Genomic DNA, 63,189 nt, shown 5'->3' on the forward strand with positions numbered 1-63,189 from the left:
AAAAAAAAAAAAAAAAAAAAAAAAGATTCAGTGGTCTTACTGTTTACTCTCCATATATTGTTACTTTTTTCTCATGTATCACTGTCTTTACCCACTCATACATAAGTACCTTTAATAAGTACACTCTGAGACAAGCACAGAGTGGGGTATCTCCAGATCTTGCAAGCAGAATCACCCTATTAGGCTTAATGTTCTCATGGTGACAATGCATATTTGAATGTGGCTTTATAAAAAGCTCTGGCTTTCACTCAAGAGTAAAATTAATGTAACTTTCCTTTGTGAAATCATTATAAATACAGCACATTTTCCTCTAAGGATAGAAAAGACAAGTGGCATTTTAAAAGATCTTAAATTATATTAATCCCACAGGGACAAATTATCAGCCCTAAAATCCAAAGCTTTAATATGTAATGGAACCCAATGAATCATCACCACCAGTTTTTGAGGTTGTTAGTACCACACATGGGACATTTTAGAGGGTCAGAGTTAAGAGAGGATGAGAAAGAACTCCATTATTTATTTGGTTGTTGTTTTTTGTACCAATGATTGAATCCACTGGCGCTTAATCACTGAGCCACATTCCAGCCCCTTTTATTTTTTGAGACAGGGTCGCACTAAATTGCTTAAGTCCTAAATTGTTGCGACTGGTCTCAAACTTGTGATCCTCCTGCCTCAGCCTCCTGAGCCACTAAGATTACAGGTGTGCACCACCAAGCCAGGCATCCCATCAATTTTCTAACTTTGAGACTGTTACCTGTTCAGAAAACCATACCATTTTACTCCCATTTTCCTAATGCTGGGCTTATATTTGTTGTATTTTTTTCCCACATTGTATCATCCTTCTCTGCCCCTAACACAGTCACTTATGATCTTTTTTTTCCATGTTCTTGAGAGTGATGCAACAATTTATAGGTTAAACTTATTGAATAGGGGACACTGCTAGTTGGTGATTTTCCTCTTATTCTATGTACTTCCACATAACAACTTTTGATAAAATTTATACATGACTTGAGTAATTAACAAAGAACCTCCAGTACTTAACCTCCCATGCTCTTACTTGGCTCTTTTTTAAAGGAACGTACTCTGCTGGCAGAAATTATCTGTGGGAGTGTTTTGCTACCATTTCTCCAAGATTAGTTTCCTTAAGATGATTATAAAAATCTCTACTGCCTGGTGAAATCTTACTCATTCTCTGATGCAATTCAGAGAACTTCTCTGGTCTCCATCTGTTCCACTAGTGTTACACAAATTTTGGTAACATTCAATATTGCAAACAGACCAATATGAAATGTCACCTCTGAAGCTGGGCATGGGAGCATATGTTTGTAATCCCAGTGATTTGGGAGACTGAGGCAGGAGGATTGGGGTTTGAGGCTAACCCCAGCAACTGGGCAAGACACTGCTTCAAAATTTAAAAGGGCTAGGGATATACTACAATGGTAAAGCACCCTGGGTTCAATTCCATTACCAAAAAACAAAACAAAACCATACCTATATACATGTGTCTATATGTGTGTATACATACTGTGTACACACACACACACACACTTTGAGTGAAATGTCACCTCTTAATTCCGAAGGAGAATTGGAACTCAGACTAAAAAAATCCTCCTCTTTAATTTTTTTATTGGTTCTCCTCTTTAATTTTTAATTAATTGCTCATTAATGAGTAAAATCAGTCTCTATTACTGTTTGTGTAGAATTTGCATTTTTGCTGGGGAAAAAAAAATTAGCCAGATGTGGTGGTACATAGCTGTAGTGCCAGTTACTTAGAAGGGTGAGGCAGGAAGATTGCTTGAATCCAGGAATTGGACAGCTTGAGTAACATAATGCAACTGTCTCAAAAAATATATATATAAAAATAAAAGAGCTGGGCACAGTGGTGCATGCCTACAATCCCAGACTTGAGAGTCCAAAGCAGGAAATATAGCAAGCTCAAGACTAGCCTTAGCCACTAGTGAGATCCTGTCTCAAAATAAAATAAAAATGGGCACGGTGGTGCATGCTTGTAATACCAGCAGCTCAGGAAGCTAAGGAAGGAGAATCGCGAGTTCAAAGGCACCTCAGCAAAAGAAGGTGCTAAGCAACTCAGTGAGACCCTGGTCAATGATACTAAAATTGTCTAGAATATTTCAATTTTTCTGGTAGCACACCCACAAAAGGCTAATTTGTTTTACTATCTCAATCTAGACCAAACATTACACTTTTAATGGAGTCACATGTTGGCAGAGTGCAAGTAAGTTTTTGATATTTACTTAGCATCTGTTAATGAGCAGTTTCTAAAAATACCCATGTCCTCCCTTTCTTTCTTTTAATTCTAAATATCTAACAGCACTTTATCATCCATTGGCATACAGAACCAATGGCTGGCTGCCTAAAACCCACAGCAATTGTTTCCAACAGTTATTCAAACTCTTTTCCTTCTTTGAATCAGCAATATTGCAGACTTAAGATGGTAATGTTGAGAAAAAGGCTACTTAAAAAAAAAAAAAACTAAGATACTCTGTTTAGAAGTTACAGACTATAAAAAAAAATCTGACTCTAAGAGATGGTGGTGTAGTTCAGTGGTACACCACTTGTCTATCATGTATGTAGCCCTGGGTTTGATCCCCAAGCACCAAAAAAGTAAAGAAAGAAAGGAGGGAAAAAAAAGATATTGTACTCTAGAACTTAAAACTAAGGGGAAAAAAAATCCTCGCTGTGTACATACTTGTTTGAACAAAAATAACTTCATCAAAATTTGGTTTCATGTAGTGGCATGCAAATCCTGTTTTCAATCCTGATCATGAGACAGATAATATTACCTTGAATCTGTCCAATACTAACTTGGTCAGTAGTTTTAATCTGATTTAAAAGAAACAAATTTTGCCAGGCATAGTAATCCTAGAGACTTGGGAAGCTGAGGCAGGAGGATAGTAAGTTCAAAACCAGCCTCAGAAATTTACTGAGGCCCTAACTAACTTAGCAAGACCCTTTCCTTAAAATAAGGGCTAGGGATGTGGCTCAGTGGTAAAGTGCCCCTAGCCTCAATCCCAGGTACATCCCCCCCAAAAGAAATAAATTTTAATTTTTATAAAAGACTGTTAATAGCAAAAAGGCTGATATTTGGGCTGGGGAGTGGCACAGTGATAGAGAATTTGCCTAGCATATGCAAAACCCTGGGTTCAATGCCCAGCACTACAAAAACCAAAACCTGACCTTTTACTTTTCTATTTACTCAACACATAAATAAGGTACTAGTGACTAGGTAAAGGTTGGGCTGATTTAAATTGCTCTGGCTGCCAATCATGGAAGCATGCCTATAATATCTGCTACTCTGACTGAGGAACATTTTGAGTTCCAGAACAGGCTGGACAACTTAGTAAAACCCTGTCTCCAAATAAGAAGGGCTGGGATGCAGCTCACTGGTAGAGTTCAATCCTAGAAAAAATATATATATAAAAAAATTGTTTTGGTTTAATGGTGTCACTAGGAGGTACTTAAAATATTTGGGGTTTGAACCTAAAGGCACGTCACCACTGAGTTACTCTCCCAGTTTTTTTTTTTGCTAGCATCTCTCCAAATTGTTGATGCTGGCATCAAACTTGTGACCCTCCTGTCTCAGCCTCGAGTTACTGGGATTAAAAGCAATTGGCCTTAATTGTAGTCTTGGTTGGGGAACCTGAGCACTTGCATACATCTTTCTGGGTTTCACTTTCAACAGATCTGCAAGACTCAGTGAACTTGTATTTGATTCTAAATTCTATTAATGAGCCATGAAATGACTGAACAGGTCAGTGAGTAAATTAATAGAAAGCCTGACTTGTCCCTTTAATGGATTCTAGGTCTTTTGAGGATGTCAAGTGCTTAGTTTAGTGGGTGGATGAAGGACAGACTTAGAACAGCCAACCTTTGCTGTCTGAAGGCCAAAGAACCAAGTCAACAGCATAACCTTGCAGAATATATACAATTCTTTCACAGTATACATGGCAATGTCACACCTCCACAACCTCCTCCTGAAGCCATTCCCTCATTCAGTGGCCTACATCCTTCTGAATCCAATTATTCCAACTGTTCACATTCCTCTCTACTTACCTCAGTCCCCAAACACAGCAGCTTTTTGCATGTAGGAGACTGTTTCTGTCTCATGAATATATCGAATAATTAATGATTATACAGTAAAGTTACAATAAAGCAAATTTATATTCTCTAAGTAGACATACATCAAATGCTACAAACAACTAAGTCACTTCAAACCTGGTACTTAAACCCCTTTAAGACTGCTTTTTATTTTCTGGGTGTGGGTAGAGGGCAGGGACTGATTACCCTTGATGATTTCAAATGCCTGGATCATAGAGATTAAAAAATGCTCAATATTTAATTATTTATGTAGTTTGGCCATTTGCTTATTACAGATAGGCTCTGCCCCAATAATTTAACTGTGTGGTATGTGTATGAACAGTCAGTCATATTTTTCTAATCCTCAAACTTTTAGACCTGAATTAAGCAGGCCCCATGGACAACCTAAGTGATCTGTGTTGGAGATTGAACCTAGGGCCCTGCACATGCTAAGCACACACTCTACTAATGGCTCTCACTTTAGATAATGAAGACTACGTAACACATCTATGATGAAAATAACTACATTGAGTGAAATATTGTTTTCCAGCCTTTTAAAAAATAAAAACTCAATTCCATTTATTTTGATTCAAATTGGGCTGCCATTCTATTTGACACATACTTATATTTGGTGTACGATATAAACTATTTAAAGTCAGATGCAGTGGCACACACCTGTAATCCCAGTGATTTGGGAGGCTGGTACAGGAGGAAATGTCTCAAGACCAAAAAAAAAAAAAAAAAAGAAAAAAAATCAGAAGAGATGGAGATATAACTTAGTGACACCTTGGATATCCCACACTTTTTGCAAACATTGCTCATGGAAATAAGAAGCTTAAGAGATGTTGCATATGAGAACTCTAAAAACTTCAGTTGGCAAATTGATTTTTCTAATGCATTTTGCAACTTTATTAGCTGACATTATTGTTCAAGAAGTTTTCTCTCCGGAGGCTGAGACAGGAGAATCATAAGTTCAAGACAACCTGAGGCAACTTAGTGAGACCTTGCCTCAAAACACACAAAAGGGCTAGGACATAGCACAGTGGTTAAGCACCTCTGGGTTCAATCACTGGTACAGAAAGATTAAAATGAGTTAAAATTAGACTTGGCTACTGTGAACCCTTCAAGTGGTTCCTGTATCCTTAAAACACATTATCTACCAAATTTCGGGATATCTTTTCTGGCAGTTCCAGGTTCATCTTTTTATCTCTGCCCATGCCCCCAAATCAGATACTTTTCCTTAATACTTCAGCCTGGGACAGCTAGTTACTCTAATAGCTTGGCCATTGCTGGACATTTTCATTCCCGATAAGGGGGATTTAATCCAAGTGCACTTAACCACTGAGCTACATTCCCTAGCCCTTTTTGAGATAGGGTCTTAACTAAGTTGTTCAGGGCATCACTGAATTGCTGAGGCTGTTGTCAGACCTGTAATCCTCCTGCCTCAGCCTCCCAAATTGCTGGGATTACAGGTATCCACCACTGCGCCTGACGCTCCATTTTTAAATGTCCTGAAAACTGGTCTACTAAATCATTTCAGAAAACAAATCACCATACTTCAACAATACAACATGATTACAACAAGAATTTGTAGTCTGTTTAGATCAACTCAAATTTGGTTTATAACCATTTTTGGATATGTAAAAAGTATATTAAAACTATTTTAGAAGAAGCCAGGAATAGTGATACATACCTGTAATGTCAGTGATTAGGAATGACTAAAGTAGGACACAAGTCCAAGGTTGGACAACTCAGTAAAATCATATCTCAAATATGTATTTTTGGTACTGGGGATTGAACCCAGGGGCACTCTACCACGAGGCACATCCCCAGCCCTTTATGAGGCGAGGTTTCACTAAGTTGCTTAGTGCTTCACTGAATTGTTGAGGCTGGCCTCAAACTTGGAATCCTCCTGCCTCAGTCTCTGAAGTTGCTGGGTTTAGAGGCATGAACCAAGGTGTCCAGTTTGTTTGTATTTCTTTATCATATTTTGCCTCAAATCATGGTCATAGGGTTATCACTGTTTGAAAATGGGCAAAAAAAATAAAAAAAAAAAATAAAAATAAATCGCCAAATACCACTTTGGCTTGGAAATAATTGAATTGGCCTGGTGTAATGGCACACCCCTGTAATACCAGTGACTAGGGAGGCTGGTCAGCCTGGACTACTTTAAGGAGAATCTCTCAAAAAAAATAAAAAGGACTGGGAGGGAGTGAAGTGATTGAGCGCCTCCAGGTTCAATCCCTAGTACTGCAAACAATCCATATGCCACTAAACAAAATTGTCCCTGACTAGCATAAGTGATGTCACAGACTGAGTTACACCTAAGTGCTGAATTTTCAGCTGAGCTAATGTTGTTTAGGTCAGCCCTTTTTAAGGAATACCTATGATTTGCTCCAGTTAAGAGTTACAAGAAACTTAATTTTTTCACCTGAAGTATTGTGGATTGAAACTAGGGGTGCTGCAACACTGAGTTACACGCTCAGGCTGCCTCTTTTTTGGAGATGGGGACTTCTAAAATTTCCCAGGTTGGCCTGCAACTTGTGTTCTTCCTGTCTCAGGCTCAGGAGTAGCAGGGAATATAGGCATTACGACCAAGGCCAATTAAACTTGATGGTCAAGGTATCAATATTCTAGATATCTCAGCAGACTAGGGAAACTAGCTCATTGGCTTGGATTCTAAAATCTGTTTTATAATTTTATTATAATGGAATTGTTATAATTTATTACAGTATGCTCTGCTCAAAACATTTAACATTTAATTCTACTAGTATTGTAAGGACTAGTAGAAATAGGAAAATCTCGTAAAAATTTCTTGATGGGAAATTTACTAAAAGCAAACCTGAATATATAGGCCATAAGAGCATAAGCACAACCATATGGGAGGATATAACCAGTCTCTCCCTTCATATATACTTTTTTATTTTCTTGTTATACCTTCCCCAAACAGACATTCAACAGTAGTTAGAATGGCCATCTCCCAACATTAAAAAAAAAGAAAACAAAAAAACAAAAACAAACAAAAAAAACTGCACCCCCCAATGGGTGAACAAAATAAAGAGGAATAACCTAGAGTTCAGCTGAGTAAGCCACTGTGCAGCCTTAAGTGGTGAGGTCTTCCAATTTCAGAGTGATGTGTCTTCAACTTGTATCATCATTTTAGTGGAAAACCATAATTTAATTTTGGTGAAATGAGATTCATCTCCCGACAGGATTAGTAACAGCATTCACTGAATTTCACATTCTTCTTTTGTGAACTGTGAAGAAAATGAATGGTAGCTAGAAGATCAATGGGATTCCAGCTCCAGCTGCAGATGGAATGAAAATATACTAGACAAAACACCTATATTTTGATTTACAAAGCTAACAGCAGTTTTAAATCTGCAACTTAATTACAGACCAACTACACCACAACCTTTTCAAATGGCAAAAATACAAAAAAGTGTTACAAAAATATTTCAGAAAAAGTGCATAGTCTAAGTGCATAGTAAATAAAAGCACTGAAAATATCTTGCTAGAGGGAGTTCAGCTTGGAAAATTTATTACCAAAGCTAAATAGTTTTATTTTACACAAACTATACTCAAAAATAGCTTTATGAGACTGATTTCTGGCTAAAAGTATCAAAGGGTTTATTAGTCAAGAAACAAATACCTTAACTGACAGGGTGTTTAGAAAAGAAACAAAGAAGCTACCTACCCCAAAACTTCAGACTTACTAAGATTTCTTCAATACTATGGAACTAACATAACCCTTAATGGCAGAATGTGGCAAACATGGAATTAATTATTGCTAAAGTATTTTCAAATAAAAACAAAAAAGGAAAAAAAAAAATCCCAAAGAAATTAAACTTGACACAATCTGACCACACACGTCGATTTACAATTTCAAGGTTATTTCACAAAACACCTACATGTACACAATAGGCTCCCGGCAGCATTTTTTTTTCAGACAAATGTACTTTTAATTTATCCTGACATGCTATAAAGGAATAAATTACACTAAAGAATTATCATCGGTAAGTTTCCTTTCTCTTGGGTCAGAGAAAAAGAGAAAAGCGCGCAAATAAGACTGAAAGAAAGCGCACGCACACAGGTAACCTATAGAAGCAGAGGGGAGTGGCTAGATAGAGGGGTCAACAAGCACTTCACATAGTCCAACTCTGTTCCAAGGTTTAGAATCAACTGCTTATAATCATTTCACAAGTATTTTAAATAAAAACACCTTGTAGTCAAACCCTTTAACGCTTTCATTCTTACTCAGAATCAGTCAAGCTGTTAGTTAGTGGCAGCAGGAGTTACAATGCCAAGTTCTGGCAGCTGCAGTACTAGGTATTGTGCCTGCAAGTCATTAAAAAAAAGAAAAAGTGAAAGAATGCCTTTCCCTTCAGACCAAAAGAAAAAAAAAAAGGAAAAAAAAAATGAGAATTTGTAACACTATATCTTAATAGACTTGCAAAGGAATATCATGTAACAAATGGCTTAAAGTAGTCTATCAAAAAATTGGGGAGACTTTTATTTCAGTGAGTCAGCAAGGCATTTTGTTGTTTAAAAAAAAAAAAACCTCATTTCCTTACAGAAACAATTTTTAGTTTTTAATGAACTTGTAAACAAAAAAGCTCCCATTTCAAAATAAAAACAAAATCCCAGATCGTATAGATGTTTACAGTGATTACATTTATCTAAGCAACATACATACATGTTCAGTTGTAAGATGTTAACTAAATTTCTGTGACAAATATGCTTTTTTTTTTAATACCGAGAACATTATAGAGTTAATGCAGAGTCCTAAGGATAATCTAGTAGTCACTAAGTTTTTCTTAAGTCTTCACTTTAGATGCTGTTATTTCTAGCACAGTAAGCAGGCAGAGTCTTTCATATGCTCAAACACTGGAATCTTTGGTTGCTACCATATCAGGTGGCTTGCAAACAAGAAGCCAACCATTTAAAGAATGTTTTAAGTGAACAACTTGCAAACCCCAGGGGTGGAAAAACCCTAAGAATGCACAATTGTGAGCATTTACAACCATCACAACTGTGGCTGAAGACTGTTCATGCCGTTCTTCTGAAATGAGATCTCAAAGCAGTATAGTTCAAAATGAAAGGTTTTAACAAAAAATTGGCATATGCACAATTTCTCCACCAATTTGAGTGTCAACCATTTAGTTAACTTTTCCACTTGAAAAAAATTAATAGAAAACCGGACACCATGTTTCACTATCTCAGTTAATATTCACAATTACAGCGGCTACAACTCATGATACAGCATCAACAATGCTGCCCAGAGCCAGTTTATACTGAAATTAAGTTCTTTACACCAAGTAAATGGTTGTCCACAACCACTGGCTAGTGTACATATGAACTAAAATTTCTAGATTTGGGGAGAAACAAATGCTGCTCCAATCATCTGCTCTGCTTCTTCTGTTCTTCAATTCATGCTTAGAAACCTATTTAAAAAAATCAAAACAGAAAAAAGAATGTTAAAATTTCAAGCTATAATAAATTTGAAACTATACCGAAAATAGAGGAATTGCAGGGAACTGGGACGGTAAGCACTTTATAGTGGTTCATGCTATTTTTATCTATTTGAAAATCACTAGGCTCAGTTTTTAAAATAAAAAACCCATGACTCTACAAGTACAATTTTCTGATTTGGATAACTAGGAAGGTATGGTGTATTAGAGAAATACTTGTTATTTAAATAAGCATGTTCAGTTCACTCTTTGGTACCTAACATATTTTTGTTTTCAAAAATTTGTTGAATAAAAAATAGGTTCCTTTGCCTCAACAACTAGACAGAATAGTTTAATCATATTACGAGCATGAATTTTTGTATACATTATTTCTGATATGAATAAGGAATGAACCAGGTACAACAATGATTTTTGGGGGTGGGGTTCTGGGGGTTTAACCCTGAGGCGCTCTGCTACTAAGATACATTCTCAGTCCTTTTCATATATATTTTTTGAGATGGGCACAGGGTTTCTCTAATAATATGTATACAGGTGTAATTATTTGAGTTGTTCCACTGAGCAGACCTAAGATTTCTATACAGAAACCTTACATAGATCTTTAAAACTTTATTTTCACATTGTATTAAAAAATGATTTCATGGCCGGGGGCGTACAGCTCTGTGGTAGAACATTTGCCTAGCATTCCTGAAATTCTGGATATGATTCCTTAGGGCAAGAAAAACAAACAAAAAAGATGATTTCATCACTGATATGAAAAATGTAAACAAGCCAATTTGGGGAGGGGCCACTTCATTTACTTCTCAATTTCTCTCTTCTGAACCCATTTCCATCTTCCCCTCAAAGGAGATACCAACCCTTGGGGTTTCTTCATAATAGCAAGTTTTAATACAAGAAGCCAGCAGGTCATAATAGGCTTTATCTATGGTTTAAGGCAAAGAAGATATATGCTTTGTCTTAAACATGAAACTCCCACATAAGCACTTTCTCCTCTCACTTATAGCCACGCTTTGTCCTTTGCCTACCCCCTTCTAAGCCTTTAAAATGACCTGACAGGTGACCATGTTTCTGTCCATCACAAACTGCTCATCTTCTCTTATATTTGTCAAGTCTACCTCGAATGGGTTATAGGAGATAAATAAAATTACTATCATTTACTTTTTATGGCAAGTATGCCTTTGTTTCTTTGAACTACCATTTAAACATTTATACATTGTTTCTTAGTAGACATTCTTTTGTTATCAAGGAGTTTTTTTCATTTGAGGGCGGAAACTTCTTCATTCATTTGATAAATATATCTGGTAAGCCAGGAGGAAAAAGATGCTGTCCTTGTCTTTCTTTCTTTTACTTCTTTGTCTCTCCATAGTTCCTACAAAGAGTAGTTACCAATAGTTGTTGTTGCTTGAGTACCAAGATCACAGGAAGCAACCAAAACTGAAGGATAATGAAACTGAGAAATATTATGTTTGATGCATGCTATTAAATAGGATTAGCAAGGTAAACAAACATACTTAAAAGGCTATGAATCAAACCTTAATTAGATCTAAACATCTAACCATATTCTGTGACTTAATTCTAATTTTGAAGATAAGAAGCTACAAAAGTTAAGAAACTATGGATTAGCTCAACAGAAATGACCTCTATCCCATTCAGGATTTGTTTTTAGGTCCTGCAGTTATTCTTAAACATGATTCAAAAACAAAAACCAAAACATTTAGATAACTACTAAAATTTGTGGGTTTTCTAATTTCATTGTTACACTGACTATTCCCCCAAATGTTTTACAAAAGGAAAACTGTAGTCACTAATGAACTAAAAAGGAAATGTAAGTTGCAATGTTGTCAAAATAAGAAAACACTCTGTCTTTAATAGGAAAACTCTAGATAAGAATTTTATCTGTTCAGAATTGCCAGGTCAACAAATGATTACAACTGCTTAGGGTTTGGTTAAAGGCTGATGTAATAATCTTCCTGGTAGAATATAGCAACAGCCAGATCGAGCTTTAACTCTTCATATGGGTCAATGGTAGGAACAACCCACAGAGTAATGTTTCTCCAGTGAATTGTCCTAAAATGTTACTAAAGTAGGAAAACCTCAATAGAACATTCAGGAGGTATCCAACATCCAAACTTCACAAACTAATAAACATTCTTTTCTTGAGCATGTTTTAGTCCTTGGTTTTTATCTTGCAGATGGGGTAGCATCTCTTGGCTTCCAAAAGTTCAAGAACACATGTTCACTGTAATATCAGTTAAAATGAGGAATGGGTCCCTTTGTCCTAAAAAAGGGGGGGGGGGGGAAGTTCACAAAGAATTGGAGGATCAGTGTGACCATTCAGGAGTTAATAACTGCATTTAAATCTTCAAATGGAAGAGTTTTTGCTTATATAGAACTATATTTTTGTGTGTATGTGCACTGAATCCAAGAGTGCTTTACCACTTAATCACAACCCCAGACTTTCATTTTTTTACTTTGAGACAGGGTCTTGCTAAGTTGTTGGGACTAGCCTTGAAATTGTGATTCTCCTGCCTTAGCCTTCGAATTCACTAAAATTACCAGAGACTGATATTGTGCCTGCCTGATGAGAATATTCTACCCCTCAACCTGAAATCTAAAATTCAGGTTGAAGTCACTGAAAATGTCTCCGTTTTTGAGCTAGCCAGGAAACTAGCTCAAGGAGAAATTTCCTAAGAGTAAGGGTTATAAATTTGTGATGGAGCTTTTGAAATTTAGCAATTTAGCTTTAGAAATTTAGCACAAAACTTCCCCCCATACTGGGGATGAACCCCATGGAACTCTACCACTTAATTATATCCCCAGCCCTTTTATTTATTTTAATTTTTTTTGTGTGTGGGCGGGTACTGAGGATTGAACTCAGGGGCACTCAACCACTGACCCACATCCCCAGCCCTATTTTGTATTTTATTTAGAGACAGGGTCTCACTGAGTTGCATAGTGCCTCGCTTTTGCTAAGGCTGGCTTTTGATCTGAATTCTTCCCTATGATAGAAATTATTTTTGCAACAGATTTCTGAAGTTGTCGAACTTTAAAATACCTGTTATAAGTGAATCCTCCCCAAATGGTAGATGGTCTGTCTGCATTATATACTGCTGAGGCATAACATGGAACTATTGATGTTCTAGGTCTTCTGACAACTGTGGTATCATCCAATCTGACAAACTTAATGTCTGAGAGGTCAAGCAAGCAAGCTTGATACATGGTTCCATATCACCACAAACCAGCTCTTAATACTCTGATCTTCATTTCCTGTTGGGTTATTATTTTCTCTCCCACTTTACTATCCACAGTGAAAAAAGGTGACAAAAATTTAAGAATTCAGCAAGAAGATGCAGTTTCCTGGTATACTTCTTTGGATTAAATGTATTCAGTCTCTCTAGGTTATTTCAAGGTCTTTCCCTGTGATCTGGATTACACTGCTGAATGACCAGCCATGTTCCTGGCAGCAATTGGTGAAGTCAGAAAAAGTTAAGCTAGATATAAACAGTAGGTAAAGCCCAGTAAACACTGGAAGGTAATTCAAGGAAGAACATGGACATGGTAGGTTGATGTGACGGGAAAATATTTCTAATCTTTGAGTGGCAACAATTTTGATATCCATTTATATTGCTATGATAAAACTGTGTTTGGTTGGGACAGTGCAGATGAGTTAAGATAGAGAGTAGAATTATGTGAGGATTCACATTTGCCTTCTATACTTTGAAATTCTCCCCACCAATGGCATTAACAGGATTTTAAATGTCCTAACAATATTTTCCTTTCCTTTACCACTTCTTCAATGTCTTGAACAATATTTTTCTGGTAATCACATTCATCTGAAGAAAAGGGACTAAAATGAATTCTGAAGTGAGTCAGGTATGAATTTGTATTTTTCTCTTATACATGAAGAAAATATAATCTTGTGGCACTATACCATTTAAAAACTAGTAAAGATCATAATAATCATTAGGAGAAAAGCCTTGTTTCTTGATTTTTTTGGTAAGTTTGGAATGGAGTATTTGAAAGACCTAACAAAACTATAATCATCTGTTTCATATAGGTCCACCTTAGCTGTTACAAGTGAACCCTCTCTAATAGGCAGATATGCCAGAGTTAGAATCTTTGAACATTCTAGTGAATTGCTAGAATGTTGGAATTTTCCATAGAAGAAACATGAGATAAAGATTTCCCAAAAATAACTACACAGAATACATTACTGCATACCACCATTTCCATAATTTTTCTAGGAACAGATATTCCTACAATAGAAAATTACTTGCTGAAGATTCATTTATAAAACTGAATTCACTAAAATGCAAATCTATGAAAGTACAATTCCATGAGAAAATGATAAAACTAGATAATGTGATAGGGAAGAGGTTAACGCAATAGATGATCTCATGTCACCTGTAGGCCAGCTATTTTCATGGGAGGGAGGTGTATAAGAGTTGCTTGGGGAACCAAGTTGTATACACAAAAAGAATACAGATGTTTCCAAGTCAAAAGTGTAGGAAAAAATTCTGCTGTTTGTAGATGGCATGTTTTAGTAGCAATCTTTGGTTTAATGTTAAAATATATTACCTAGTAATCCAAATTTCTTTTTTGAGATGAGGGTCTTTCTATTTTGCACAGTTCAGCCTGCCTTGAACCTTGGGTTCAAATGATTCTCCTGCCTCATCTTCCTTAGTAGCTGGTTCTATAAGCATGTATGCCATTGTACCTGGCCTTAGAAATCGATCTTTTAAAGCAATCAATGATGTGATTATTTATTGAAAATTTTGATTTTCCAGAATTTGATAAGTCCATGTTTATGTATTAATTTGTATGACCACTATACCTAATGATGCTGTTAATGTTTCTAAGATTTTGTTACTTTTATGAAAAATAGCTACAATACAAAATAAGGATTAAACTTAAGTTTAATTACAATTTTTCTTTTTCAAGGAAACATACTAACTCAGTTGATCCAACTTCTCGTCTTTAAGACCTGGATAAGGCAGGACAAAAATTCTGCTTATTTATTGAGTAAGAGACACAATAAACTAACAATGAAACTAGCTCAAATAAAGCAATTTCTTTCTGAAGTCTGCTGAATACCTGAAGTAACATGTTCTAGGTCAGATGAGATTTCAACTAATTTTGGGTCCAAAAACTGTATCTCATGATGATCTATTATCCCAGCTAGCTTTTGGCAGAAATGGCTTCATTTTGTATGAAATGAAGTGAAAAATACACTATTGGTGTCACATATAACAAGTGCTTGGTTTAGAGACTCTATTTGGTCTTACCTAAATAGCAGAATAATTTCTCAGTGATTCTAGCTACCTACTTCATTATGAAGCTCAAGGCCCTATGATTTATTATGCAATGATTAAGATACTCAAAAGAGGCTAAAGTCCCAACTAAGTTGCAAAGGCAAACAGCAATGAGAAAGTATTTGCGCTTGCCATCCTAATCTTAAATTTAATCACCTAAAACCCCCCAGTACATTAAATCTTCAACTTTGAATCTTTCTCAAATACAGAAAACAGGATGGAAGCACCTTAACTTCATTTTGGGGTGTGGGTGGGGGGCTGGGGATTGAACCCAGAGTCTCACGCATGCTAGGCAAGTGCTCTATCACTGAGCTACATTCCCAGCCACTTTTAAAACACTATATTTTGACCTAAGAGTCTTGCTAAATAGCTCTGGTTGGCCTTGAACTTGTATTCTCCTGTCTCAGCCACCTGAAAAGCTGGGATTATAGGTATGCACCACCATGCCCAGCTTCAACTTCCCTTCTAATAGATGAGCCGCTGGGATGAAGATGACATCAGTTAATTATAGTTCTTGAAAAGTATCCTCAGATTAGAATCTATTTTCAAATTATAACATTGTTTAAATACAACACTGAAAATATAGACCAAAGAGTAATCTATGAAGACTAGTAAATTCAGACTAGAGCAGTCATTCAGAAATTTAATAATTAGAAATGAAAAAACAAACCTTACCTGCCCACCACTTTTTCAGAAAGTAGGCAGGTAACAGGAGATAAGCCCCAAAAAGGGGAAAAGAAAAAACCATGAAAGTGGGAGTTGAACTGTGTGGCAACAGTGATTCCAAACAGAGCTGTGCCCTAACAGTTCTACTCCTTACAAGCGCTAAGATCAAGAAAGGAATTTGATGGGCATTTCAATGGCATTTGCCCCAGTAATCTTCAATTTGCAAGGCCTAACTGTAGGCTTCAATTCCATATTAAATCACAAGAGCCTGATGTTTGCAATATTTAAAAAACTGAAGCCGAAACCAAAGGAATCATTTTGAAATTAAGAACTTCTGTAGTAAAACAGCAACTAAGAGATTTACTTTTGTGATTAGGAAAGATACGTTGAGCTTTGCAGTTACTTGAGCATTTAGGAGTAAATGAGATGCTCTGCACTTGCGAAGATATATATTTTGGCGGGCAATGCCAGACTCACCTCTTGAAATTAGATCATGTTCACAATTTTCCATTTTAAGCATTAACATGCAAAAAATCAAAAATAAAAAATCTTAACACTGTTAGTCTGAAAGAAAGCAAAATATCATGGATAACCAGATTCATTATTAAAAATCAACAAGTGTTAGGTCTAGGATTTTGGATTGATTGATAATACCATATTCCCAACACCAAATGTTTATTTTGGACAAGAGTTAATGAATGAGTAAAAAAGATGCAGTTGTTAAAAATGACCCAAAATCCCAAGAGAAATGATATAATAATATACACACATATATGTATATACAAATACATATACATATATATGAACAAGGACATTTGGGTTTAAAGTTAGTAGTCAAATTTTCCAAGGACGTCTTTTTTTAAAAAACATACAGCCAAATTTTTATGTATTTTAAAACCACCTCCTTGATCTAACACTGTTAAAATGAATGAATGACCCAATTTTGTATTCAATTTTTTCCCTGTAACGTCACTTGGTTCTTGGCTACTAACCTTTCATGTTACTCTTGGTTTTGTCAGTTTGCTTGCCTGTGGGGGTTTGGGCCTGTTGACCCTGCCCACTGGAAGAGGCTGCCTGCTGTGCTGCTTTTTGCTTTAACATTGTCCAATCAAATGTGTAGTCATATTGGTGGTTCAGGGTCCTAAAAAATATAAAACCACTTGTTAACTCATTAGTAAACGTCCAGTTAAATATCCCTTGATATTTCTTTACTTTTCAAGAAAGTGAGGCACTTTTTAAAAAATATGATTATTTTGTCTTATATGTGGTAACTTTTACAACATTTCTCTTCCTACGGACAACTATTTGTAATAGGAGGTATTTCCCAGAAGCAAGAATTGGTATAGAACTAAAGTCTGTGAGGGAGATGTCTGGGAAGCCTTGGGAAGACTTTTTTTTTTTTGGTTTAAAGGATTACTTCAATTCTTATCGTCTTCCAAGTAAGAATCTGAGCTATAGGTACTTTGAAGGAACCTTGGTTTGGCACTGCTGCTACATGATCACAGTCCATTGCTACCTGATATTTTAATTTGGTACTGATAAGTGTTTTGTACCAAAGAGAATTTTAGGGGGCACTGACAGTCATGTATCTAATATAAATTGCAATGACTCTGGAAAAGTTAGATTCTACTTTGATTCAACCATCTTCTATCTCAAACTAAAATCATCTCAAATACATTTATACTACAAATGGACCAACGCCAACAATTCCTATAGAACTCAGTTTCTTAAATTTTTTGTTCATACTGGTTAGACCTCCCTTATTTTATCCAATTATCAAAATAGATAAATTAAAAAGATTTAACTCATTTCTCTTAAAAATACCTTAAAAACTGACCTGAAAAGGATGCGGAATAGCTGCCTCAGATACATGTAATCCGGGGCTTCCTCAAAGCGCAGCCCACGACAATAGTTTAAGTACATAGCAAATTCTGCAGGAAACCCCTATAGGTTCAAGAATTAAGACAAAAATCTTATTTTTGAAGATATGACAAAGTAATTATGACTCGGTCGTCTCATAAATTTCAAAAAAATTCCATCATACTACCCACTTCATTATATTCATCTTTTTATATTAGATGAAATATGTATCCTTTTGTTACAGTACTATGTTCACAAACAATTCACATACCCTGCTTGTGAGTACCCTACCACTGATCTACATCCATAGTCCCTCTTTAAAACTTTTTATTTTGAGACAGGATCTTGTCAAGTTGCTCAGAATGGCCTCAAATTTGTAATCCTCCAGTCTCAGCCTCTCAATAGTTCAGATTACAGTTACAGGTGTGTTCCACCAAGTAAAACTGACTCTTTATTTTACAAAAGTTAGTGTATACCTATTTATGTATTATATTATAGATTATAACCTTATAGATTCTATTCATAGCAACCACTATGAATATTTGTGACATTTATCTAATGTAATATATTGATTTTTTTAAAAAACAGCCACTATCATATTGCACACATGACACATTCTATATGAAATTTGAGATTTCAGAGAAATAAGTGTGATTCAAGCTGTCTCCTATATTTTTATTATTGGAAAATTGCTACTTTCTATTGCTATGATCTGTCTGCCTATTTCTCTATTCTATGATGTGCCAATTGCCAATATTCTTACCTTACTGACATCAGTTTATGTTGATAAGGACAGTATTTCTTAATTTTTCTCACAGATCAATAAAACTACCTGCCCTGTTAATTTTCCTCCATTTTAAAACACAGATCAGAAACTTTTAACAAACCAGATATAAAACAAAACACGTAAAATGATTCATGCTTAAGCCATTGCCAAAAGTAAAACTGTATTAACTTAAAGATGGCTAACAGTTTTAAGTCCTAGGACTGGAAAATAAAATGTTTGTGCTCATGTATCATTTATATTTTAAAGTAATTCTCATAATGCAAGTTTACCTTACACAAAACTTCAACAGGAGTGGACATCTTCTTTTCACTAATCTTTTCATATTTCTGTTTCTTTGTTGCAGCCTATGGAAAATAAGAATTAATACTTGATGTTCTTCTCAGTAACATGGAGAAGAACCTTTAATAGTTCAGCTTGCTAGGCATACAAATATAAACTAGAATCCCAGATGTGATATTAAGTAAAAATGGGTGGGGCCAAATTCACTTTAGATAAAACCTCCTTGCCCACCTTTATTTCCATTCTTAAAATAAAATGAAACTCGAGTAATTTGATTCAAATTTACCTTCAGTCCTTGCCAAGGCAGGCTGGTTCTATTAAAATACATCAAAACATATCCTAACGATTCCATGTCATCTCGGCGACTAGAAAAGAGAAACGTAATTTTATGAATAGGATTATGGAAAACATATGAAAGAAAAGCCAAGTAGAATCACAAAAACATTTTCCCCAAATGAAAACAGAGAACCATTTGGTATCTTATGCAAGAAGATACTTAGTGACTGGACATGGTGACATACACCTGTAATGTGCCAGTGTTTTGGGAGGCTGAGGTAGGAAGATCTTAAATTCAAAGCCAGCCTCAGCAACTTAGCAAGACACTGTTTAAAAAAAAAAAAAAAAAAAAAATTAAAAAGAGCAGGGGATGTGGCTCAGTGGTAAAGCCCCCCAAGGGTTCAATCCCCAGTACTAAAAAAAGAAAAAATTAATAAAGAAGATAGCTAAGGTAATAAATAGTTTATGATGGATTACCTCTTAATTATTTTTCTCATGAAATGTAAAATTATAATACCAACAACCTTAAAATATATATTTTTTTAAAGAAAACCAAAAGAAGTTGCTAAACAATGCTCTAAACAGGTTAATGAAAACTGCAAACAAACTACCAAAATGCTTCTAAACTTTGCAGGAGTTCATAAACTTTAGGGATGCCAAAGCAGGAGAATTCCAAGACCAATGCCACTCTATTCAACCTAATGAGATCCTAACTCAAAATAAAAACTAAAAAGGGTTGGGGATGTAGTTCAGTGGTAAAGTGTTCCTGGATTCAATCCCTAGTATCAAAAAAAATCAACAACAAAAAAACACTGCCACAAAAAAACAATTAAAAAAAATTTTTTAGGATGCTGAAATAAATTAGCATTTTAAAGTAAATTAAATATCTACATGAATGCATATATACATTATCTATATATACACACAAATCTATTCACATGCATACATTCATATTTTATTCATTCATTTATTGCAGTGCTGAGAATTAAACTCAGGGCCTCAAGCACATTAGGTAAGTGTTCTGCCACTGAACTACATTCCAAGCTCAGATAAATACATATATTTAAAAATGTTATTTTTATATTTGTTTTGAGGAAAAATCAATTGTAATAAAAGATGATAGAACTCAAAAAGATCAGAAATTGCAATTTGCACAACTAAACAAACAATTTGCACAACTAAAATATAAAGTATTCAAAATCAGCATTAAAAAGAAACAGGAATTATATTCAGCTGCAAAATCAAAAATGTCAAAATAGGGCTGGGGCTGTAGCTCAGTGGTAGAGCACTTGCCTAGCATGTATGAGGCATTGGGTTTGATTCTCAGCACCGCATAAAAAAATAGATTTAAAAAATAGATTTAAAAAAAAAACAACAACAACAACAACAACAACCCAAATAGCATTTCTAACTTTTGATCATGCAATCATGCAATATTTTCTCCCCAAGAAACAATTTTCAACAAAGAAAACAAACGATCTCACTGGGCACATCTGTAATTTCAGCAGCTTGGGAGGCTGAGGCAAAAAGATCAAACATTTGAGCCCAGCCTCAGCAACTTGGTAAGACACTCTCTCAGACTAAAAATAAAAAAGGGCTGGTGAGCCAGGAGGATCTCGAGTTCAAAGCCAGCCTCAGCAAGTTAATGAGGCCCTAAACAACTCAGAAAAGACTCTATTTCTAAATAAAATAGTTTAAAAGGGCTGGGGATATACCTCCATAGTTGAGTGCCCCTGGGTTCAATCTGTAGTACCAAAAAGGCAGGCAAAAATGAAAAAAGGAACAGACCTCCTATAATCAGCTTCTCTGCACTGGTTAAAAGCACCAGATAAAACAATTAAAAGCATTCTTCAATCTTCAGCCAAGGGCTGGGACTGTGGCATGGTGGTAAAGCGCTTGCCTAGCATGTATGAGGAACTGGTTTCGATTCTCAGCACCACATATAAACAAATAAATAAATAAGGTCCATCAATAACTCATAAAGAAATTTTTTAAAAGAATTATGATGTTATTTCATATTAATTTAAAATCTTCAGCCAAGAGGCATCCTTACATATTAGAAGAATTAACTGAAATATTTCACAAGCCTGTTGTTAACAGCTTGTGCTATGATAAACCATTATTTTCAGACTCACCTTTGCTCAATACCAAGATGTGCATTGATGCTAGCATATCGGGCAGTGCCAGTGAGGTTTTTATCTTCTCTGTATGGTATGTGTTGCCTTGTCCTGTTGTCTCTGTACTTTTTGGCCAAACCAAAGTCAATAAGGAATAACTTTAAAAGAGAAATAAAGAGACATTAGGTTTTCAACCTTGTTTAAACTGCTTCTTATCCATTTACTAGCATGTATCTATATATTCAAATATGTCAAAATAAAGATTTCATAAGCAGGACAGATACTGAACAGACTTACATCCCTAAAAGCTTTTACTAGTCCTCACCAATAAATCAAGTAAAACAAAACAAAACAAACAAAAAACAAAACAAAACAAAACAAAAACAAAAAGAGTTATATCTAATTATCTGCACTTCACAGGGTCCAATTCAGGATCCTGTCTTTATTAAATAGTGGATAAATGAATACATGCCTGATGGCAGAGTTGTCAAGTACTCAGTTTGCCATAATGAAATCTGACATCCTGTTACTATTTGTAAACAAACATGTTTCAGAATCTAGACATAAGCTACCTGTAGCTCTTTCCTCCTACGAAAGCCACTGTTCAAAATGCCAATGAAATACTCATTTAAAATAAGACATCTTTAAAATCCAATATTGCCAGAAAAACCAAGATTTTTTAATTAAATTAAAAAAGGACTTTCATAAATAAGCATACATATTCTACTAGTTTGCACTGATATTAGGTGACCAGGTTAAACTTCTGGAAAATTTAACAAGTCAATCTAAAAAAAGTACTTAGCAATTAAAACAAGGTGGCTTACAATTAGCAGTTTAAATTAGCCTATTCAAAACAAAATTAACATTTCAGTTAAAAATTTTTAGTTTTATCTTATTCCCCTAAACCCAGGGAATAGGGTGCTCATTTACAACACAGCTGATTTTTCTAAATAAGTTTACTCTCCAGAAATGAAAACTTTTGAAGGGGAGGGGGGGGGGAAGCATCTCTATTTTTAATGAAAGAGAAATCCAGAATGCATTCACATTTACCTACCATTTTAAACAAAACAAATAAACTTATAATTTTGGCCTTTATCTTAAAATTATTTATTATACTATGCTGTAATAAAGTTAGATCTAATAATTATCAAGAAGGGCAGGTCTATTTGCCCTTATATTTTACATGGTCCAGGATTTTTGTTTTTTTCTAGTTATACCCTTATCTTTCCCACCCTCATACTGGGGACTGAATCCAGGAACAATGTATTACTTTATTTTGAGAGGGTCTCAAAATAAAGGGTCAAATATTAAAGTTCTGAGGCTGACCTCAAACTCATGATCCTCCTGATTCAACCTCCAGATCCACTGGGATTACAGGTGTACACCACTGCTCCTGGCTGTTAAGGCCTAAATTTTATAATTCTTTTTGCAAGGCTACTACTGGTCCCTTCTGCCACAGTCTGTAATCTGTGAAGTGCTGGAAAACCTGTTTGTCTAAATTGTTAAGAGTTTGTTTCAAAAAGAATACAAATTATTGCTTTAAGTTAATTTAGACCAAGTGCCTCTCTTAAGAGAATGAGTATTTTCAGCCAGGTACTACCAACTATTCTTAGTTATACTTTGCATGGTAAAGACATTAACATCTGAGTTTCTGTCACCATGACAACAATGAGACACTTATTTTCATTTAAGAATACTAAAAAAACAATGAATATTAAAATTATTAGTAAAATGTAATTGGATAATGAAAGTTATTTAAGTAATAAGATTAAACTTCCTAAGCAATCAAGTTACTTCAGGAATATGAACAAGTTAGTGATATAAAACACTAAGAGAAATAAATTGCTCACACTGTAAATTTCTCTTGATTATGAAAGCAGTTCAGTACACAAATATTAAAGTGAGTGAAATACCCTTCTGTTAAACAAAACAAAAATTATGATTAAGTTCTGCAGATTCATATTGAAAAGAAAACAGGAAAAAATTAACACAAAAGGACATTCAAATTCATGGTATTTCAAAAATACCCCTAGTAAATTTGAGGATTCCTGAATGCTAAATGAGTAATCAGTACACGAAATTTCCTCTAGGGGATATTTTCTGGGATTGTATCCTTTAGTACTGGAAACAGAGGAGAAAAAGGGAACAGCTCTGACATGATTAAGACTGTTAGTTTCATTCAAATCTGGCAACTACAGTCAATAGCTCCATTTACAACTCAATAACAAGACACTTTCTCACAACCCATGATTGCTTTATAGAAACCCAGTATTCACTACAGTTCTTTCCTTCCACAAAGCTAAAGAAGGAAACCATATTTTAAAAACAACAATAAAAACCCCCTAAAAACATATAAACACTGTCTTCTTAAACATTTCAATCTTTAAAATAAATCAATTTTAAATTTTCTCTTACAAATACCAAAAATAAATCAGGAAAAGAAGTGTCACTGTAATAGAAAGGCGTCCTATTTTCAGCAAACAACTGAAAGGAAAGCTGCTTGAAATAAAAATGAAAATATCTTGGTAGTTTATTACCTGTGGATACTTATCAAAGCTTCTTTTAGGAGCTCTATTTTCAACTTAAAAACTAACATAAACATACAATGTAAGTGTTCACATAAAACTAGCGGTACCAAGAATACTAAGAGTTGTAAATATTGTAAAGGCAAAACCAAATAAGCAAAGTCAGTATCAAAGAAACTTAAAGACAATGTACGTATATAGGCTTACATATACAAAAGGAAGCAAAATTCTTTGGTGGGTTCAAGCTGCTTTTCTGCGGACTTCTACTAATTACATGTTGTCTAAGATCTTTGTATTGCCTGTTTTTTAAAGAATGCAGCTTAACTATTCAAAGGTATATAGGAATCAGTTAACATCTGATAAATTGCAACCATTTTCTTCAGAAACACTATTGCTAATTTTAGTTTTTTATTACTTGGAACAATTTTTCTCCTAATTCAAGGTGACATTACTCTAAAAAATTTGAAAGATCACTTAACCTCATAACCTAGTTAACCTGTATGTACAGAATATAAAAATATAATACAACTTTATATGTAAATTATTAAGATTATTCTCACAAATATTAAATATATGAATAAGTAAAAATAAGCTCTAAAGCTTAAAAAAATTTATATTATCTTATAATGAACCAAATTACCTATCATGTTATCTATCTGTTCTCACTTCTCAATCAAGATTGCAATCACAATAGCTGTATTTCTTTGCCTGAATAAAAATAACCAGTTGTCTGCAATCTTTTAAATAGTTCTTCAGATATGTGTGGATTAATAAAGCACTACATAGTAGTCTTCTTTGATTCCTCATGCCAATACCTGCTTTTCGGTGCATACTAAATTGAAAAATAAAAGATTCATCTGTACAGGAGCATCAAAATTTAAGTGCCTAAATTTTATTTACTTTCCTTTGTTTTTAATGTAGAAAACAAAAAAACTATCTAACTTCCACAAAAGTAATATGAAGAAATGCTTGTAAAATTATTGTAGTTTATCTAAGTCGTCAAAATCTAAATTAGCAGGCTATACATTCACTTATTTTTCACATTACTAATGGTAATCTACCACTTACTTTGAATAGTGCTTAAATTATGTTATTATTGTACTATTAAAAATATAATGTCCTCTAGCTCCACAGCATATGCTACTCTTTAAGTATCCATTTGATGGAAGCTGAGAATTTACAGCTTATGATAATTCAATTCTAGAAACACTATATCTGAAATCTGACCTATACTTACCTGAAGTTCACTTGGGAAGGAGGAGAGAGGAGAGGCAGAATATATTCATTTTACAGTACTGAGTTTCATTTTTCATAAATGAATTTTTGTGTATTCTGCAACTCCAAATACATTTTTAAAAACTAGTCTATCTGAAGTTTACTATTAACTAAAGAATTTTAATACTAGAACAACATATCTTTTCCTCATATGGATGCTGGAGATATAAAGATAATACTCTATTTCCATTTAGGTTTTCTCTAAACTTCACAAATTTTAAGCAAAAGCCACAAAGAAACATCTTAGTAATGTTATATGTTTGCCAAGTATGTCTGAATAATGCCAACGGTAAGGGGTGCTTGAGCAAGATCTACATTATCCAGAATTAAAACAAAATAAAAATAATCAAAATAAAACAATAAGAAAGAAAAGCACATGAATTTGGGATTGAGGTTGGAATAGGAGACAGTTTCAGACCTGGTTTAATCCTGAGAAAGATGGGTCCTGAGAAGTACTAACAGTCATGCTTCTTTTCCTCTTCCCCACTGGAGATTCTAAACACTAAACAGACAATAGAGGGTGGCAGTGCATCAAACAGTATTGCTTACATTGCAACAATGGCCGGCGCAGACAGGCAACACCGAGGCATTAGAGAAAGAACAGGGTAGCCAAATGCCATCCTTCTTCCACCAAGCACTGTAGCTTCTCAGATTTCCAAATAAGAATCACATACTTAAGAACATTTGAATTCTAGAAAATACTCAGGTTTTTATTGCCACTATATTGTGTCACTGCCTGAATCAGGGATAGCAATGGTGACATTTGGCTCTTCAATTTTTAAATAAAAAACGGGGAATTTAGATCTGCAATCTTTGGCACCACAATCTGCCCTTCCCCCAAAAAAAGATTATACAGGGGAAAAAAATCTTCAGTAAGGAAGAGGTAGAAGGCATTTAGTCACCTTAAAATTTATTTTCATAAGCATGCAGGGCTGATTACTAGAAGAGATGAGTAAATTCACTAAGATTGGAGCAGCCACTCCTAAATATCAAATTCAGAACAATTTTCCAAGTAAGAAATTTAATAAAAATTGACCTCAAATACTCCCCCCATCCCCCCCCCCATATGAAAACTACTAGAACAAGCTGACCAAAGAATCCAGTCTCATACAACTGGCATTTTTCAAACTACAATAATACAGAAAACACTAAAACCCAACTACTTAAAAACACTAATCTAAAATGCTCAACATTTATTACTTGAATCTTAGGTAAGCAAAACACTTCACTTCTAAGGTCTCTCTGAAACCATGTAGCAGTAAACATCTCCATGAAATTCTTTTTAATAACTGTGAGGAGGACACAGATCCTAAAAAAATGTTTCACCACCGGGCAATGTGGACTTCCCAATGTAACTACGTGATTAATAAGCTATTCTTAAGGAGGAAACAACAACTGAACCTAAGTATTACTGTTATCAACTAGGCCATCATTTAAATTTAAGACAAAAACCATGTACTGCACTGTCAACATGCAGGACAAGGATCATATGGGAATAAAGGATCTCTAGGATTAAGAAAATGGGAAGAAAAGGGCTGGGAAATTGGTCAAAAGAAGAGGCAAACTGACAAAACTGCCCAAAAAAGTAAGATCAGTAATATCTTTTCAGCTAAATCACCAGGTTTTACAATAACAATTAAGAACCTGGATGCTTAAAAAAAAGAAAAGAAAAAAAAAAAAAAAAGAAAAAAAAAAGCAACATAATACTCTCTGAAAATGCAATTTGGGAATGTTAAACTATACATAGGCTGAAACACCTTTCATAATTTAAAGCTCAATGAAAAAAGTTTACTTTCCTAAAACTTGGTCAATCTCACATATTAATAAATCAACACCAATTCTAATGGTAATGGCTCCAAGTTGGCATTCATACAGGCAAACAAAGGTAAACATTTGTAGCTGGACCTAAAAACACAACTTTCCCTAACAGTTTAGTAAAACAAATGGGACTCTTCCTTCCAAAAACAAATCAAAACAAAAAACATACATAAAACAAAACAAAAAAAGTTCCCAAGTTGTCCTGAAGTTGAGAATTTCTATCAGATCATCAGATCATTAACATGCTTAGTTCATTGCCAATGCTGCCTGTCTGCCCGAGCTCAACAGTGAATGGATAAAAGAAAGCAGTTCACTCAACAAAACTAATCATTGTAGAAAAAATTTCAACACAATTAGTTTCTAACTATAATCATGCGCCACTAGCTAAATCCAATCACCCCAGAAGTTGAACCATTCTCAGCAATCCCAATAAGCACTACTTTTGTTGTATGAATGAATGTTTCACTTGTCTATTCTTTTCCTTTAAAAGGGGGCAGGGAGGAACTCACCCAACTTGGCGCCCAAGTAAGAAACTGTCAACTACTTTTGAAGAAGGCCCAAAAGTTATCCTTTTATATACACAAATCCAAGGACCAAAGAATTCTCAATATCAACCATGCTCAGTCAGCAAATGTTAACTCCATGGTGACAAGATGGGTCAGTGGTTCCCATACTGGCACAAGCACATATATTACAAAACCCACACTTTAGAGCCAAAGGTTAAAATCTGATTTTTAGCATTCAGGAGGAAAAGTATATAGAGGTTTTCACTATTCAAGTGAATGAAAAATAGATACAACTGTTCAAAAGTTAAATAACAGACGATTACAGTTCATTATGAAGCCCCTGGAATTTTATATTTCCACATAGATAACCAACCTCAGTTGGGTAAGTTGGAGAGAATATATTTCAAGTTACTAAGTTAATAGAGTTAGCTGATTATCCTTCTAGCACAATCTTTTAAAGCAATTATCAACAGCAATTTTTTACTATGGCTTCTTAAAGATAAAGAAGTTTATGAAAGCAATTCTTGTCAATATTCTACTCTTTGTTTTTCATGCAAAGAGCATTTGACTAACCTTATTACAGTGCCGCCCAATACCCATTAGGAAGTTATCTGGCTTAATGTCTCTGTGTATAAAATTCTTTGTATGCACATACTCAATTCTACTGATCATCTGGAAAAAAAAAAAAAAGAAAGATTAATTGAATTAAGTGATAAAAAGAAACCAACAAATTATTTCTCAAGTATTTCTGTATCTCAATTATTTAAAGTTCACAACAAGAGCATTAGAAAAAGTTAATTGGGATGAACAAAAATTCTCCATTTATTTCTAGCTTGACAGATTTCTAAACATAAACCTATAATGCCCTTTGGCTTGTCCTTTCAGTATTAATGTTTAAAAACACTTGTCTAACCTGATAGACTTGGTGGTCAGTATGTTCAAATTATAAAACTAATACAATATGTGGAATTACTTCAGTTGTCACAATAAATGAAATAAAGGCTTTCTACCCTCAATCTTGTGTGAAGGAAACATATTAAAAACAGCCTACTAGGGCTGAGGGTACAGCACCTGTTTGACACGCATGAGGCCTTGAGCTTGATCCCCAGTATCACAAAACAACCAGCCTGGTATTACCAAGACCCATTTCCATGCTACTCTTATAAATACAAACACAAAGAGACACACACACATAGACTTAGGAGTTGGCGTACTGACTACTGATAGAAAAGTTATTATTATTGTTTCAAACTGAGTTAGAAGCCTTGGGTCTTTACCCTATTCTTCTTCCTGTGCTTACATACTTCTATGCAAAAGTTGAGTATTAAACATGTCATTCTAACAAGCTCTTCTTGGAAATTAAATCAAACATTATAGCTCTATTAGTAGTAGTAGTAGTAGTAGTGTAGTAGTAGTAGTAATGCTGGGGAATGAACCTAGGGCCTCACACATGCTAATAGTAAGCACAAATGTTCTTTTTAATGGCTATAAATATCCTGTGGCATAGTCATAATCCTATTAATATATGCTTAGATATATGTCCTTACCTAGCAGGGCTCCCCCCCACCAATGGGCTATAACTCAACCCAGGAATTCCTGGGTTAAAGGGTATATATATAACACTTTCTTTTTGGTGGTACTGGGAACTGAACCTAGCTCTACCACTGAGCTATATCCCTAGCTTTTTATTTTATTTTTTTTTTTTGGGGGGGGGGGATGGTGGTGGTGGTGGTGGTGGTGATACTGGGGATTGAACCCAGCGCCTAGGCATATAAGGCAAGCACTCTACCAACTGAGCTATATCTCCAGCCCTTTTTATCTTGAAATAGGGTCTCACCAGTTGCCCAAGCTAATCTGAGACTTGTGATCCTTTTGCCAAAACCTTCAGAGCAGCTGAGATTATGAAGAGTATCTATATGCTTTTAATTTTTATAGATAACATCCAACCACCTTTCACAATAGGCTATAAAATTCATATTTCCACCAGCAGTATATTAGAATATTCTTTCTAGATCTGGCAGATAAAAAGTATTACCTCACTTGTTAGGTCCCTACCACTTTATCATTTTTATGAACTGCTAAACTATACTCTTGATGGCTTACTCTTTCTTATTCATTTTTAGGAGCCTGTATAAAACAGACAACCTTTCATCTATTATGTAAATAGGTACAAGTTTTAAAAATTTGTCTTTTGACTGTTTGTGGTATCTTGAATAAAACAAAAGTTTTTTATTTTCAAATTAACAAATACACTGTCTTTTGTATAAAATACTTAATTAGACGTGGCATTTTAAAATGTATTCACTATCCAGAGCTTGCCAACGTTCTCGTTCTACTCTCGTTCTTCTCACTAGTATGTGTCAGGTTTCTATTTTTCAATTGTCCCCATTTCCCCCAGAGCTTTTATTGCTTTGGATATACAGATTTTTTAATCATACTCCTTTACCTTGACAAATGTCTTTTGAAGCCAAACCAGCTTAAACTACTTACACCCTCAAAAAAGCATATGTATAAATGTACAAATACTACCTTTGAATGCAGCAGCAACTTTACAGGAAGAAAAACAATATATTTAGGTCACTTAATTTGTATACCTGCCTTAGATAATAACCATCATTAACTGTGACCATCAACCTCCTTAAACAAAAGCTTTCTTGCAATGCCCCCCCCCCGCCCCCGCCACGGAATTGTATTCTTTCTCATGTTGCCAGCATACTCAACACAGACTTCTATTACAGAACCTTGGTATGGACCACCATGCCTAGTTGGTATAAAATCTTTTTTTGCTTTTCCTAAAGATAAATAGTGACACATGGAATCATGATACCCCAGTTTATGAAATGTTTAAATTATAGTTAATAGTAGTTTTCTTATTCTCTATTTTTCATCAAAATTTCACATACCTGGTCAGCTAACATAAGTACAGTTTTCATTGTGAACCTTCTTGAACAGAAATTGAAGAGGTCTTCAAGGCTGGGTCCCAGAAGATCCATGACTAGCACATTATAGTCTTTTTCCTGACCATACCACCTAACAGAAGAAGAAAAGGAGAAGGGAGGATTACTATGATAACCCAATTACCGCTTAATATCATAAAACTTTAAAAAATTACTAAACTTTAATATTAAGACAGTTTTCTTCTTCTTCTTCTTCTTCTTCTTCTTCAAGGTAAGCTCTCTATTCGGAACACGATCCCACTGGTTAAATACATTGTCTAACATAAAATAGAATAAGATTTTTTTTTTGTCAAGTGACTCCAATGTCCTAAAGATAGGAAGTGCATGAAGATATTAACAAATTCTTTTACTAGGGCAGCTGAATTCTATACTCATCTGCTGTCACTGATTCCTGTGACCTTGGTCAAGTTCCTTAATCTTACTAGACTTACTTCCAAAATAAGAAATGAAAACTAAATCAGTCATTCTAAAATTTTCCAGAAAATAAAAACCACTTTTTATTATTGTATTTTATTTTTTTAAATTTTGGGGCGTTGTAGATGGACACAATACCTTCACCTTATTTATTTATTTTTATATGGTGCTGAGGATCGAACCCAGTGCCTCCCACGTGCCAGGCAAGTGCTCTACCACTGAGACATAACCCCAGCCCCTAAAAACCACTTTTTAAACAACAAACTCCTGTATCATTTCCCACCAAACTGTGCTTATTACTTGTACTTTCTTTCAAGGATGACCACTGCTACTTTTATTTACCCAAGGACTGGGAATCACCACAGTAAGCAATTTCAAATTTTAACACTTATGAGTATCCTCCCTCCTCCTTTTTTTTTTGGTCACCGGGGATTGAACTCAGAGGGCACTTGACCACTGAGCCACATCCCCAGCCCTCTTTTGTATTTTATTTAGAGACAGGGTCTCACTGAGTTGCTTAACACCTCGCTTTTAGTGAGGCTAACTTTGAGCTCTGCTTCAGCCTCCCAAACCGTTGGGATTACAGGTGTGCACCACAGCCTGGCTTGAACATCCATCTTTATTTTAAACTTAATCAGATAACAAATTCTTCTTGGAAAAAAAATTAGATAATATTTAGGATGTATAAGCAAAAAAGAGCAAGAGATCTTAAAGCTTAAAAACTGGACTAGTTTCTTGTTAACTCCAGTAAAACAGATACAAGAGTTACCGTAGTTGAAATTATAATTTAAAAATATCCATCAAAAGGGTAGAAATAGGCTTCTATTTTCCTCTTTCTTTTTCTTTTTCCTAGTACTGGGGATTGAACCCAGGGGTTCTGAGCCACATCCCCAGCCCTTTCTTTTGAGAAAAGGGTCTCACTGAGACTGGCCTTGCACTTCTGATCCACCTTGTCACTGAGATTAGGGATGTGTGCCACCATGCCTGGCTCTTTCTATGACTTTTACTTCAAGTGTAATACATATCAAAGCATGAGATATGGATAACCACCAAACACACAAAAAAATCCATTTTATGCCCTTTTTGTAGAAAAAGATAAAGGAAAACAAGTCTGCTTAAATCTGTAGAGGTCTTGCCCACGTGCCTAAGAAAAAAATCACCTGTGCCAATGTGACAGCACAGCATTGGACTGTCATTTTTCTACTCCTTATTCTCCACACGGAAATCCAACACCCTTCATTTTCATTCAAACATTTACTTGTAGAAAGGTCACAGGACTTTTTGGGGTGGGAAACAGGGGACATAACACATGACAATATTAAAAAGGTAAATGATGAACAAAAATGTTGTGTTTTCCTTCCCTTTTCTTTTTTCTTTTATTTAATGGCAACAGCAAATCTATACTAGAGTTGTCAGGAACTTGCTATTTTAAATGTCTAACATCACTGAGAATTACTACAGAATTTAAATAAAAATAAATCTAATTTACCTATTTTTTTTGGGGGGGGGGGAGGTGGACAGTACTAGGGACTGAACAAGGGCCTTGTGCACATGTTAGGTAAGCAACCTACCATTGAGCTACATTCCCACTTCTTTTTATATTTTATTTTGAAACAAGGTCTCACTAAATTGCCCAGGCTGGCCTTGAACTTGTGATCCTCCTGCCTCAGCCTCCAGTAGCTAGGATTACAAGCATTTCCCACCACACCCGACTGACTTTACCTAGGTTTTTAAGAAAAGGGAGAAAGAATAAAGGAAGCAAGGGGAAGGCATAAAAAGTCTAATAGGTCAAAAGAAAAGCACAAACCATCTCTCTCATCTATACCAGGAAAATGTCCATTGATGGCCCAGACATAAAAATAACAAGCAATTTTATAACCATTCATCTAAACCCAAATATGAACAGAAATTTAACAAGATTTATACTTCATATTTTCATCAAATTAACATAACTCTATAAAGCCCCTTTTCATTTGGGTACTTTTCTTCTTACTAAAGTGTAAGGACTTTAAAAAAAAAGCTACGATGGGTGGGGTAGCACGTGTCTGTAATCCCAGCTACTCTGGAGGATGAGGCAGGAGGATCCTAAATTTGAGGCCAGACTGGGAAATTTAGGGGATCCTATTTCAAAAAGAAACAGAAACAAACAAACAAAAGGGCAAATATCAAAAAAGCTCCAAAATAACTAGATCTTTCAATCTACAAAGACTGGTACTTTAAACTCCTTAAAAGTGTGAGGCAGGTGTTTCTTCTATCTTTTGTATTTCCTCTTGATTTCAAGGAATATAGCTTATTTCTCTAAAGCTAACACTTCATACCCTCCATCTGTGCTTTCCATCTGGACTAACCCATCAAGAACATTACTGCACACAGATTAGGAACCAGGGATGATCTGCTTATTCCAATCCTACTCATTTCTACCATCACCTCATGTTTTCCACTATTTTGAGAGCTTCTCATTGTTTTAACCCAATCTTCTAAAACGCCAGATACCAAAGAAATCTCCTTATGTAGCCTATCTCACACTGGTCTCCCATTTCACAGAACTTCCCTCATTCACCGCCTACTGCTTATATCCATATTCTAGCCCTCTGGCAATAAAATATCCTCTTTCTGTTACTTCAGTGTTTGGCAGACAGCTTACTATTCTGTTTCAGTTTTTAGCTGTCTTTATAGAACCTGAGTAATAAATAAACACTAACCTGACTGAGATCATTTAAATTTGTGGACAATCTGAACTATATCACCACAAAAACCTCACTCCTATGGCTCCACTTCCTAGGTGCCTACAAGTTATAGACTCAGCTTTACATTTAGATTTTTTTTTAAATGTTACATACACGATAAGTTTGCTATTAAGTATGCTGTAGTAAAGTGATGTGCATATTGTATATACTTAGGTTATCCTTGAAGATTAAAAAAATTGTTGGATTTGTTTCTTATTCTTCCTAATAATTTAAAGTTAAAAAAATAAAACAAGATGTCCAGGGCTCTCATTTTCTGTTTTAAACCAACACCTTTAGACTTCAGTGTTACCCGAAGTTCACAATTTATACAACGACATTATTTGCTTAGAGTACATAAAAATGGGTACATTAAAGTCTGAAGAATATGCTAATAAAAAGCAAGGACCATCTCTCTGTTCTCATATCCTTTTCTCTCACCCTACATCCAAACTACAATCTAAATTACAAATACACAAAAAAGAAATATTAGGAGAGTTTGTAGCTGGGATACAATACTATAAGGGTTGGGGATGTTAACTATTAGGTGGCAAGGTCCTGAATTCAATCCCCAACACCACATATACATACAAAAGAAAAGTTGTATGATAGCTGAAGATTTCAACTTAGAGGTTTTTGTTTCTCTGAGGAATCTCCTTATGAAAACAGAAATAGCAAATTATTGAAATCAAAGTACTTGAGGAATTCCAAGAAAAATAAATTGGTAGAATCCTTGTACACCTCAGAATAAAGTACACAAATAAGTACTGATTCCATCACTATAACTAAGACACAAGTAACATCAAAAAAGTAATTATCTGTTTAATAGAGGTCCTCCTTTCAGAATATAAGTTTGACAGGGGCAGCCATTTTGTCTACTTCACAACCCTGTGTTCCCATCATCTACTGTTTCACATACATGAAATGGTCAGTAGCATCTGTTAACAGGGAGTACCTGAGTTGTCAGAGGAAGAAAATGCAAGAAAAATAAAAATACTCCCTGAACTCAAGGTATAATATAATATCACTGGGAAGCATCTACTCATCTTTGATTAAAATAGGTCAAATAATTATAAAATTTAAGAGTGATAGTTTTAACCAAGTACAGCAGATCAGCTCTTTTGGGAGGCCCTGGATCCAATCCCCAGTACTACTGTGTGGGGTGGGGTGGGGGGACGGGGCAGGACAGTTTTAACAAAGTTAAAAAAAAAAAAAAAAAAGAAAGAAAGAAAAAGAAAGTCTTTCCCTATGCTATTTATCTTTGTTATCTTTAGGTTGTTAGTGTCAGAAGCTTTATAAACCAAATAAAAAGTTTAAACACTGAATTAGTGCTATAATATATTCAATTTTTTATGACATCTACAAAGTATTCTCAAGACACTGTCTCTCAAACTAAGACTCTGGCCAATTCACCATCACCCAACTTTTATTACTTTTTATAGGGAGGTCAAATTCTTCCTTTAGAATGCTACCTGGTGCTGGGTGTGGTGGCACACACCTGTAATCCCAGCAGCTCCGGAGGCTGAGGGAGGCTGAGACAGGAGGATCATGAGTTCAAAGCCAGCCTCAACAATAGCGAGGTGCTAAATAATCAGTGAGACCCTGTCTCTAAACAAAATACAAGGGGCTGGGGATATACCTCAGTTGGTAGAGTGCTTGCCCTGAGTTTAATCCCTGGTCCCATAAATAAATAAATAAAAATAGGGCTGGAGGTATATGGCTCAGTGGTCCAATGCCCTTGAGTTCAATCCTAGGTACAAACCACCCCAGAATGCTATGCTACTGGCAACAGTTCCAGTTACACGGGTCTCTTCTCTGAATTCCTTTCAGTGTTCCTATACAATAATATTCATGTATAGCTTTTTAAAAAATTTTTTATGGTGCTGGGGATCAAATTCATGACCTAATACATGACAGGCAAGTGTTATACCACTTAGCTACCTCCCCAGCCCTGTGTATGGTATTATTACTAGTATAATTTTACTATTCATAATACAGAGATATAGTGTCAAAAATCATAATCGTTCTTTCCATTTTTTTCCTCCCACTACTGAGAATTGTACCCAGGAGCATTTCTACCATTGAGCCACAGCCACAACCCTTTTCAGCCTCCGGAGTCACTGAGATTGATTATAGGTGTGGGTCACTGAGCCTGGCACCTTTGGCTTCTTATTATAATCATGCCATGTTGATTTCTTTTCCTTTTTTAAGATACTGGGGATGGAAACCAGGAAGTACTCTGCAACTAACTGAACTACATTCCTAGCCCTTTTTATTTTTATTTTGAGGCAGGGTCTTGCTAAATAGCAAAGGTTGGCCTGGAACCTGCAGTCCTCCTGCCTCATTCTGTACCTGGGATTACATCTCTGTCTAATTTTTTGTGTTTATTTTGGTGCTAACAATTCATTCTTCAGCAACAAAGAATGACATGCTGGCCTCATCTCCCTAAATCACCAGGTTTCTGGACCCCTTCTATTCTCAATTTAAACCTTTGAGCCTAAGCTGGACCTGGAGTGCATGCCTGCAGTTCCAGCTACTCCAGAGGCCAACTCATATCAGCCAGGCAACTCTGTTCGACTTTGTCTCAGAACAACAAAAAGGGCTGGAGATATGGCTCAGTGGTGAATGCTTGTCAGGTATGCATAAGACCCTGGTTAGATCCATTAAATAAGCAACAAATGAAAAGCCTGAAAAGTCACCAATCTTTCTGGTACTGCATTCATTTGTTGATTACTTCTGGAAGCTGTAGGCATTGATAAACTTGAATATTAGACAACTATTAGTACTTATGAAGCCCCCCTTACTGACATTCATCATGAAAGGGGCCGATAATGCAATTCAGGCTCAACTACATTTCGAATCATGGTAACTCTTCAACCCTTTTAAAGGAGAACCAGAACCAGACTAAATATGGGTTACTTCCTTCTGGCTTTTTATTGTCTTCATAAACAAGGATGCTGTATAACTCTCATTGTCCTTAAACTTCCTTGCCCCTATTTGCTTCTTTAATTTGTGGCCTTCATTCATTACACTTTGAATACAGACACCTGAAAAATTTTTTTTTAATATTTATTTTTTAGGTGTAGATGGACACAACACAATACCTTTATTTTTATGAGATGCTGAGTATCAATTTTATTATCTAAATACTAAATATGAATCCTCCTGCCATAGAAAATTGAGCATTAGGAGTGGGGTTGTGGCTTAATGGTACAGCACTTGTCTAGCATGTGTGGCACTAAGTTTGATCCTCAGCACCACATAAGTAAATAAAGTTATTGTGCCCATCTACAACTAAAAAAAAGAAAGAAAGAAAATTGAGCACTAAGCCATTTCCTTCTCTCTTCCAGTTTCACATTCAAAGTACACTTCAGATTTTAAAAGATCAGTAACAATCTTTATTCATAATCCCTTGGATTTGATTTTAACACAATTTCTGTAAAAACAAAACCAAACCTCAAATTTGCAATTTTCACAAATATCTTTACGATGGTTTAGGAACCAAAATATTTTCACTAGGGAAAAAAAACACACAAAGCTACTTAGCTACTCCAGGGTTGAAGAATCAAATTTAATAAAAAAAGAAACATAAATACAAAAATCACCATAGTTTTAGATATAGATGTACCTATCAAATTAAAAATAATATGATCAAGAAAGATTAGCTATTAATTCATTTTTTTATGTCATCAAACCTGTTTTGCCATTTTTTGTGTGAGTATGAGGACTGACTCTAGGCTTTAGTTACATTAGACAAGCACTCTACAACTGATCTACATATCAGCCCCATTTTTTTCTTTTTTTTGGCAATAGAACGTTGCTATGTTGCTCAGCCTGGTCTTCAACTGCTAGGCTCAAGGGTGGTTCAATATTAAGAGTAGCCAGGGCTGGGGTCGAGGTTCAGTGATAGGGCACTCTCCTCATATGCCTGAGACACAGGGTTTGATCCTTAACACCACATTAAAAAAATAGATAAAATAAAGATATTGTGGCCATCTACAACTAAAAAAAACGAAGAGTAGCTGTACTCAAGGTGTCCTACCATGTGCCCAACTTCAACCCCCATACCCAGTTCCCCATATTGAGGACTGAACCCAGGGGTTCTATAACAAAGAGATATATCACCAGTCATTTTTTTTTATATTTTCATTTTAAGACAAGGTCTGTCTCACTAAGGTTGCCAAGGCTGGCCTTGAACTTGCAATCTTCCTGCTTCAGACTCTCAAGTAGGTGGATTACAAGTAAGTACCAGACTGGCTTCAACCTTTTAAAATTGACTCATTTCCCCATATCACTAATCTTACACCTAGGGGAGAGAATTAAAAAGCATGTAAGTAATATAAAATCCAATAAGTCTATGAAGGGAAAAGAAAATAAATATTAAAGCTAGGTGTGGTCTAATCTCCCAAGGGCTGGGGATGTAGTTCAGGGGTAGAACATTTGCCTAGCAAGTATGAGGCCCTGGATTCAATGCCCAGTACTGCCAAAACAACAACAACAATAACAACAAAAAACTCTCCCCAAAATACAAAACATAAAATTTCCTTTCATACATATCACTACCCACCAAAGACACTAGTCATTAACCATTCAATATTCATAATAGCTAACAAAATCAAATAATCTCTGCTTTTATTTTTTTAATATTTATTTTTTAGTTATAGGTGGACACAATATCTTAATCTTATTTTTTTATGGTGCTGAGTATCAAACCCTGTGCCTCATACATACTTAGGCGAGCACTCTACCTCTGAGCCACAACCCCAGCTCCCTGCTTTTATATACAGTACAGTGTGTATGTATAGAAGCAAACAAGTACCGGTCAGGTTTGCTTATGTTTCTTGTCCAGCTACTAGGAAGGTTGAGGCAGGAGGATCAATTAAGCCCATGACTTGAGACCAGCCAGAGACTGTACCCGCACCTCCAAAATAAGAAAGCACACACAATAACAGAAGGATGCAAAAATTATGAGACTTCAATTCCTTTGAAGAAGTAAGGCTGCTTCTTAAAGTAGAGATGGAAGAGGAAAAGATGAAGGGGTGGGTAGCATTTAGGGGTTTGCCTGAAATTTGGACCTATTTTCAATGTATACTGAAAATAACCAGTAATAGGCAGGTACATAATATGCATAAGATGACCTTATTTTCTTCTACACCAACTCATTTGTTGAAAACCTGGTTTATTGTCTTCCATAGCCCATTATCCCAACTGTTTTTATTTATTTATTTTTTTGCTTTATTAACTTTGAATTATTAACTAAGGGACTGGGTTTTCACTTATATGCTAATTGCTCAGATCTAACCTCAGTCCTAATCTCTTGAGCTGAGATCTTTTCAGTTTTCTGTTAACTAACTGCACAAGAGTTAAAATTGGGATATCATGTCACCTTAAATTCAACGTGTCCAAGTTCAAAATGATCTACTCTACTTCCAAAATATCAAAACTGGGCCTCCTTCCTGACTTCTTAATCTAAACCACAAATTCTCAAGGCTTAAATGCTATCTATACTCCCACTTCTCAAAACAGAAAACATGATGCACATAAAAATGGTTGAGCATGGAAAGTCCTGGATTGAATGCCCAGCATCAAAGCAATAAAAATAAAATGGTTGAACGTTTCCCCCCACACTATATAAACTTGTTTGGCAAATCCTTTTAAAAGAGACTAAGTATTTGAGGTAAAAACTATCTGAAAAGTATATAGGACAAAATTAACTCAAACCCTCTGAATACAAAGAGAAAACGGTGAATTATTCTAAAGTTTGATATAATTTTTGTTTAAAAAGTACAGATGAGCCAGGCTCGAAGGTGAACACATATAATCCCAGCGATTTGGGAGGCTAAGGCAGGAGGATCATAAATTGAGAGCATCCTCAGCAACTCAGTGAGGCCCTGTTCAAAAATAAAAATATAAAAAAAGCATATGGCTCAGTGGTTAAGCACTCCTGGGTTTAATGCCTGGCACCAAAAATAAATAAACAAACAAACAAGGTCTGGGCTGGGAAGATTACCTAAGATGTAACAAAAGGGAAAATGGAAGAAGCAATAATCCCTATTTACAAAGAGTCAATATAATCTGGAAAATAACACACAAAGCAATGAATATATGAATAATAAATAAATCCGATAGGCATAGTGAAGCATGCCTATAACCCTAGTAACTTGCTGAGGATGAGTCAGAAGAACTGCAAAGGTGGGGGATATAGCTCAGTGGTAAAGTGCCTCTGGGTTAAATCTCCAGAATGCCCCCCCCCCCAACAAACAACCCCATTCATCCTGTAAAAACCTGAATAATACAGAATTATGCAGTACTCATAAAAGTAAATTCTTCAGTGACCAAAAAACTTAAAACTGGCCCAGTAAAACAGCAGTTCAGTTTAAGGATAAGATGATAGGACTGGGAATATAGCTCAATTTTAGAGTGCCCCTGGGTTCAATACCCAGTACCAAAAAAAAAATGGGGGGGGGGAATCCAAACATCTTTCCTGATTTTCTGCAGGAGTCAAATTGACCACTACAATATACCAGGTCCATGGCAGATGCTCAAAATACAAGACTCACAAAAATTTTCTCCTAAGTGAAATGTATCCAGTATTAAGTGAAATGTATCTAGTATTTTCAATTTTGTCAGCACAGGGTAGATAGGCAGGCACTAGCACACACCCACAAAAACTGAATGAAAGAAGGTACTTGTTATTCCCTACATAGTACTGTACAAGATGTTACAAAGTATGCCAAGTCCACAAAGACAGTCTTAACCATCAGTTTTCATTAAACATTTCTGCAACAGGGATACAAAGTATTAATACTAGAAGGTTCAGAAATAGGAACACTAGGATTTTAATAAGTGGAGCTTGGTAGAAGACTAACTTCTATCAAATGTGAATGGCCAAACATAAAACAACCCATCAATGGGGAAAAGCATACTGAAGAAATATAAAAGGGAAAAAAATGGTATTCATGTAAAGTATGAACTTCAGTTTAATTAGATGCGCTTCATTATTTCAGTTGTTACCAAGGACAATATAACTGAGACTTGAAAAATTTGAAAACTTAAAACCTACAAAAGTTTCATGCTATTACTTTCCAAAGTAGCTTTAAATTAGATCTCATACTTGATGTTCCATAAAAGTCAACATGGGGATAGAATAGTTTGGCAGTATAGGGAAATATAACAAAGATGAAGTACTTAGAGTAACTTCCAGATTTGCTGAAATACAGACTAAGCACACTCCTAATTCCCAAATCCCAAATCTTCTGAGTGCCAACTTGATGCACATAGTCTCAGATTTCACAGCATTTACAATTTCCAAATCAGGGATATTCAACTACAAAAGTCTATGCAATATTACAAAATCTGAAAAAAAAAAAAAATAAATTCCAAAAATCTGAAACACTTCTGGTCCCAAGCATTTCAGATAAGGAATACTCAACCTAAACAGACTGACTTAATTTCAGAAGGTTCATTTGCAAATCTCTCCACAATATATTTAAGAATGACACAATTGCAACAAGGATGGTTTATACTATATATGCTTCAGCCACTGTTATCATCCCTTAAGAAAAATCCTTCAATACAAAAGTTGCTGATGGAAGCAACTTCGTAATATTGCTGACCTAGAATCAAAAGAAATTTCAAAGGGCCAACACTACTAACAGATGCTAATAGATATGTAAGCATGAATATCCTCAATAATAAGTCTTCACTGTGAAGTTACAGGACATTATATTTTAATGATACAGTGTCATCTTTACATCAGAATTCAAAGCTAAATGAACTAGTACAGCCACATTTCCACTTGATAATTGGCGGCTGGCCTATGAGGTTCAGCTTAATACTTCCAAAACAGAAATATCAGGGTTGAAGAATATTCCTATTAGAAACTGAAGAATCAAAATTTAAATGTTACCTGGTACTTCTAAAATTTAATAAATGTAGCCGGATATAGTGGCACACACCTGTAATCCCAGAAGCTTGTAAGGCTGAGGCAGGAGGATGGCAAATTCAAAGCCAGCCTCAGCAACTTAGCCAGACCCTAAGAAACTTAGTAAGACCCTGTCTCGAAAAATAAAAAGGCCTGTGGATGTGGCTGAGTGGTTAAGTACCCCCCTGGGTTCAATCCCTGGTGACCCCACCACAAAAAGAGGAGAGATGTAGTTCCTGGTAAAGACAGGATTGATGACAATGGACAGAGGCAACAATTAATGCACAAAATATGGTATAGTACATTGATTCCTGAACTTTGCTGTATATCAGAAACACTGGGGAATTTTAAAAAATCGTGATACCTAGGCCATACCTCAAGACAATTAAATAAAAACATCAGGTTTAGCAATGAGTCTCTTCTTTTTGGTAGTACCAGGGATCGAACAGAGCCTCCTACATACTAGGCAAGTGCTCTACCAATGAACTACATCCCCAACCCCATATTTAGGGATATTCTTTTGGGAAGAACATTTGGGAAGCCTGGTTCTATTCAAAGAAGGAACAATATATATTCAAATAATGTATTAGCTGTATGACTTTATACAAATTAACTACTGACAAACTGTGTATAAAACTCCAAATTTACAGGATTGTTGTAATTATTAAAAGATAATCACGTACAATGCCCAAATGTTTAACTTTTTCCCCTCTTCATGTGTAGAAGGGAAAAAATTAGCCATATTGGTTTCAAACAATTACTCCCTTATTTCAACAGTACTTACCAATGTTACATGTAAATCACAGGCAATCATACCTCAAAGAACAAATTACTGCAGAGAATAGAAGAGGCATCTTCCAGGCATACTGATTCTTTCAATCTACATAATGCATTTAAAAACTCTTAAGGACCATGGTCATTGTAAAAAATCCCTTTTCTAAATTAAAGTCAACTTTAAAAATTATGGAATTCATTGTAGGTTGAGATCTATATGATATGACAGAACCCTAACATGAATTATCTCAGTATAAAGCTTTTCCCATTTCCCTTTAGTATTACCAATGAACATTCACTGCTGCAGCCACCAAAATCACTTTAATATTTTGTTAGGTAAATATAATAGTGTTCTGCACAATGATAAATCCAGAATGTATAACTATGATCTAAAAATCCACCTTTTCTTAAAAATAATGTCATTATAGAATATAGCTTACAAAGAATCCAAGCGTGTGTGTGTGTGCATGAGCGCAAAGAAAAATTTTTCTTTATCTCAAGAGGGGTGTGTGTTACATGACTATACATTTGCCAAAACTGATCCAAACACACATTAAGATGTATGCATTTTGCTGTACATAAATTTAACTGTTTAAGACATGCATCAGTTTGTGTTATGTTAATATTGGTAATCCAAAATATTAAGAGCTATCTAAACAAATAGCCAACAAAAAGCTTTATTTTGTTATTGGAAACAAAAATAGTTAACCAAAACGAACATCAGCAGGGCAGTGGCGCATTCCTGTAATCCCAGTGACTTTGGAAGACGATGTCAAGTTCAAGACCAGCTTTAGCAACTTAGTGAGACTGTCTCAAATAAAAAGTAAAAAAGGGCTGGGGGTGTAGTTCAGTGGTAGAGCACCCTGGTTTAATGACCAGTACCACAAATAAATAGAAAATAAAAAGGGGGGCATCATTTTAACTAGGTATTCACTCACTCAAAAGCTAGCAAGGTATTCACATAACCTCAAAAAAACTTCTGTTAAACTCAAGGACTTTAAAGACTCAATTCTGACCTTCAAATTGTTAACCCTCTCTGTTAACAATTTTGGTGGGGTGGGGGTTGCTGGAGATTGAACCTAGGGCCTCTCACATGCTAAGTATGTGTTCTACCACTAAGCTACAGTCCCCAGTCCAGGTCACTTATTTTATAGAAGAGATTTTCAGATTTTCTAAATGAAGCTAAATGTCATAATAAAGCTAAGTGGTGCTCCTCGAATCAAATGAAAAGGTATATGTACTACCTTGACAAAGGTGGTAATGGCTTTCAGAAGAACTAGAAGTTAGTAGATTCTAGTACTCCTCTGAGACTCAACAGTCTAATTTGTATGATCAGGAATTGGGCTACATACACCTCTCAGGTTTCATTCAACTCAAAAATGCTACTACCTAGCATTATAACATGATTTCGTAGACTAATAATATCAATAGAACACGTTTCTAGTATTCCACGATTTCAGTTACGCTAATAATTACATCTTTCATTCATCTAATGATCTTTAACAAATATCAGTAAAGACATACCCAATGCAGTTGTCATTTTTTGTTCTCTAACGGCATTGCAATCTTATTCATGGGATATATATTCAATGCCGAAAAGATAAGATTAAAATTTAAGCTGATATTGTTTTATTTTTGATAATAGAGATTGAACCTATGGGTGCTTAACCACTGGGCCATTCTCCCAGTTCTTTTTTTTAAATTTTGAGATGGGGTCTTACTAAGTTGCTTAGGGCCTTGCTCAGTTGCTAAGGTTGATTTTGAATCAAACACGTGATCCTCCTGCCTCAGCCTTCGCAGCACTAGGTTTATAGGTGTGTGACACCTCGTGTGGCTACAATTTAAGCTGATTTTTAACACTAAAGAAAGAATTAATCATTAGTTCATAATTATCCTCCAGAATATCAGACATTTGGACAGAGAGAGCAAAAAAATGTGCATAAAAAGCATAATGGTCAGGGCTGGGGTTGTGGCTCAGCGGCAGAGCGCTTGCCTAGCACTTGGAGGCCCTGGGTTCGATCCTCAGCAACACATAAATAAATAAAGATATCATGTACAACCACACACACACACACACACACACACACACACACACACACTTTTTAAAGTATAATGTTCAAATGTGGCAGTACACACCTGTAATTTCATCTACTTGGGAGGTTGAAGCAGGATCCCAAGTATGAGGCCAGCCTCAGTAACTTAGTGAGATCCCCAGTTCGAAAGAAAAAACAAAAAGGACTAGGGATGTTGCTAAATGATAGAGCACCCTCGGGTTCAATCCCCAGTACTAAAAACAAAACGAAAAATACAAGGCAAGAGCAAGTCTCCTATGTCCTACCCATCTTCTTTATATGATTTCCCTATAAAAGTATATTTCACTATTTTACTTCATTTTTAGTCTATGGTTTACTTGAAGCTGATGATATCTTCAAGTCTTCTGTGGTACTTATTCCTAAAATTTAAAGTTAGGTGTAGTGGCACAAACCTATAATCCCAGAGACTCAGAAGGCTGAGGCAAGAGGATTCAAAGTTAGAAGCCAACCTGGGCAACTTGGTGAAACCCTGTGTCAACAGAAAATGAAATGAGCCAGGTGTGGTGAGGCACAACTCACCAGCTCAGGAGGCTGAGGCAGGAGTATCCCAAATTCAAAAGCTAGCCGCAGCAAGACCCTGTCTCAAAATAACATGTATAAAAGTGGTAAAAGATGTAGCTGGTGGTTAAGCACCTCTGGATTCAATCCCCATGAACCAAATAAAATGGCTGGGAATGGAGAGCACTCCCAGGTTCAATCCCCAGTACCAAGGGCAAGGCAGTTAGGATATCTATATAAAACATCAAACTGAAGAAATGCTTTCTAGCTACTATCTTCTAAAAACAAGTCTAAAAGAAATTCCAGAATTAAAAGGTTTAAGAGAAACTAAGCAGGAAACATTTACTTAGGTAGGGATACATCAGTAAAATAAAACCAAAATCTCAGCATGCAAAAGCCAGTAGAAATCTTCCCCACCCGCCCCCCCAGTGGGAGGGTAGAAGCCCCCAACCTGGGGATCATAGGTGTTAGGAGAAAGTTACAAAGAACAAAAATCCTTTCTATTCAGCACTTTGCTTTCTCACCCCAACAAAAATAGAAAATTACTAAATTAGTAAAAATATTTATTTTATAAAGATGAGGAAACTGAGAGGTTCATACAGGTTAAAGGACTGAATGATCCTAGATCACCAGTCAATACCACTGAAAACCAATTGCCTAAATAAGCACTCTTTTCTGCTTATCTTGTTTCTTTAAAGAACATGTTAATTCATTTCTGTGTGGCAAAAAGGAGGACTGTAACAGAAACTCAGTAATTTAAGTCATTTCCTGATGTCAATTCACAAGGTGCCAAGGATTTAGTTTAAAAACTAAGAGACTGGATTGCCAGGCTTCAACTTAACCATAGGTTCCTCAAATTACATAGCAAGATTCTGATTAGGCAGACCTGCTAGGTAGACCAGGTAATTTTGAGGATTTGTTTTAAGACATCCCTAAGTATCTTAAAGCAAATCCATAGACCAATAACGTGTACTGTGTATGAGTGTGAGAGAGTTTGTGTATGAGAGACTGCAAGACTAAATGGGTATGAGAGATGTGTGCAAATAAAGGGTAAATCTAAATTTTTACAATTAGTGTTTACCAGTCTAAAACAATGGATAACGGATTATCTTATTTAATCTAGATAAAACTAAAACCCAACTTAATTCAATATTTATCAAGTAAATATTTATTAAGTATATACAGACACAGAAATTGTGGGGAACAAGCTAAACTAGGAGGATGGGAAGATGCTGCTATCTAAACAAAGAAAATTAATATAAATATTTTTTATGCATCAGTGAAAACTGATGTTCTTTCAGACTTTAACACCAATGAACCAGAACTGAGTATTCTGGCACACATATGGAATACCAGTGACATGGGAGGCTGATGCAGGAGGTTCCCAAGTTTGAGGCCAGCCTCAGTCACTTAGCAAGACCATGTATTAAAGTTAAAAAAAAAAAAAAAAAAAAAAGGCTGAAGATATAGCTCAGAGGTAGAATGCTCCTGGGTTTGTTCCTTAATACCACATAGACAGATTATAAATAAATAAACAAAACAAATTCAATGAACCAACTTTGTTTTTATGTACCTATCCCTAGCATTCTTGAAACAAATGTATGCTTTCCCTGCCTCTATCCAATTATACATTCTACCTTAGAGACTACTCCCAGAAGCCATATATTAGTCTTGGTTGTCTTCCCCAACCAGTTCACCAACCTTTTTTCCTTAGAGCCAGACCCTGAAATCCCATCTCCCCTCCCAAAAAGCCTTAATTTGAAAGCCAGATTCATCTATTTGGCCCCACCCACAGGCAGCCTGTAACTACCATAACCCTCTCTGTACCCACCATCTTACAACAGGCACCTATTAGCTTGCTCACAAGTTAATTTCATTTATTAATGTACATATTCAATGTATTACTCATTGCCCTTATTGGCTTGTACCTGCTTTATCCTTAAATAAAAGATACCATATAAAACAGCATGTTCTTAACTTGGGTTTAGGAAAGAAAAGTCAACATGCTTAATGATTTTTGAAAATCATTTCAAATACATTAAATTTAACTTGGTTTGTGAAATTTAAAAATCTCCCACTCCACAAATCTCAAAAGCGTTATACTAAGCGAAAGATGCCAGATACAAATGACCTCATAGTGTACGATTCCATTTGTTAAGAAATTCTAGGAAAAAACAAGTGGTGGAAAGCAAACCAATGGGGGTTAGAGGCCATTTTTTTCCACACAGGTTTTTAAAGTGATGAGACACATTGAAAAATCTCAAATCCAGATCATCTCAAATTTCACATCAACCTTTGCTACATAAGATAAACCTGGAATTTTCTTCCAAGGAATTCATTTCATCAATTTTCCATTAAAAATGTCATATCTTCACTGGATTTTTTTTAAAGTATAATGTTAGTTTGGTTGTTCCCAAATCAGAATTAATGTATGTAACCCAGTACTTAAATTAAGACTTAAAAAATAGAAACGACAATGGAAAAGGATACAGAAAATCTTCCATTTAATTCTCTACTATTCAACATCTTTTTGCAAATGTTATTTTTCATTAGTGGAATACAGCTCATCTTAAACCACATTTTAGTTACTATTCTATAGAGGGTTATTTAATCTCAAACCAAAAAGAATTACTCTAAAACCCTTAGAGGTTAAGTATTTGAAAGAACACAATGCATTTTAAAAACCTAGTCATCTTTTATTTGATTATTATTTCTATTTGCTTTCACCAATATCCCATCCTCCAAAGGCCAACAATGTCCTTGAAGTTTTATTGACAAAATAACTCAACAGGTTAAAATTACTTACCAAATTGTGGCTAAGTGAAGCTTTCTTTTAACACAACTGACAATTTATTTCAACACGGTTGGTGCTGCTCAGACTGCCATTGCCATTACCCATAAAAAATTTAGTACAAACTGAAATGTGCCAAACATTATCATTCACAAAAGAAAGGGTAATAAACATCTCTGAGAATTTCTACACAGTATAACTTAACAATGTCATGTCGCATCTGCGCAGAGATTACAAACATACTGTCATTCTGTTATCTCGTTCTTTGTACCCCACCCGCCTCCTGAAGCTTTATTCTTGGCTTTACAATGGATTAATCCATTCAGGGCTGCTAACCGGGGATTCAAGAAGCATAACTTCTGAACTCAAAGTGAAAAAAGGGCAGTAATATGGGGTTGAGTCACGTCGTTCCGCCATTTTCTAAGCGGAGGAGGAAGACATGTTGGAACAAAAACACAACAAAAGAGCAGCCATTTCCCAAGCCAGCTCCAGTATCAACCCGAACTGGCTAAGCCCGGTCATTTGGGCACCTTCAAATCCCTTCACTGGACAAACCTAAGAACATCAGAGGTGCCGCAGGAAAGAAAGCAGCAGTCAACCTCCCCCTGTAGGGATCAAAGCTGACCTGCACACGTAACTGCAGATGAAAGCCTCGGGAAGGGAAAAACGACGGGAGCTGAATGGACATGAGTGAAACCAACTGATATTTTCAACTCAGTGGGCGAACTGAAATTTACTCGTGATTACCGGGGATCTAGGGCTGTCAGGAAATCACCGACTACAGGGGACTTGGGCTGGCCCCTTCCGTACTCGCTGGGCGAACCGCCTGTCTGACGGGTTCTTACCGTATGTGCGGGATGCCAACCCCACCTTGAAGAATCTTATAGAGTTTGCTCTCGTACAGCAACTGGGGATGCCTGGCCTTCTGAGACTCTAGCTTCACTGCCACTTCCTGCAGGGGAAAAAAGGGATGATGGTGTCAACATCCCTATGGATTCAGTGTCACTTAGGAAAGGAGAAGAGACATTAGCAAAGCTCCAAGTCGCTATTACTAGGACGAAGCGAAAGGTTGGGAGGGGAAAGCTCCCTTTGTAATTATAAAACGGGGCAGCCAGCCTCAAAGGCCTCTTCAGGGGGTAGTGACGAAATCCGCACGTCCTCTAAAGTGCAGGAAAACGATTCATCCAGAAAACAGGCAACCTCTGAACGTAATGAGGTTTTGATGGAACCCGGCGATCGGAAACTGCACTCAATGGAACATGAACCCCAGTACAATTACATATAGAAAACACAAAAGAGAAACAGGGACCTCAGACTTCTGCCCTTCTCACCTTAAGCACGACTTAAAAAAAAAAAAGTTTGACCAAAGGACAATTGTAACAAGCTAAGAAACTTCCCAGTCTAGCCAACCTCTCTATCGGGTTCTTTTCCTTTTACGGAAGAAAGCGGGGGAGGCTCCTAAACCAGGAAATCTGGTTTCCCTCTGGATTCCCCGGTGCGTGCGTGCGGTAGGAAGAGGCCCGAGCAGTTTGGGGTTCGGGGAGGGGGGGGGCGCGCAGCGTTGGATGAACCCCACTCTGGGTGATTACCTCGCCATTGGTGATGTTAATCGCCAGATAAATGTCCCCGAAGGAGCCAGACCCGATCTTCCGTACCAGTTTATATTTCCCTCCGACAATGAATTCGGCCTTGGAGCCGCTGCTGCTCGCCATCCTGAGAAACGAAGATGGAGGCTGGGGCCAAGCCCCGACACCTCTGAGGGGAGGACGGAGGCCTCGGGGGCTCGTCCGCCGGGCAAGGCTGCGGAGGGCGGCAGGAAGTGAAAATCGGAGGTTTTTCCCGGCGTACAGGGCCCAGAATCGGCCAAGGGAAACCCGATCACCGCCAATCAGTCAGGTTTCTTTTAGCCAGGCCGCAATTTTTGAGTGGTTTTCGCGGTTACTTAGGCTAGGCCACTTGTTTCTGGGAGGTCGCCGCTGCCGAGTTTTCACGGCGACGTCGCGGGCTGGAAATGGGGCGCGGTGAGTTAGGACGGTGATACCGCTGCCACCACTGCCGCCGGCTCCGGCCCGGGGGGAACCCCTGTCACTCCGCCGACGCCGCCATCTTGTTACTCCAGCTCCAGCCAACACAAAATGCCCCCAGTCCCCGGGAGCCGCTTCTTCACGGCGCAGAGCACTCTGGGAAAGGGATCTCGGGCTCTAGCCCCGAAGGGTCGGCAGTGAGAGGAGGGCGGAACCGGATCCGTGAGAGTCGCGGCCCACGCTCCAAGCGTCATCGCGTCACCACACTGCTGCGCATGCGCACTGCAACGCCTGCTGTCTGCGCAAGCGTGGCGTGGCTTGTCCTCACCCCCGCTCCGGGCTCCCTTCCACTTCCTGTCGTCGACAGTTCTCTTGGTACCTGTTAGTCACTTCGGACCCGCCCGCTCTCTCTGAGGCTGCCGGGTCCTAGGCCTAGTGAGCAAGTGAGGGAGAGGTCACCTTCAATTTTTTTTTTTTTTTTGTGGCGGTAGGAAGTCTCAGACCTCCTTGGGAGCTGGGTATCGACCTTTGCTCTTTGTTTTAGGCGGTTTTTTAGCCTTTGATCTTTCTTTGGCCACTCCTCAGGGCCGGCCTTTTCCAGCTTATCTTCTTTTTGGAAAGAGGTTGTCGCCTCTGGTGGAGAGGAAGAGAAAAGCAGACCTAGAGACCTGACGACTAGTAATTAGAATTCTACTCTCAACGGAGTATTAGAGCCCCCCCCCCTTTTTTTAACAGATGGGGAAAGAAAGGGGAAGCAGAAATTGCTCTGCCGCCCTGTGTCCTTGCATTGTCGCCCCACTGATACATTTGATCTTCGAGGAAAAATCCTAGTAGCTACTTAATAAAGAACATTAGTGACAGAATCAACAGAGAAAGTAGGCAGTGCATAAATTATCCGTAGGAACGGTTGTTATTACCCCCCCCCCCCCCCAATAAAGAAGAGTCATATCTTGGTAGTGTTGAAAACGACAATATTGCCGGGTGCTGTGAGACACTCGGGAGGCTGAGGCAGGAGGATCACAAGTTTCAGGCCAATCTTGGCACTATAAGGAGACCTTATCCCAAAATAAAAAGAGACCCGGTCATGGTGGCGCATGCCTGTGATCCCAGCAAGACTAGGGAGGCTAAGGCAGGAGGATTGCAGGCTCAAGGCCAGCCTCAGCAATTTAGCGAGACTCTATCTCAAATTTTTTAAAAAAAGGGTTGGGGAATGTGACTTGGTGAATAAACGCCCTTGAGTTCAATCCCCAGTGCAAAAATAGATAAAAGAAATAAAAAATAAAATGGGATGGGGGTGTAGTTCAGTGGTAAAGCACCCCTGAGTTCACTCTCCAGTACCTTTAAAATAACTAAATTTCAAAAAAATCCAGGTTTGAGGTTTCCAGGGATAACCACTGTTTTGCTGATTTTCTATCATAGTTATACAATATGTTTAATAAAATGCTCACTTTGAGGAATAAGGGGATAAAGTATATACATTCAAAAGGATTTTTGGTGTAATTGTTATGTAGTAGCTAGCAATGAACAGAGAAATGCAGGCAAGGTCACAAGTGTTCTTTAAATTACTTTCGGGTCTTTAAACAATTTCCAAAGAAAATAAGAAAGCAAAGGTGGTAGTTGATTTGTAGAAAATAGACAGAAGCAAGGGAGCTAGTTGGAAATCACAGCAAGAGAAAAAGATTAGTGGGACTAACTCTTGACAGGGTTAAGAGTTAATGGGACTAACTCAATGACAGGGTCCATTGATGTTGCTGTAAAGCTAGAAATTATAGCTAGAAGTGTTTCCATTTGTCTGGGAAGGAAGATTCCTTTAGTAGTGCAGCTGCACTAAAGTAACTTCTGACCAGCAATGGACACCAGTGCCCACATTAACATGGGATTGACTTGTAGATGACCACCCCATAAATAGGACGGCCACCATGACAGATCCAGAGAGGACCAACTAAAGTCAAAAACTCCATGGCCCCATGTGAAGGAGGAGTTGAACACCTGTTTGGCAAACAGTACAGAAGGTGGTCCCCTGCCTTCCTGATAAACATCAAACAGTAATAAAATTGGAGTCAGCTTTGTCCTTCTCTACTTGGAGATGGCCCTGTCTCTCTCTTGAGAGTGCTCTCTGCTTAAGCAGCACTTTGCTTTTACTTTCACCTATAATACAGTTCTTTTGTGTGACTTTTGGTGTCTTGACTTCACAAGAACGGAGGTTTGGAGTTTCAGCTCCCTGTTTTACTGTGACATATTTATGTATGTTCAGGTGTTATGGTAGAATGGGGGGGGGCATAGAATGGATTAAGTGATCCCCAAAGGTCTGAGTATGGACAGGTATACGTCTAACAACGTTTTCCATAAAGATATTGGAGAAATAAGAGCAGTAGAATGAATTTTTCATTTATCTAGTTTTACATTGTAGTTTAGTCTAGATTTTGTCTTCCTACATGTCATAAAAATCCCTCTTTATAAAATGATACTGATGGTAGATAGTTGTCTTATTGTTTTAAAAATACCTTTATTTGAAAATAAAAAGTTGACACTATATATATATGACCTCATTTTTTTGGGGGGGGAACTATTGTTAGTCCATGAAATCTCACTTCTGGGACCCACTAGTATAAATAACTTAGGCTTCTAATTCTGAGATTCTATAATTTTTTATATGCATTTGGTGTGTATCTTCATTTATTTCCTGCCTGTGACAGTCACTATTCCAGCACTGGTAATGTACTAAATGTTCTAAAATGTTGTATGAATGTCTACAGTCTGTTCAAATGTGATTGCAGTTGGATACATCTTAAAATTTAAATTTAAGTTTATTAAATCAAGGATGACAAACTGTGTGCTTTTATGTAGAAAATGATGCTTTTTAAAAATTTATTTTTCTTTAGTTGTAGATGGACACAGTACATTTACTTTATTTATTTTTATGTGGTGCTGAGGCTCAACCCCAGTGCCTCACACATGCCAGTTGAGCACTCTGCCACTGAGCCCAGCCCCAGCCTGAAGATGATGTTTTTATGTGCTGGCTATGACTCAACCTTAAAATCATGTGTCATTTGCAGTAAGTTTCATCCTAAATAATTGAAGAATTATCTGTTGTTAGTCCTGCTGATGTAAAGTCACAAATCATTCCATATTTCTTGAATCAGGAGCAGCTTTGCCACAATGGAAGTACTCTTTTAAATGTAACAAAATGCAATTGCTAGCTTCTAAATCAGGTGAATTCACTAAAAATAAAGGTATTGAATGAAAATTTTTGGCCTTGAGGGAAATTTAGAGATCATCTAGTTCAGTAATCATTACATTTCAAATGCAATTTATAGAGTGTTTTCACACATGCCATCTGTGCCCTTCCAAAGCAAGCTGAATTTCCCAAGATCATACAGATTTTGGTGGCAGAGACAAAGACTAGACCCCTCAACTACCTAACCAAAAGAAAGAGAAAATTTTTAGAAAGGGAAGCTGGAACAATCACATCCTAGTGATTATTTCTGTGTTCATAGGGAGGTCTAGATAATTAGAAAAAAAAAATTTAAGCCACTAATATTTATTCAAGGAAAGGTCACTGGTAACCAGAATTATCTTGAGTAAAATAATAAGGACAAACACAAGAAATTTTTAGATGTATGCTAAAAACACCAGGGTGGCCTGCCCATCTCTAGAGTTTTGAGGTACAAATAAGCACAAAAATGCAGTGACTCAAAATATGGCACACTGTTCCTGTTGCTTAACTATTTCATAGCCTTGTGCATAATAAATAGCAGATAAGTAAGTTAGTGGAGTGACTGAAAGCATGAGGACAAGCCAGGTGCTGTGGCCCATGCCTGCAATCTCAGTGGTTGCAGAGACTAAGATAGGAGGATTGCCCAGCCTCGGCAACTTAGGCCCTAATCAACTTGGTGAAACCCTGTCTCAAAATAAAAAGCGCAAAGGGCTGAGGGTCTGGCTCAGTGGTTAAGTGCCCCTGGGTTCAACCCCCAGTATCAAAAAAGAAAATTTTTGTTCTGTTTTTCAGTTTTTGACAGTGAGAGCACTTATAGTCCCCATTCTTCCCCTTTGCACTGTTTATGGAGTTTTCTTCAAGTAGATTGCTACATCTATGATAGCAACTTCAAACACATTTGAGATATTCTGCAAACATTTCTTACTTTTCAGGGAGTCATTAACCATACATTTATTTCATTCTTTGAACTTATGTATTCTTTTGTCTCATATGGCTTCTAGATTCTAAAGGTGAGCTCCATGTGTTTATTTCCCAACAATATTTTTTAAAAATCATGTATCCATATAAAATGTTTACTGTTGTTTTTCCTCGTAGGAGTGACAGATATTCGTTTGAAATTTTTTAAAAACTTAGATAAATCAGGTAAAGAAAACAAAAATCTCTTAGAGATAATCACCAAATGTTGATATTTTGCTATATAAACATCCAGTCATATTTGTGTATGTATTTTGGGGAAGATCAGATTCTCCCTCTGAAGGTTTGATATTTGAGTCTTATGAAATAAACTGGCAATAGATTCACAGGAGAAAAGCCATAACAAAAAAATTTTTTATCATAGTTGTATGTGACACAATATCTCCAGATTTTATGCTTTTTCTGATGAAATAGGGATGAATGATCATGTTAGAAATGTGACGACAAAAACAGTATGAGCTAATAGGAAAAGACAGTAGGAAAACACAATAAGGCCCATCAAGAATTTTTTTGGCCCGTTGGTTCCAGCAAGGTAGGACTCCTCCTGGAATGGGAGTCTTATGACCTGGTATCAAAAAGATAGGTCAGAGAATTTCATTATAGCCAGCTCCTAAACAGAAAGAGGAATAATTCTAGTTTTTATGGCTGGTTTGGGGGAAAGAGAATCTGCTTTCTATGATTCACTTTAGAGGAGAACAAGGGGCAAGAGACAAAAGGATAGATCAGAAACTTTGCTTCTGAGGCTATTTATGAGGTCTCCACTATCAGGTATTGTTCTCTGAGCCCCAACAGTGATACATATCATTATATCTATTCATGTGTGTATGAATAGATTTAAATTTATTTGTTAAAATTAACAGAAAGTGAGACCTATTTTTTCACTGATGGATCTAATTACCATAAACTGTACCAAAACACAATCAGAAGTTGGTTTTTATGATACCAGGGTTTTTCTAAATTAATTAATTAATTAACTTTTTTTTTTTTTTTTTGGTATTAGGATTGAACCCAGAAGCACTTAACCACTGAGCTACATCCTCAGTCTTTTGTTGTTGTCGTTGTTTTATTTTGAGACAGGGTCTCACTAAATTGCTTAGGACCTTGTTAAATTGCAGAGGTTGGTTTCAAACGTGTAATCCTCCTGCTCGAGCCTCTTGAGGTGCTGGGATTATAGGTGTGTGCCACCACACCGAACAATTCAAGGGGTATTTAGTTTATTAGTTACAAAAAGGAAGCTGACTGATATATCCTATCTTGAAATAAAGATAATAAGGGATGGGAGTGTAGCTCAGAGGTCAAACACCCTGGGTCCAATCCTCAGTATATAGAGAGCACATGTGTGCACACAAGGAGCCAGGGGCCTACTTCCTCCAGCAAGCTCCTACTCAATAGTCCATTCAAATTATTAATCCATCAAATGGATTAATCTACTGATGAGGTTATAGCTTTCATCATCTAATCATTTCACCCTTGAACATTGCCTGTTGCACAAGGTTTTCAGGGCACAACTTATAACCAAACCATAACACAGGGTCTCCCTAAATTGCTTAGGCTAGGTCAAATTTGTAATTCTGCTCCAGCCTTCGGAGGCACTTGGATTACAGGTGTACACCACTATGCCCTGCTCTAAAATATATTTCTAGAAATGCTACAGGCCTTGCTTCCATTTTCATAGAGGGAAACCAGGAAGTAAATTTACCCTTTAAACAGTAAAGAAATGAGATTCAACAGTGAAAAATTTACTGCCAGAAGCCTTGGCACACACCTCTAATCCCAGCAACTGAGGAGGCTGAGGCATGAGGATTGCAAGTTTGAGGCCATCCTGGCAATGCAGTGAGATACTGTCTCAGAGTAAAATAAAAAGGACTGGGGATGTAGCTCAGCAATTGCCTAGCATGCGCAAATACCTGAGATAATTAACTTATGAGGAGAAAAGATTAGTTGGGTACGGTGGTGCATGCCTATAATCTTACCTACTCAAGAGGCTGAAATGGGAGGACTTCAAGGACTTCAATGCCAATCTGGGCAATTTAGTAAAACTCTGTCTTAAAATAAAAGGGACTGGGGATATAGCTTAGTAATAGAGCACGCCTGGATTCCATCCCCAATACCAAAACAAACAAAAGTGAAAATCCAACAGTGTGTTTCATAGCCTCTTAGAATACTATTTCCACAAGCCTCTCCCCTTCCTGTCAGAATTATTCTGAAATAATGTCTGAGGCTTTAACTCATTGGTCTGAAAGGAACATTGTGTAAGATAATATATAAAATGATGGATATATGTCTTGACAAGAAGGAAGTGCACATCACTGATGTTCCATATACTCATTGAAAAAATTCACTGAGGCCAGGACTTGAAAAGCACAGTAGAAGATAAAATCCTACCATTCACAAGTGCCCAGTACCCCAGTCCTGTTATGGGGACACAAGTGAATAATAGCATTTCATCTTTTACCCCACTCCTGTTATTCTGGTCAGACTGACTTGGCAATATTTAGATAATCAAGTTATATTTAAAAATTTGTCTTAATCATATGAACCATTAATTCCTGGAAGTATGCTCTCACATGCATGACATTTTGGAATATTGGTGTTAGCTATTTTTATTTGGAAGACTATTATTAATGTTTTGGATAGCTGCATTTTCTATGTCCCTTTCTTTTCTTTCTTCCTTCAGTCCCTGTTCTCTTCCTCTGCATTGTTCATTAGCAAGAGCATGAAACTGTGCTCCCTATGACTCATTATTGCTCACTGTAGTAATCTACTCTCCTTTGTGAGAACTAAATTTGGAAGATGCTTGAGTTGCCATTCCTGAGGGGAGCTGATCCTGAGACCACATCCTGTTAACTCTCAACTCCCCATACTAATACCAGGAAGCACTGATATGTATCACAGAAAATGGTATAAATGCATCGTTTGATCCCAGCTAGCCTAGCATCTCTCCAGAAAGACTTTCTGCAGTGAAAAGAACCAGGGTATTGACTGGACTTGAATTGTAGATTCCTAATCCAAAAAGCATGAAAAAATGAAATTGTATTGATATAGCCCTTTATAGTTCATAAAGTTCTTGTGGTGCATTAACTCATGTTTTTCCTGACCAGTTTTAAGAACCAGGTAAAGCAATTATTGTTCTATGTGAGGAAGCTGAAATTCTGTAGAGGTGTGGTGACTTCCCCAAGAACACCAGCTTTTGAAAATTCCCAGTGTTCCACTCCACTGTCCTATGATGTCTGTCTGTTCACCTTCACAAGGAGCATGCCCTGTCCAGTTCTCTCTGCCTGTTCTGAATCAAGATCTGAAAAATTATCAGTGATTACCTCAGTAGACTTACATTTGACTGAAGTCATCCCCTTTCCAACTTGTTTAATCAGCCCATCTGCAGCTCAGTGTCTGTGTTCTGCAGCTTAGTGCTTAATTAGGGTCTGAGTTCTTAAGGGCTATGTCCATTCTCCTCAATGTCAAAGTTCGAACTCAGAAGTCTCTGTCTCTCTGGCTCCTGATCCTGGATACCTAGTCTTAGTTATTTCCCCACCAGCAAATCTCCCTAGACAATGCTGCTTACTTCTGCTTCAGGAGTACTAATTTCTCCTGTCTCTCCTCCTGCCCAGTGACCTATTTAAACCTTAGCTACTACCAGACTTTCCAGACCCTCTTTACTTCCTGTCAGACTCTGAACCTGATCTGAACTCCTAAAAATACTTCTTATCACTGGTTCTCTACACAGGCAAATGGTAGACTTCAGACCCTTTCTATTATCTCATAGCCTCTCCAACCTATATGGAACTCAGATTTTGATATTTTCTTATGTTTGGAATTTCAAGTTCTGTCATCCTCTTAGCCTATATTTTACTGTCTCACACTATATCTTTGATTGCCATTGCTTCTGCTCTAGTTGAAACAGGATATGTCACAGCTCTTTAAGCCATAAACCTCATAGAAATATAACTTGCTGATGTTATTATTAGGCAATTCAAGCCAAAGGTGACTTTCTTTAACCTTATTGTTGGAAGGAGACATGCTGTCAGCTGAAATAGAAACTTCATAATTATTTTCCAAAGCCCCAAATAAGAAAAGCTTAACAACTATGACACTACCACAACGGATTTTTTTTGGGTAAACAATTCCTTTTGACAAGGTCAACATAGGCTTTTTAAATGTATCTCAGGAACCATCAACATTTCTGGGCTATTTTAAGGCCTCAGAACCTTTCTTCTGATAACATGAGGATACTAAATTATCACTGGCATCTACTTTGATTGATTTTTCTCATGCTAAAGCATAATTATTTTCTATACTTATTGTATATAACATTTTATACAATATTGTTCTTACCTATATTATCTAATCCCTCTCTCTCTCTCTCTCTCTCTCTCTCTCTCTCTCTCACAGACAGACAGACACACACACACACAGATTTCACGGGAAAATTTCAATTGTTTTAAATTTTTAGATAGGATAGATGAAGCCCAGAGCTCTTTCTTAATTTGTCCAAGTATACTAAATGAGTCAGGGGTGCATTGTTATTCTTGAACTCAGATTTTATTTTATTTTGTGGTACTGGGGAATGAACCCAGGGATACTCACTCCACCCCTGAGCTGCATCCCTAGCCCTTTTAATATATATATATTTAAATTTTGAGACAGGGTATTGCCATGTCTCGGAGGATGACCTCGAATTTTTTGCCTTTGCCACCCAAGTTACTGGGATTATAGGAGTGTGCCACTAGGCCCAGCCAAACTCAAGATTTTTTTACTTCAAAGACTCTGCGTTTTCATTTCTTCAATCTGTGTATCTCAGGACTAAAAAACATCCTTGGAAAGAAACTGCTCACTTATTTTAATGATTCTGAGAAGATACAAAAGCGGATATCTACTTAATAGATTCTAGAATATGCCAAAAAAGGTGTCTTCCAGAAACTATGCAGCGTCATGGTTTTCAATGATTATACAATGCTGCCATCTGGTGGATATTGTCATTCATGACTACTCTAGACAGGCCTCTGTGGCATCATGCACAGCTAGAATTACCTAGTTTTATCTAAAGAGTCAAATGATAAATGTCCAAGGAGGTTAAAATAACTCTTGAGGAGCCAGCACATGTCAGGAGATTGAGAAAACTTGTGGGTCTTTCAGAGAAAGGTAAATGAAAGGACCAAATCAGGGCACCCTCAAATAATATATGCAGAACAATGAGAAGGGCCCTCTTGTGTACTCCTGAAGCACCCTGTTCTTCCTTCTAGTGTGGCTCCACCATGTTGTGTATAATCACTGAGGTAGTTTCTCTCTTCCAATAAACCATGATCAAGTCCTGTTTATAGTATTGTCTGCATTGTATTCCTAGTCTTAGTGCAATATTTGACAAGTATCCAGTACGTACTTTATGACTTAATGAATGATGGACATAGGCAATAGAGGACAAATTCAAAGTCATAGCAGAGCCATTTTTTTTGAATATCCAGATCAGTATTCTATCCCCTATACTTACATATATTTGTAAATGGAAAAAGTATGTTGGCTACTAAGAAAAACTGAAATACACCTAACTTGCTAGGCTTGTCTCTGAGGCTATGAGCACTGGGCTTATTTATTAAGTTCCATTTTGGATGAGTCACTCCTCTGGTCCATAGGAAGTTTACAGTCTAGATCTATATCATACAAACTGATCGAATAGGGCCCTAGTGATGGTCATTGCTTGGCCAGGACATTTTATTCCAAGATCTGGTCTTTTATTACAATATAAAAATCTATTATATCAGGCTGGGGATGTGGCTCAAGTGGTAACGCGCTTGCCTGGCATGTGCGGGGCGCTGGGTTCAATTCTCAGCACCACATAAAATAAAATAAAGATGTTGTGTCCGCCGAAAACTGAAAAATAAATATTAAAAATTCTCTCTCTCTTTCTTTAAAAAAAAAAACTATTATATCTATGGTTTCAGAATTAGTGTAAACTCACTGAATCTTCACAAAAACTATATGGTGGGTTTCATTATTACCCCATCTTGTATCATTCTAAAGTTTATATATATTTTTCCTCATAGATTATTTCAGTTTTTGTCAATTGATTCTGGAAAATATGTAAAGATTTTATATTCACTTCACATGAATAAAGAAACTAAGCAACTCGGGAGACCAAGGAAGGAGGATCACAAGTTCAAGGCCAGCCTCAGCAACTTAGCAACACTGTCTCAACATAGAAAAACAAAAGACCAGAGGTGTAGTTCAGTGGTAAAGCATCCCTGGGTTCAATCCTCAGTGCCTAAAATAAAAATAAAAATAAGCTAAGTCTCAGGCTACTTTGTTTGTCCAAAGTCACAAAGATAAGTAGATGGGCCAGTTCATGAATTTTCAAGTTTATTGTCCTGCCATTACCTGACAGACCAGTTTATTTGCTCTTGGTTTCTTGCAGGTTTATCAATCCAACAGAACTCTCATCTCATTGAGATCTGCATCTCCCTCCACTACTAATTTTATGCATGTTTGTGTGTGTGTGTGTGTGTGTATATATATAACACACACACACAAATCTTCTAATTATAAATATATATTATATCCCTTTATTATTAAATATTCAGTGTATTTTTTAATAACAAGGGCATTGTCTTTATGACAGTAACAATGTATCAAAATTAGGAAATTTAATGACAATACATTACAACCATCTAATCCACAGTCCATATTCAGATTTCATCAATTGTTCCAGTAACGACTTACATTTTTTCGAAGTCCAGGGCCCAGTTAAGTCAAGCATAGCATTATTTCCTGTTATCTCAGTTTTCTTCAACCTGGAATCTTCAGTCTGTCTTTGTAACTTCACCTTGACATTTTTGAAGACTACAGTCCAGTTATTTTGTAAAATATCATCAATTTGTGTTTATTTTATGTTTCCCCGTGATTAGATTCAGATTCTATATTTGGGGTAGGAATATCTTTGAAGTAACCTTGTGTCACCTCCTTTGCATCATATTAGGATTCACATGATGCAGGGTGTCTCGATGCTTAGAGATACTAGCTTTTAAATACTGGTGATGTCCATAAAGTTACTTCATTGCAAAGTTGCCATTTTGCCTTTGTACCTAATCAGTAATATGTAAGTTAATATTTTGAGACTATTTAAAAATCCTATTCTAGGGCTGGGGATGTGGCTCAAGCTGTAGTGCGCTCGCCTGGCATGGGTTCGGCCCGGGTTCGATCCTCAGCACCACATACAAACAAAGATGTTGTGTCCGCCGAAAACTAAAAAATAAATATTAAAAATTCTCTCTCTCTCTCTCTCTCTTTAAAAAAAAAATCCTATTCTACATCAGACTTTCATAATAGCATCCATTAAGGTTTTTCAAATTTCCCTTTTTAATTTTTTTTTTATTTTTTTGGTACTGGGATTTAAAACCCTGGGCACTTAATCACTGAGCCACATCCCCAGCCCTTTTTATATTTGATTTAGTGATCGGGTCTCACTGAGTTGCTTAGGGCCTAGCTGAGATGCTGAGGCTGGCTTTGAACACGTGATCCTCCAGCCTCAGCCTCCTGAGCCACTGGGACTACAGGCGTGCACCACCATGCCTGGCTCCTATATCCTTTTAACACATGACCCTGATTCTTTCACACTTTCTCTCTGGCCTAATAAATCCTTTCAGAATTGTCAGTCACTTCTTCAAGGAGCTTTGAAAAGACACAAATGTAGAGACAGTCTTTTCTTCTACTGGTCATTGAAATTTTGGGGTGAATTGGATTTCTGTCACTGCTACCAAAGGAAGACTGACTAATAAAAGGAGTATGATAAAAGCAAAGAGCTTCCACCAAACTGTGCTAAAGGATCATGATGGTAATATTTTAAAGCCAATTTCCAGAACTGAGGCACTTATCTAAGTGATGGAACAGAATACACCTAAAGCCCCATGTATTTCTACAGATTCAGAAAAGGAGTGTTCCAGAGCTCAGGCTTGTCCACTGGGGAGGTCCTGGCCTTGCTTGTGGGAGGAGGGAGCAAGAAAACTTGATTGGGAAGAGAAAACAGCTTTGCCTGTGAAGGGGAGTTTTTGCACATGTGAAGAGCAAGGAGCCTCGATGGAAGCTTTGGAAGAAATGAAGAGAAAGAATCAGAAGAGGTATGAGGGAGAGATTTCAACACAAATTGTAAAAGCAGCACAGAGAGGTTGTTAAAGGCAGTGAAGGGAAACTGCCTAGACCCTGGCTGGCTAGATTTGGTTGACTGCCTACATAAGAAATAAGTAAAGAAGGTAAAAAGGAAAAATAAATTTAGTGCAGTTTGATCCAAACTGGGGAGAAGCAGCTAGTTTGCTTCTATTGTTCCTATATAAGTAGTTACAACATAGAAGTAAAATCCAGAAAAAAATATATAACTTTATGTGTTATATAAAATATAATATTTATAGGTGAATATATGTTTACTTACATATATAAATGTAAATAAATATTATGATATACATGATATAATATTATGTAAATAAATATATGATAAATATTCCATAAATAAATGTTATATATTTATGTATAAATATATAAAATTTATATAAATGAATTATATAGATAATGTATATAATTTGCTAGGTTGTGATAGTCAGAAATATGTCACAGTTTCAGCTTTTGGGATCATTGCCCTGGGTCACAGGGTAGCTTTTCAGTTTCCATTCTCAGCATGAGAAAACTCCAAATGTAGAAAAGCAGTTTTCAGTAAGCTGCTTTTAATTTTTTTAGCTGCTTTTAATTTTAAAGGGACTCTTTCACTCCTACTGTGATGTTAAGTATACATCTGACACAACTTATATTTTATCTCAATTTTCCCTTTGCTTAGTTTTGTAATTGCAAATGACTCCAATGAGAAAGAAAAAAAAATCATGGGAGGAAAGTATTACTGTTGTAAAGAAGTCCTCTGATAGTTTAATTGTGTGTGTGTGTGTGTGTGTGTGTGTGCGCGCGCGCGCACGTATGCATGCACGCATGTGCATGCACAAGGGCATACGAGTGTGCTAAGTCTTGCACCCAGGGCACAAGTGCCCTGACACTGAGCTACATTCCACAGACAATTAGCTAAAAATTGAAAAGGTTGAGTAACAAGTATATGTATCTCAGGTTTTGAGAATGCAGCTCAGTTGCTATATTATGCACTTTATGCAGATTATACCCTTTCATTCTTTCAAATTTTGGCCTACAAATTATTATCATTTTCCTTGTTGCCCAATCTCCAGATTACCTTTGTATGTTTGAGGCACCTGAGGAACAGGCTAGCCTGGATCTCCTTCATGAAAACCAAAAGGCTCTGGTATCAGTTTTCTCTGGCTGCTGACTGCTTATGACTCCAGTGTGGTTAATCAGCCAATTCACTCTGGATTGTGATTCTGGAGAGAAGCAGGTGATGTGTAAAATTCATCCAGTCAATTTTAATGAATTTCAGTGGTGGAGTGCTAGGCCAGAGGCCTGACTCTGAGAATCCAATCAGGTCCAGCCACTCTTCCCAAAATCCAAACTGAAATGGCAATGGTGACAAGCATGAAAGGAACGTTAATCAGTGTGGTTACACTAGGAAGACAAGGGGACCCACCCTTGACATTATCTTTGAGGGGCTGATAAAAACTTTGGGGTTTAATAGAAAGGGGAATGAGGGGAGCTTTTGGGGGTTTGTATAGCTGAAGGATTTTTGTAGCTGCCCAAGCAGGTGATTTTGATCAGGTGTGGTCTGGTTCATCATCACCCCAGGATGGGTCAGGCTGGACCTTGTCTGGGATAAGAAAGTTGCTGTTTCTGGGGGTAGCTACAACTCATCACATGATGTTCATCAGGCCAGACCTTGTTCC

At 36.7% G+C, this 63,189-nt stretch overlaps 1 protein-coding gene across 4 annotated transcripts; it reads right to left on the reverse strand.

Moving 5' to 3' along the window:
* Positions 1-7,003: 7,003 nt before the first annotated feature.
* On the reverse strand, positions 7,004-49,329 carry Csnk1a1 (casein kinase 1 alpha 1). 4 transcript variants are annotated; one of them, XM_015486036.2, is made up of 11 exons: positions 48,751-49,053; positions 48,007-48,113; positions 29,891-30,017; positions 27,561-27,659; positions 25,082-25,165; positions 20,882-21,021; positions 18,757-18,835; positions 18,461-18,535; positions 17,382-17,488; positions 16,537-16,685; positions 7,004-9,542 (listed from the first exon to the last, which is right to left on the reverse strand). In XM_015486036.2, the coding sequence occupies exons 1-11, from the start codon at positions 48,871-48,873 to the stop codon at positions 9,535-9,537; spliced, it is 1,098 nt and encodes a 365-aa protein (XP_015341522.1). In that variant the 5' UTR covers positions 48,874-49,053; the 3' UTR covers positions 7,004-9,534. The 4 variants fall into 4 exon arrangements, with proteins under 4 accessions (XP_015341522.1, XP_015341528.1, XP_015341549.1 ...); XM_015486042.2 differs by having other exon boundaries at positions 8,649-9,542; positions 16,573-16,685; positions 48,751-49,329; XM_015486063.2 differs by lacking the exon at positions 25,082-25,165 and having other exon boundaries at positions 8,649-9,542; positions 16,573-16,685; positions 48,751-49,329.
* Between the last annotated feature and the right edge of the window lie 13,860 nt (positions 49,330-63,189).

The sequence above is a fragment of the Marmota marmota genome, unplaced genomic scaffold (genome assembly GCF_001458135.2).
Source record: "Marmota marmota marmota unplaced genomic scaffold, marMar, whole genome shotgun sequence".
Classification (NCBI taxonomy): Eukaryota; Metazoa; Chordata; class Mammalia; order Rodentia; family Sciuridae; genus Marmota; species Marmota marmota.

Excerpts from the sequence above, each read along its gene's own strand:
- Csnk1a1 (XM_015486036.2), bottom strand. The coding sequence starts at position 48,873 with ATGGCGAGCAGCAGCGGCTCCAAGGCCGAATTCATTGTCGGAGGGAAA. Across the intron at positions 48,114-48,750 it reads TTAACATCACCAATGGCGAG|GAAGTGGCAGTGAAGCTAGA; the intron begins GTAATCACCCAG and ends TTTCCCCTGCAG. Across the intron at positions 27,660-29,890 it reads TACTTATGTTAGCTGACCAG|ATGATCAGTAGAATTGAGTA; the intron begins GTATGTGAAATT and ends TTTTTTTTCCAG.